Genomic DNA, 72,089 nt, shown 5'->3' with positions numbered 1-72,089 from the left:
AATGGCTGGGGCTAAGGCTATTTGATTTGTATACTCTACAAGAGGATGTTGGAAGTAGACAGAAATGCTATCTGTAAAAAACAATGGGGAACTTCAGTGACAATACTGATAGATGTTACCTAAAGATGATCACTATAAGAGCAAAAGTTATAAATTAATCATATGCCTAAGATGGAAACTAAAATATTTTTTCTAAAAATCAGAGAATCTGTCTTCTGACCCTAACCCAGAATGTGAAATAACTAACTGCAATATGCACTTAGCGACTCTGAAAGCCCTTTCTAGTCCAGTACTCCTGTATTTCCTAACAAACTGGCATTTTGATTTCATATGCACTGAGAAAACGATAACTAAGCTCTGCGTGTTATAAAGCCATGTTATAAAGCTGGCAGTTTAGATCAAGTAAGCTGCCAAACTGAGGCCTACCTCAGGCCAAATTAATATGTGCAGTATGTATAAGTGATACTTGTAATTCATAAAGCTGTTTTTCTGCATTTCATGCCAAGAATTTTTCTTTACTTATATTTGCAGACTCAGTTACATAATTGCTAATCTTTCAAAGTTACTAACTTCAATCAGAAATGCAAGCATCCCTCAGTCAACTGAATTCATTTTAGAAAATCCACAGTGCATTGATCCAACATGATCAAGACTCTATCTGTGAAGTTATAGTGCTAGGAGGAATTTTCCACTTTTCGATTTCAGTTTGAATAAGTACGTTTTAAATTTCTATAGTGTCCACAAAGTAATAAATAACAATTTTCAAAAAGAAAAAGCATGAAGAAATTGAATTCCACAGCACTTTAGATGAAACCACATGAGTTCTTGCTGTATTCTGAACTATAACTTGTGTTAAAGGACAATTGTATCCAGAAGTTAAAATGTGGAAAAAGTTAAGTGTTTTGTAATAAGGGATTATTCCCGGAAACCATTATGTTACTTTGGTGTCCTACTCATTTAAACAGCTTCGCTCCTTTTTCAGCAGTCTCCATTTGTTTATTTATAGCTCATTCATTTATTAATATTCCTTTCCAGCAACCCAAAAGACGACTTTCCTACAAAGGGATGAGGGTGTACAATGCAAAAACAGGACAGACTGAAGATGGCATGGTATATGTTTTTCAAGAATAAACATTCCTATTTGAAAATGTTTTCCTATTCAACAGAGGCCAAAAGGAATTGCTCAGGAGCTCCTCAGAACTCCTCACTCCTGCGCAGAAATACATGAACTGAAAATGGACCCCTGTACAACATTCATTCAAGAGCCTGGAAAGGGCTGTCATGTGGGCATCCAGCAAAAGATGACAAGTATTGGAAGGCACTGTACCTTATTGCATTTGTAGTGTTTATAGAGCACACAGCACAATACCTCACTGCTTATACAGCATTTGCAACAGCAAAGTCTAAAGCAAGGAGAACAGCTGCTTCCACATAGACTATGGACACCTCTGGAAATTCAGACAGAGACAGCAAATGAAATATTCAGGTTCCAAAATAAAGGAGTGGCATCAGCTTCAATGGACTGTAGAAGAAAAAGCAAAGGATATTAAATGACTGTAAAACTTAAGAGGATTAATCCTGAAAATGAATCTTACTGGAAGCTGATTCTGTGTCTTATTTGCTTTTTTCTGTTACTGAGGGTATTTACTTATTATTTTAATAAGTTCAAATGGAGGGGAAAAAAAATCATTTGAATTCTGCTATAACTGCTGTTTAGTTTAGCAAATGCAGAGTTCTTGTACTCTCCACAGAGGGTTAATACAACCTATTAAATCTGTAAATTAGGGAGGCAGGTAGGAACAATCCTCTAGAACGAATTGCCTTCTAAGGTGTCTGCCAAGATGCCCCAAGAAAAGACAAGCTGAAGTTTACATCTACTTCTCTTTTTTTTTTTTCCCTATGGGTATTTTGGGTGCAAAGAATAATCTAGCGCCTGTAGAAGTGGCTTGTTTGAACTGGATATGGATAAGTCACCTCCATTCAGAGGAGGAAGTGGGGTCTACTGGATCAGAGGCTGTCACAGAGATCTAATCAAAGCTGCTCAGACCTCTGCTCAAATCTGTGTTTTGAATTGCCCTCAGTTTGAAGGAGGCTTAAACAAAGGCCTCTCAAGTCAAAATGCTCACAGCTTTAATCCTCTTTGAGCCTACAACCCATTGCATGATTTTGGGCCCAACTTTTAGCTTTCTTACACCTTGCTCAGCTCAGCTGGACAACTGGGTAAGAAGCACCACTGCACTAAAAACCGGATGCTTCATCTAAGCCACATTCAGCTGCAAAATAAGGGAACATACACCTTCTTTGAAGCCATCAATAAAATGTGCAGTGGGGGAATGCAAATGTAATCACTCACAGAATACAAATCATCAATTATGATTTGCTGTTAAAATAGGGAAGAAACAAGGCAAACAAGTCAGAACAGAAATATTATGGCATGTAGAACAAAGTCTGTCTGGATTCTGCAAATGTGCACACGTGTATAAAGCTTTACTCACATAAGGTATTTTGAATTCAGGGAGACAAGTTGTATGCTTGAATAAAAATGGTTATATATATATATATACACACTCCATAAAGTGTGAAAACAAGGTGTTTTCCATGGTAGTTTTAGTGCATTGTGAATTCAGTATCAGATATATTCTCCTTCCCAGCTGACAGATTCACCAAGCAGCAAAGGATCAATGGCATGAGGGTAAATTGTATTGCATTTCTCTGTAATGTTCAAGGCACAAGCTGACACATCTAATACACGGGTAATGTTCCTTCTCACATCACTTTTTCTCACTAGTTTAAATCACTCAGCTTATGCTTGGGCATCCTTGGCACAGAGACCATTTTCACACACATCAAGGGAGTCTCTAAGGCATCAGATAAACAGACTCTTCACAGTTTAGTCTATGTTTTACACAGGTACATAGAAAAATGCAAAGCCAAATGCTATGTTTTAAGGGAGTTTGTAAATTCAGGGAAACTTTATTTGCTTTGGTTAAACTTTTTTTCCAAAAAGATGGGAAATTAAAGCAAAATGCTACTTTTTAACCATCACCATCTTGAAAAAAGAAATGGTAACAGGGCTTTTTGTTATCTTTTTTTTTTTTTTAACAGGAAATCTCTGCAGGAAACGTGTGAGCAAACAATAAAAACTGCAAGTTAGTTCTGCAAGAGTTAAATTTCTCCTCAAGTCTTACATTTCTTAGCTAATATTTCAGTGCTGGCCCCATTATCATTCTTTTATTCCATTAAAGCCTAAAGATTACTTACACGTTTCACACGTGCACACACACAGAAATAAATAAAAATAAAAATAAAAATAAAGATAAAAATAAAAATAAAAATAAAAATAAAAATAAAAATAAAAATAAAAATAAAAATAAAAATAAAGATAAAAATAAAAATAAAAATAAATTTAAAAAAAAGAAAAAGAGAAAGAGAAAGAGAAAAGAAAAAGAAAAAAAGAAAAAAGAGAAAGGAAAAGAAAGAAAGAAAGAAATACTCCATGGGATATATTCACAAATTACACCAGATTCCAGTCTTCAGTGCTTTGAATTTTAACTCCAGCAAGGCTGCTGAAGAGCCAATACAACAAAATCAATACATAATATTGTCCCCTCATGGCTTGCCTAAGTGAATCAAGAATGAAAAATGGGAAAGCATGATTTGCTTTTTGCTTTACGTTCATAGAAACTCACTGGCTTGCTTTGCGTACTAACATGATTTCCCCTATGTCATCTATAGAGCTTTCCTGTTACCAGTGCTCAAAAGGAAAGTAACATGGTAGGGCTTCCTGTGAGCAGATACACATGCAAATTGGTAAAAAAATTCTTCTAAAGAAATAAGGAGCCCACACAGCCTTTCTAAAGAGAAATCACACTGCTATCCTGTTGTATCACCTGGAAGGACTCAACAAGTTTGTGGACCAGGAGAAATCTGGTCAGTTTGGATTTGCTAAATGTCTCACTGAGTATCTGAGTTGGACAAGCATCTAGGAAATGGCATAGTCCCATGGAGAAGTAACTGATTCAGAGATAGGGAGCACAAGGTAGGAACAAACCAAGAGGCTCTGTCCATGCTGTTCAGCACAACACCCATCACATTCATACTCTGTGAAATGGGTTAAGTCCATTTCAGTTCTGAAGACAATCAAAGCAAAGATGAGGCTGACAGTGAGTGGCTGCACAAGGGTTTCATAAAACCAGCCAAGTAACGGTGAAGGAAATCCCATGTAAACAAATGCACATGGGAAAAACAAATCCTAACTTAACCTGGACTGTTTCCACTTAGGGACAAGATTTTAGGATTATAACAGAAAATTCCATTCACTTGGCTGCCCCATAGCCATCAGAAACAAGCAAATCAAATGGCAGAAATTATTAGATGAGGGCAAAACATCAGTACAAAACATACTATATACATATTGCTACCATAAAAATCTGCAGATTGTATGAGTCTTTGTGCATCTACATTTTGAGTTTTCATCCCAGCATCACAAAATGGGCACAACAAAACACCAAGGATGACAAGGAGCACAAAGCAAGTTCTGTACAAAAGGTGATTTAAAACTATAGGGCAGTTAATCTCAGAACAGAGATAAGTGATAAAACCACAAGTGGCAAGGAGGATATGACCAAATACTGATTTCCAATATTATTGGAAATAAAGGCACCAAAAGTGTTTCTTGGGTGGTAGTATCACAGTAGTTCTGTATGTTTCCTAAGCAGCAGTCCTTCCACCACTGAGCACAGCTTGCTGGAGCTGCATGCTCAACTCCAAGGGCTGCTCTCATTCCACCCACAAGATGCTGGGAAGTTGTTCAGACTCAGCCTGTTGTTCCCAGGGAAGCCACTGATCTCAGATTTCAAACACTGCCAGAGCTATATCTCCCTTGCTGTTCTCTCCTCCCTTTGAAAAAAGACCTCTGCTTGATCTGCACACACTCCATTCTGCACACACCAGTCGTGCTTAACAAGCCCATTTCCTCCTGCCCAGGAGTTTCTCTTCGTCTCATATCACTTACAATGCGCCTGCATCGTGGAGCTATAAAACACCACCAGTCCAAAGCAACACGATGTAATCGAGCTCTCAGTTTATGATTTCTTCTTGTCCTCACAAAGCCTTGTAAGTAAGAGATCAGGTGTCACTCAGGGTGTCTAGGTTTTATGGGGAGAATCTTTGCAATATAAGGAGATGTGTACCATTATTCAACCCTTTTCTGCTGCTTCCCACAGTGCTACTGTTTTGGAATGTTGAAGGGACTGAGAAGTACAGCCTGGATAGGAAAGCTGAAATCTACTACACATGCATTTGAAAGACAAAAGATGAGGACCCAGCACTGTTCCCATGTGCTTCAGAGGAGAGAAGAAAATGCAAGCAGGACAAACCACCCACAGTGTCACCATGTACAGAGGAGTCTGCCTGCCCAGAATGGGAGCCTACGGGGAGCATCACACTCAACCTCCAGCTAGGCATCCCAGAGGCTGTGCAGCCTCCAGTTCCTGCTCCCCAAAGAGGATGGGGCAGGATCAGCCCAGCAAGCAATTTACGCTCCTAAAAAGGAGCCCCCAGACAAGGTTCTTTCACGAGGTCAGAACACGTGAACCCCCGCAATGCTCCTCTAGTCTTAAAAGTCAGAGTCCTAAAAACATCCACTTCAGCCCCATAGCTAAGGGCACAAACTCAAGAAGTCTTGCTAATGCAAAATATCTTTTTGAATCCCATCCCAAACACTCTGGAGAGAACAGACAAAACCCAGCCTTCTTTCTGATTCTCTTTTGAACTAGGTACATTATTTCTGGGTTGTACGTTACAACAAATGTCTCATTGATTTCCCAGTCACAAAGAAATCATTCTTTTCATGTCTTGTGACAGATGTTTCTTTGGATGAACAGCATTGACTTCAAACAGGATTTTTTACCTCGCAGAATAACTTTTCCAAAACTGATTTTAAAGTATCTATTAGCAAACCAAAAGCAGACGCATTGTATTTCTGAAGCGAAGGGTGAGCAGGAAGAGTCTCTTTTCCAAACTGAAAAATGTCTCAGTCATTTGGCATTGTTTTGTCCTGTACAGAACTCATCACGGTACAGCATAACAGGTGCCTAATTAAGGAGCAGTTGCCTGTCATTTTTTTTTCTCATCTTTTTCATCTCATTATCAGCCTTGAAAGAGTAAACCCCAGACACATCTATGTTTCATTTCAATCACCTCTCCTTCATTAATGGGGACCAGCTCAGGGCACTTACAACATTCTCAAACTATTTTTATCAGATTTGCTCATTTGGCAACCCTTGAAAAAACATGAAAGAAGGAGGGGGGCGAAATTACAGAAGTATATAAATAATATTTTCTACTTTGATAGTAAAGTGCCTTGAGATGGAATAAATAAAAACCGAGAAAATAAATGTGTGATTTACAGAGGTATGAAAAGGGAAATATTTGATGCGCCATTTTGTTCTTTGGTTTAGAAACGGACAATGGCAGAAAGACAGTCTTGATCTTTTCCTCTTAATCCTTCTCCATACAAATCCATTGTTGCACTTAAGCTCACTACAAATGTGGAATAAACCTCCCCCGTGAGCTACTTAGTTAAGCATTTTGACAGGGGGAAAACGTGATTACAACTTTAACAGGGTTCTTGATTTCGCCTGGAGAATTTGTAGTGCTGTTCCCACAAGAGACTGCATCAAAAGGTAGAGAAAAGAGCAGTTAATACATCTTACAATAACGTGTCATGAACAGCTTTGCACAGCAGCTACCTCAGAGGGTTCTTTGGTTCAACCAGAGCACAGCTGAGCACCAGTTTCTGAAGAAGATGGTCATATTACCTGCTTTTGGTAGGCAAGTATCTCAAGAAGTCTCATACAGTGGATGAAAAATAAACTCGCAAATTCACTTTGTTACATCTTCGCTGAGCTTGTAAACATCTGTCTCATTAGAAATTTAATCTGGGAGAACACCCAGGTTTATGATTTAAGACTGAGGTCAAAAACGTGAATATGAAAGATGTGTACGAGGTTATCTGGCACGGATTGCTCATGTCCACCACAGATATATCAAATGACATACTTGCTTCAGTTTCTCAGATAACATTATATACAATGGGATCAGTTTTCACAGCTGGAATTTCGTATTCTGAACTCTGCTCATATGTGCTGCTCTGCAATCATACAGGTAACCACTGCATTTACCTAACTGTGCACACAAAGCTGCACACAAGGATGTTGCCAAACAGAACAACAGCATAATGGAAAAGTCAGAACCACAAACACTCCCACTCAAGAAATCTAAAATGGCACCACAGCTCCTCTAAGAACATTTCTAGTGGGGAAAAAAAGCAAAAACAAGTAATCATCTCAAGCGTTTAAGCATTTTTAAAATTAATGCTAGTTTGCAAAAGTTCTGTTGGATAGGAAAGATTTTTTAAGAGAAAACATTAGTCACAGGAAACAAAGAGATGTTTTATTCCATGACTGAGATTATAGAAACAAAGGGCAGCACATACCTCCTTCGGCTTTGCTCTATCAAATCAAAAGTCCTCATGGCTTCTAGTGGATAATATAGCTCCATGCTTGCTTTTTATACATGCAAGTATGGCGCTCCTGTTCACATGTGGATATTGCTATGGAATACTTGCAGCCATACATCACAACAACAGGGCCTGTTCTTCTGCATGTACATATGGCATTTAACATGCACATATGTCTCTGACTGCTTATATGCAAATGCACGCATGCAAATACCAGCAGACTTGGAACTCCATCAACACAGGCTATGTTATCCCCCAGCCAACCCAAGCCAAGCGGCTATTTCAGTCACTGCGGGAGCATGGGTTACACACACATACAAAAACAAACACGTGGGGTGACATCCTCTCCACATGAAAAGAAGAGTCTGTCATCTCCGTGGGTGTCAATTTAGCATAATCCCCACAGAAAGATACTGCTTGTTTTAAAATACACAGATGTCTTATTTAAGAAGGGCCCATTCATTTCAGGCCCAGAATACATAAACATGCCTTGAGTAATACAGCAAAAAAAGGGTACTTTTTGCTGATGTGTTGTGGTTTAGGATTTCTGAGGAGGTGAAGTATGGAGCTCAGTTGTTGTTTTCATTTTCTGAGGGGGTTTTTATTATTATTAAGTTTTAATTCAGTTTGGCTTGAACTTTATTTTGTAGGTATGTAAATATAGGCAACCCAGTGCCAATAGCTAGAGAAACAATTCTGGTCAAAATGAAACACAGAGCTCTAGGCTATAAACCTAAGACAAAAATCAAAGGATTTAAATGAAATTTGGCATGGTGACTCATTACATTCAAAGCTATCCATGATATTCTATTTAACATCAGTTAACTGCATTGTTAAAACAGATAAATGCAAGTTCAGGGAATGAAACTGTCACTGCCTAAACCTTTAACATGCTAGAGACACACCAGTGCTGAATCAGCTCAGAGGAGTAGCCCCAGCTCATCCAAGGAGTTATCTTCAAGAGCAGTCCTTATTGATGTCTCTAGAGGAAGTCATCATCTTTCTAGAATAAACTCTAAAATGAGTCTCTAAAATGAGGGTGACTGAACTGAGCAATGTTTCCAAGGAAGTGCATCACTGTGAAGGCATCAGAGCACAGAACTGTTTGACACACCACATCTTAGCTGTTTGACCTATAGGTTTGATTTTATATGCATATAAAACCGAATACTAGATAGAAAAAATTGCTCTTCAGGGTGAGAATCAAAGTCTCAGTCCACAAGTTCTGTTTCACAATGTCCAGGTGTCTCAGTGGGAGACCTAAGAGTCATAAAACAAATACCTGAGACGACCTTCCCTCCTCTCATTTCAGAGATCATCCTTATTGCCACTGGTTAGCTTCAGTTTAAGGTGCTTCTTGGGGGTGACAGAGCTAATTAGTGCTCAAAAAGTTTCATCCAAAGGTACACTACTTTGTATCTTCCCCTGAATTTTATCTGTTATTCAGTCAAGTCAATTAAATTCATCTGGTGTTCTTCCTGATCACTGAAATAATTTTATGCTACTACATGGATTTATTCATCTCTATTTGAAAATCCTTAGCAAATATAGGAAATTAGCTATATAACACAGCTTCCATCACTGGATATGAATTCATCGCTAATCTTGTAAAGACCATGCTATAGTACCGTAGGGGTTTGTTGGGGGTCGGAGTTAACATTCAAAACACATCATTTCTCAAACCATGGCTATTCAAACCTTTTGTGGAGATTTTTTACTAAGATAACAATTTTAAAGTATCGACTAAGTTTCCTTTATCTGTTATTTTATTATGACCTGATCTAAGTTTACTAACAGATGGCAAAAGCTGTGCCAGTTATATTTGAGTGCATCATTATATTTCTAATCTTTTATTTCACTTTCACATTATTTTTTAAAGCAAGAAGAATCACTGAGTGCAGGTGTTGTTGCTCTGTAACTACCTACATCTCCTCCTTTCACCTTTTTGAACGATACAGTATCAACACAAAGAAATAAATTAAAGCAATAAGAATTTTTAAGTAATGAGATCTTTAGATACCTAACTACTGCCTTAAGCACATGGCCTTTAGAAAATGCTCTATTCCTGTATATGTGTAAATAAGTAGGTTTTAGATGAGGGCATAGTAAAGCTTGCTCGAAAATAAGTACCCCCACTCCTGGTATTTTGAGGACTAATATAATATATGCTGATCTGCACTACAAACAGCCCCACCATTCATCTCACTGTTTAGACATAAATACATTGTGCAACAATTCAAAACATATTTTCTGAGTCCACCAAATCAAGTCCTCATTTCCCACAGGCTTAAAGTGGCTGAAAGAATGGGGGAACTTAAGTGGCTGCCAAAATATATCTGAATGTGGCCATTTTTCTCAATCTGTCTTGCTTTAAGAAGCTACAAGGAACATGGCTTATTTTACCACATATCTCAGGCCATGGACACACTTTCTCACTGCTAGAAACTCTGCAGACTGCAATGGGGGGTATTATCTGCTTCTCAGGGAATTCAAGACTGCTACAGAGAATATTAGCAATGGTATCACACAGTATACTACAATCAAAACATTCTCTCAGAAATGAATAAGAAAAAAATATAAAGATTCAAGAATTTAAGAATCCTTACCAGCTGAGAGAGGAGGAACAAATCACAAAATGCCTGTGAATGGAACACAGATGTTTTGATGTCCCAAATTTAAAGTGTTGGTTTACTGAAAGTACTTACTGGGAGCAGTACAAGAGACACTGCATGTGGTTCCTATATAGTTTAGGCAACATTCCTCATTACCCAAGTAAAATCAAAAGTCATCTTTTAAATAAAAGGAGAAAACTGATTTTGAATGGGTCCTTTGCTGTGAACCACATGTACTACATCTCTGTAGAGCAATAGAAATGCTCCCATGCTTTCCTTGGACCACCTGAGCTGAGGCACTCACATGTCCCTCTCTGCAGCTTTTTTTTCTGTATCTCTCCAGCTTAAATCACTCAACACATGACCCAACATCACACATAACTCCATACTCTCCAGCCAGCAAGAGGTAGAATTGTCCCAGGTGTGATAACAACAGACCATCTCACCTAATCCACTACAGCAGCTTGGGGCATGGCATGGTCTGAAGAGAAAACCCAACCCCTTCTTGCTTTATCCAGGAGTATGTATGGCACTGGCATTTTCAGAAACCCTCCCAGTACACCCAACGCAGAGTTACTGGCAAGCAGTCTCAGCAGCGTTATGCACAGATCAGCAGCCAGTTCTAGAAAAATAAAAGCAAGAAACAGATCCCCACCCTCGGGTGAAAAATTCCTTCTTCAAGTCTGAGATGGTTCTGACCTAACATGTAGTTCAACACAACATGAGATCCAAGATGATTTTTAAAAGCCTATGTTCTAGAGAGGATGCCCCTCAGGGGGCAGGGGTGGAAAATAGAGCAAGGAGAACTTTTGAGCCTGAGGACTTTTCAAAGGGCAGTAGCATAACAATCACATCACTCTGTGAGCTTCTCACAAAGGATACACCTCCTGTTCAACAAATACCTCCATTGCTCAAAGTCCCCACAGCCCCAGTAGGATTGTCGCAACAGCAAGATGACCCCACAAGCAGCAGCCTAACAGCCCTACATCTCAGCATCCATGCCACAGCATTAGACCACCAGCAGTCACTGAAGGTATACTGTCACCACGGTAATAGCTAGGACTAGTGGGCTTGGAAGAAGATCATCACCCAGCTGTGTGTATGATCCTCCAGCTGAGTTGCACTCACCTATCCCCTAAGGAAGGTGAACATAAACTCGCAGAGACCTGCAATACGCCACTTTTTTTCCCTTGTCTTCTTCATTCAATCATAGAATCATATCATAGAATCATAGAATGGCTTGGATTGGAAGGGTCCTCAAAGATCATCAAGCTCCAACCCCTCTGTCATATGCAGGGCTGCCAACCCCCATATATAATACTAAACCAGGCTACCCGGGGACCCACCCACTCTAGCTTTGAACACCTCCAGAGACGGGGCATCCACAGCCTCTCTGGGCAGCCTGTTCCAGAACCTCACCACTCTCATAGTAAAGAACTTAAGAAGAAGACAGTGAGAATGCCTAAGAATAATTTACTTCAGTGATTCTCGTAATGCCAAAATTCAAATCACACATTTGCACTAGAAGCATGCAGAATAAAAATAGCATCATTAGCATCATAGCAAAAGACACAATGACATCTTCATGCCCAAGTATATAGTATGGAACTCACACTTAACTGGAAACACTGAAACGGGTATTTTAGCTGAATCAAAATAAATTCAAATTTAAAGACGTCAAAATTTCCTGAGAAATAATAATACTGAAGCTTAGCCAGATCTAGTCCATGTGAATGTTCCATCTCCAGACATACCAATGCTATCTCTTTTTTCTCTTGAGAAAAAAAAAAAAAAAGTATATAGTTATGAAAACAGATTGTGTCTGATATCCACAAGCTCTTTGATCTGAACTGTGAAAATAAATTTATTTACTGGATTAGATGATGCCTTTGGGAGTTCTCGTAGTATTGTCTGATTGTCTGTAAATTTCCTTTAGCTGTGCATAACAGATGGTCAGCATGTTAGTTTTATTTACAGACCATCAGCATTCACAGAAAAGCAGAGGTGGAAGGGGAACAGCCTGTTTGTTTCAACATGAAGGACCTCTCTTGGAAGAGGTTGCTGATAGGCTTAGGGGAACCTGAGGGAGACTTTTTGCTTAAATGGTTATGCAGTATCAGTTTAGTATTAAGCATCCATCCCACAGCTCTATTGTTCTCCCCTGGAAAGTCTTCATCAAGGTTTAATCATTAATCAAAAAGGAAATAAAACTAAACCCACCTCTAAACTATAGTGAATTATGTCTTGGCAACTCTATCCTTTTGACCTTGTTATCACTTTGATGAATCCATCCCATTGTATTGTGTTGTATAGTACAGTGCTGGTTTGCATGAGCTGTAACACAGGCTGCCAAGTAGTATACTGACTGATTAGTTTGTAAATGCCTATGTTAACAAAACCTCCAAGTGTGTATAGGCAATGTCATAGATTGGCTTAGGCCAAACTACTGAATAAAATCAACATCCAGGCAGCGATCCTCATTCATCAGGGAGAAATCTGGGAGTGGCTCAAGCCCTTCACATTGTAAAGATCAGATTTTCCTAAGTTAACAGGGAAGAAAACATTGCATAGAGAGTAGTTTTCTGTAAGAATGACTGTTTGGGATTTATTAGTAGTAGATCATAAAATCATAAAATGGCCTGGGTTGAATTGGACCACAAAGATAAGATCATCTACTTTCAACAGCCCTGCTATGTGCAGGGTCACCAACCACCAGACCAGGCTGCCCAGAGCCACATCCAGCCTGGCTTTGAATGCCTCCAGGGATGGGGCATCCATAACATCTTCCAGTGCGTCACCACCTTCTGTGCGAAAAACTTCCTCCTAATCTCTAACCTAAGCCTCTCCTTCTTAGTTTAAAACCATTCCCCCTTGTTCTATCACTATGCACCTTTGTAAGCAGTCGTACTCCCTCCTGTTTATATGCTCCCTTCAAGTACTGGAAGGCCACAATGAGGTCTCCCCAGACCCTTCTCTTCTCCAAGCTAAACAAGCCCAGTTCTCTCACTCTCAACCTATGGAGAATCACAGGAGAGGTGCTCCAGCCTTCTGATCATCTTAGTGGTCCTCCTCTGGACCCATAAGATATATACTATCAGATGTTCATAATCAATTAATAATTCACTACTAATGTAAATATATTAACAATCCACTTATCTCCCTTTTCTTAGGAAGACAAGAAGCAATTAAAATGGTCTTCCTCCAGCCTCCTCTGCTGTGGGACCTTACCCATACCATGCCAATGCACTGCCATTCTCATCACCTCTGCTGTAGCTTGATGTTTTGCCTTACGCCCACACAGGGTCACGTAGTCAGGAAGACTAATAAAATGTCACGATCTAGATCTAGCAATAAGCTATAATTATCATTGGAAAAGATGCTTTTCTACTGATATCACTTCAGTGTCATCAGAGCTGCTGAAACAAATACTTCATTGTTTTACTGCATAAACATCCTTCTAGGTCATGTCTGCCTTGTTGAACTCTTTCTGTGCCATCAAAGGATGGCAGATGTAGCCAAACTGCGTCAGCTCTGCAAACCCACTGTTTCCCAGTTCAGCAGCTAACCAAACTGTGTCCACACATCATTGCCAGGGAGCCGACTCCTTCCCAGAAGGGAAATAGAAAATGGACTGTATCATTGTGAGGCAGCTCCAGCATGCTAAATAGAGTCCTATACTATCACTGCATGAGCAAAAGCTGCTGCTGAGGGGAAATAAAGGTTATGTTTGGTTTTGAGGTTTCAAAAGCATTTTCTTCCCCCCCTTTTTTTTTTTTTTTTTCCTTCCTCTTAAACCAAAGGGATCCAAACCAGAAGTTCCTTCCTGTCTGAAAGAGTTAGGCCTGAGACTTTCATGGCCTGATTCTCCTCTTGGCTATGCTGAGCTCAGTCAAATGTGCATCCAGTGAGCCAACAGAGCCACTTCAATGTAAAACCAAGGCAAGGGAGGCAAAGAAATCCTCTGCGCTAATGAAGTCATAACAGCAGCAGCCATCCAGAGCAGTGTCAGCATTTTCAAACTAAAATCATGTTGATGTTTTAACTGGAAAACGCAAGAGTTTGAAGCTTATTCAAGTACTCTGCACCAAATATTCAATTCCTTTCCAGCATCATTTTATTGAGGTTGACAATATGCGTCTGTAGCCTGCTGAGACCAAGAAAAATGGCAATGACTTTGCCCTCTTTTCCCTGCTTGCCAGTTTTTAACGCAGATGAAAGAAAATAAACAATTTTGAGTAAGGAGCTCTTGCAGATGCCTTAAGGTGTAACATCCTAATAGTAGTACATACTGATACTTGGTGACAGAGGACTGTTGTGATCACTGCATGCAGACCACAGAAGATGTTTGGTAATTCCTGCTGTGAGATCAAAACCTCTGAGTGACCGAGAAGGCCTAGATTATAAGGTTTTGATCACTAGAAACCATATATTTGCCTCAAGCAAGAAAGAACTACTACCATCTGTCCTGGGTTTATGTGGCAAGGTTTTGGTAGTGGGGGCTGCAAGTATCGCCTCTGTGAGCAGAGCCCAGCAGCTGCCCCATGTCAGATCAGAGCCAGTTCCAACTGCTCTAAAAGCAACCCACCTCTGCCAGAGCTGAGCCTTGGGTGACTCTGTTCATCTGGGAGAGAAGATCTAAGGAAGAGAAAAACTGCTGAGCAGCAGCAGCTGGGAAGGAGGAGTGAGAAATATGAGAGCACAGCCCTGCAGGCACCAAGATCGGTGTAGAAGGAGTGCATGGGGTACTCCAGGCACAGAGCCTCTATCACAAATAAATAAGTCTACCTTTGAAGAAAAGCAAGTGCATCCTTCAAGTTTTGTCCCTGTAAAATTTCTTCCCTGGTGTAAACTCTTTTTTTTTTTTGTCCTAGTTAATACTGTACAGCTAGGCTCTGCCATGGGGAATATGGTAACTTTCAGCATATCATGATTTTCTTTCACCATTGAACCTCACTAATTTAGCTCCTGAACCTTCTGCACAGGCTTCTGAATTAACTTTTTCTGGGTTTTCTTCCTCCTAATCCTGACCTGTCTGCATTACCTTGCCTGAACTTTATCTCTACTGCTATCCCAGAATCTGCTCTGCATTCAATAGTCCCTGATCTTGCAATTAAACCTCCAAAGACTCTCTAGCCCAAACTGTCTGGCTAAGTGCTTCCTGTTTCCTAAACTGTACTTGACTGCAGTAGCTACATCCCATCTCCAACCGTGATGCTAGTGTGATTCTTGTCAGGAGAACTGAAAACATCTATCCCATTGCATACCTTTTACCTCTGAGGGATGAGGAACGTTGTAGAATAGCCTAAGTCATCTTTGAAGTCTACCAGTACTCAGCCTACATTCATTGCTATTCTACCTCATCCCTTCCACATCAAACATTCTCCCCTTTGAGGCATATGCTTCAGGCTGAAATTGTTTGCATTCCTTCTTACATTTCTATACTTAAGCATCTGAATCCAGTAGAAGTCCCAGACTAACAGCATATCTCCAGGATCCACCTCACGCATTCCAAGTAAAATATGGCTTTTTCTATGTTTTGTTACAAAGAACATTTTCTGCTCTGGCAGTGGGCAATAACCATCCAAGACAGAGCTAGACATTCACATCTCCAACTCTCATGTTACTATTCCAGTCTCATCCTAATTTTGTGATAACTCTGTGTTCTCTTTGTGCTTTACCTTCTCCTTCCCATTTTTCATCATCCTGATCTTCATAGTTCAAAGTGTGTTGACCAAGAAAGAATTTTTAAGGGATTATTATGGGTTCTCATCCTGCATAGCACATGGTCCCTGTCTCACTGCTAAGTATTTGGGAACATCAGAGTGCAGACAGACATCAAGCAGACCGACATAAGGGCAATGACCTTCCTTTCATTTGATTCTCCTGAAACAAATGTGCCCATTCTCTATCCAAACTACTCCTCCATTTAAACTAGTCCAGCCCCATTGATAGATGTTACTCCCCTGTCCACACTCTGCCTGGATCTGATGGCTCTTTCCTGTAACATCAGGTAAAGAACAAGGAATGCTCCCTCAGGCCATCTGTATGACCAAGCTCCTTCCAAATCTGGATGCTACGACATCTCCTAATAGCTTAAATTAGACAGGACTGTAAACTGGGGTTTGGACAGCAAGAAAGTTTTTGTCCTCTTACACACCATCAAACTCAGAACCAACTCCAATCCTGATGAACAAAATTAGTTTGAGCTGCTGTTGGTAAAGTCTTGACTATTCACAATAGGTTTTCCATACACTGACTACTCATAAACAGTCCTAAATTGATTCTGACTGACATTAGGAACCCAGTAAAAATAAGATGGATGTCATGCACAGAATCTTCACCAGGTTGTGCATAGATACACCTTCTCAACGTCTTAGGCAACTCTGACTCTTTGCTAGGTTCTTCCCTTAATCATCTCCCAAACCACGTGAACCAGTGTGATACAGAAAGTTGTTGACCTCTCTAGTAAAGAAAGTAGGGCTGAGTAGATGTTGGGGAATCTAACAGCAATAAGTTACATGTTTTTCCTCTTTACCCATAAAAGATATTCACAGACTTTTTTTCTACTTGATTTCTGTATGCACTGGTACATTGATGATTCTTTGACATTCTCCTTCACTTCTCTCCTGTCAGACTGCCCAAAAAACTAAATAGGTGGATTTTTAGTATTTTATTACTTCTATAGCCTTACTCTAAGATGTTTATAAAGAAGGAAATCGACCTCTTCCTGGATACCAATGAACTGTCAACTTCCTCTGGCCAGCTTCTTTGTAACACATGAAAAACCATTCTCAGAGACAGAGTTATTAACTTTGCTCCAGCTACAAAAGGGGAGTGAAAAAGAAAGCAGAGTGGATGAGGAGAGTGCCTCAAAACACTTCCCTTGAACTCCTCTTCATTTCACCACAAAGAGGTAGAAGCTCAGTCCATGGGATCTGGCTGTACTTACATTTCTTGTATTTGGGAAGGATTTAAGCAAAGAGAAGGCAGGCAACATGTCAGAGCACCCTCCAAAGCAAGGGGGCAGAGACAGGACCAGTCCTGCAGATCAAAGTACCCAGAATAATCTGTGCATTGTTCCCAAATATATAAACACAAGACTTCTTAACTTTCACACAAGTCTTTGCAATTCCCTTCATAAGCGTATCTGGAAATGCTCTTTGCTAAAATACAAATGCCCCTTTTCTCGGTGGCCCAGCAGGAAACCTGGGACATCCATTACCAACTTCAGAGCTTGCCAATACCCTGAAACCCATAGCACTGGGTAAAGCACCTGGTCTGATGGTTCCTAGGTTAATTTTTATGGTTTTATTTTTCCCCCAATAAACTTGCCGGCAACTACATCCTTTTCTCAACAAGTCTCTGGAGGAGAGTTCTGCCCTCTCTACCTTAAAGAGAGGATTTGAGTTCAATGGTTTTCCAAGCTGGGCTGAGATCACAGATCAGGCTTGAACTATTGACCCACCCCTCAAATTCTGGGAGGTAAATCAGAGAAAATCATACCCCATATCATATGTCTGAGCCAAAAAGCATTTCTTAATGGCTGGGCCAGTTCACATAACACCCTTAACAGGCTTGGGATACTGAGCCACCCACAGCTGGGACAAGGGAGTAGGTGCTGACCAGGAACATTAAATACATATCTCCCGTGATGTGTCTATAAGAAAAGGACTGGGTAGAGCCTTTCAGACAATTGGCTCAGTGTCCAAAATAATAGTGCATAACTGGAGGTAGACTGGAGCAGAAGGTAGCCTGTTAAAACAGGCAACTTCCCCAGGAGGCAGAGTGATACCCGAGCTCATTCAAGACAAAGGAACCTGAAGATTTGGAAGAAAGAATAGACAAATATCTGGAGAGGCAAAATGGGGCAGAGCGCTGCATGTTTTCTAGGACCCAGGGAAGGAGTCCTTCATGTTATTTGTCCTCATCGGGGGCAATTTTTTTGTTTTCATACCTGGGAAAACAGAAGAGACCACTGCTGCAGGAAGGAACTGGGCCTTCCTACACTACAAGGAAGACAGGGCATACAGAGCAGCTGAGATGTGTTAGTAGTTAAGACTGCCATCACCAACAGATCAAGAAAGCTGCAGAATTGCAAGGATAGAGGTGCCCAAGGACTGAGCCAGACCAGGCAATTGTGTGCAGAGCAAAGGGCCGGTGGGGAGTCCTTTGCCTGAGATTTGTTGTTGAGAAGCAGAACTTCATAGATGCTTAATTCTGAGAGAAAGGAAGATAAAAATACCAAGCACAGGTGTCAGAAACGGCCTCACCATAGTCAGCAGGAGACAACAATCACTGAGAGGCACTTTGCCTCAGCACTTCTAGAAACAGAGCACATTGAAAAAGAGTAGAAAGAGACTGAAAGAGAGGTACAAGGGTTTTATGCTGGGAATGGATGATGACAGAAAGGCTGAAGGAAGCTAAGAGCAGTACTCAGATTTTAGGGAAGCTCCATGTGTTCCCAGCGCCAGTTTCCAGACCTAGAACAGTAAGCACAGAACAAGGCAGAGGAGCCTGCTCACACTGCCGTACCCTCCCTGGTACATCAGCGCAGCCCAAAATTCTTGCAGACACAGCTGGATCCTATCATGGGATATACCATGTGGTAAAAAAAAAAAACAAAAAAAAAAACAACCACCTTTTCAGACCCAGTACTTGCCTTGTCTTCTTCAACTACTGAGTAAGAAATTAGGCCTGGAGTCTTTCCTCTTTTCTTCTCATTTCACAATTTCTCCACTTGTTTTGCCTACATTATCCTGCTCTTAGGTCTACCAAGCTGTTTGGTTTCAAGTTCTCAGTCGTTACCACTTGCATTCTTTAGTTCCAGGCTGTTTATACATATAAAGTAAGATCAATAAAGAAGGTAGAATAAATCACCTTGGGCTTTATTTCTTCCACATCTCTGGCATTCTGAAGCACTTCTGTGGTTTTCCTTTGAACCATGCCATCCAGAAAGACTTCAGAATACTTCCTTCCCAAGCCTCTTAAGTTCCAATTAAACACAAAGTAAAACCTACTGATCACTGAGGAACATGGTTAGTGAGCATGGTGGTGATAGGCTAGTGGCTGGACAAGATGATCATAGCAGTTTTTTCCAACATAATGATTCTGTGATTCTATGATCTCAACATGGCTCATTGAATTAGAGTTAAAAGCTGCCCTGCCAATCCACCAGTAATCATACAGAATCCTGCTACAAATAATAGAAAATAATATGATAATAAAATAAAATAATGGTGCCTCTGCACCAGTCTTTCACTTGAAAAAAAAGCTGCTCCTCCAAAAACATCAACTGAGAAACCACAAGTCAGTCCAACTCCAGTCTCCAGTCAGTAGCTGGAGAGCTGCTGAGTTGCCACCACCAGCCTTGGTGCAGCTCCTTCCACAGCCTGCCCTGCACCTTGGGCCTTCTTTGGTCTTGCACCAATCTCATAATGATCTTGGACAGGCTCAGCACCATTAGTTAAGTTTGGCTGTGATCTGCCTCACCTCTAGCAGGGTGTTCATTATGCCTCTTCCCTTTCCCCCTCCAATGCAGGATGCGGTTCTTCAGGTCCACAGGTTTTTTTCATCGACCTGAATTAAACCCCATATTCACATCTATATAAACTACACCAGAAGTTAGGCCCAGGACTTTCAAGTCCTGCCAAATTCATAGGAAAGGATAACAGCACACTTCAAAATCTACCTCTGTTTATTGAAGTGCTTTTAATTAGTATATATATTACTTAGATGTATTTTGAGTGAATATTAACATTCTAAGTTATGCAATTAATTTAATCATGGTAATAAATAATTACATGCCTGTACTCAAGGAGAAAGCATTGGAAGCAAAGAAAGGAGTTCTCCTGTTTACCTGCCTAGGAAAAAGGGCTGAAATTTTGTATGTTAATGCTAGAAGAAAGTTCTTGAATTAAATTATTAGAGGGCCCTCAAAGGAGAGTAAAGGGGCTAGGTAAGAATGATTAACGTGCTTTTACACAAAGAATGATACTTTTTATATATCTTTGACCTTCTGAGGTCAAAGGGATTATAGGACTGTTTGAAGTTCAGGAGGAGCCCAGCAAGGAAACAAGAGGGCTTTTCATGGAGTGATGAGAAGCTGAGGCTGACATTTCAAGAGCAGAAAGCCTATTTTTATTAACTCCTTCTTTCTCAGGTAAAATGTTTTGGACAGAAGAAAACAAAACAAACAGACGGATGTGCAGAAAGTAATCCAATTTCCTCTGCTAACTCACGGAACTGAACTTGAAGTTCCGCAGAACCAGCATGGTATCCCATGGGGAAGCAGAAAAGAAAGACCCATCGGAGGCAGGTCACCAAAAGCAGGATAGCATGGCCTTATCATTCACTGTGCTTTTGGAAATGTATTAGGACAGCTGCTCGGGTCCTGCAGCAATTATGGCATATTTCTATCTTTTATTTTTCTGTTTAAACTACTGAAGAGTACTTGCACATTTCAGAGCACAACTCTGAGGGGAAGCAAATATCAAAGAGGTTATTTGAGCGTGCAAATAATAGCAAGCACAACAACATGCATGACCTAGAGAAAGAAGTACAGCATAAAGACTCTAGAATACATTAGGTTATTTATTCTCTTTGAGCATTTTACTCACTGAAAAACCCTTTTTTACAAGGCGCAGAGATAGGTTAAATTTAATTAATAGTTTTGGCAGTGAGACCTTAGAATGGTGAAGGACCAGACAGAGTGTTTCATTTCATATTTTTAGTATTCTTTTCATTTTTTGTCTCAAAATGGAGTTTTTTTACTTTAAAATTGACCAATTACTGTAAAGAGATTCTAGAAAGAATTAAAAATGCCACAAACAAAACTAAATATTTGACTTTGAGTCAAACAAAAGGTTCTGATCAATCTGAAATTATTTCTGTTTTTATAGTATAATTACAGTCGAGTTTGTAGCCTTTAGCTTGAGTATTAATACTTCATAAGCACGTGCAGTAATACCAATCACAAATGAAGTGTTTCTACTTACTCAGACATTCAGTGGTAAAGTGTGGAGAGCATAATTTTCTTCTCTAGTCATTCTGAAATATACTGAAATATTATGTTAATGACACAAGAAATCTTGATACTAAAGTCTTACAAAAAGGGGGGAAAATCACTTGAGATTAATGCTATCACAGTAGACTATGCCAGTGTCCCCAGTTCAAAGACCAAACTGAACACTCAGTGGAGATCTTGTGTAGAACTTGGGGGACAAAGCTTTATTTTCTCTAAATTTTCTGAGCTGTTATGCACAAAATGAAACATCTCCATCTTTCAAAAATTGCTTTTATCTATTCTAGATCTGACCAAAAATTGGAATAAAAAATCTTATTTCTCTCTCCCCCTCTTTGTTTACCCTCAAGGTATAAATGTTAATACCCGACTCTTATTAATGCATTTTGCTCAACTTACATTAGACTTACTGAATGGCTGAGGCTGCCAATAAAAGTACTCCATTTGCATATTCAAAAACATGTGGGTATAATTCTCTACAAAAATGCACTACAAGTACTTTCCAAGAATGAACTCTAAAACTGAACTGAAAATAGCCAGCAAGTCTCCACATTTCACAGTATAAGTAACTAACTTCTATGCAGAGTCAGAGTAATCAACTTAACCTCAGCCTTATTCCTCATTTCTACCATACTATTCCTCATTCAAACCATGGGAAATTTTGATGAAGATGCCAACACAGAGAGGTACAATTTGGGTAAGTCTGCAGTCCTACGCTAGGCCTCTCTCAGCAAGTATTCATTGGTAAAGTAGTTTGAAGTGGCTCTTTCCTCTTAATCTTGTCTCTGTAGACACCCAAATGCTGAAAGCAACTTCAACATAGCTTATTCAGTAAAGGCTTAGACAGAGTACAGAAGTGTATCCACAGGATATGATATCTACCCTATAAAATCTGCAATTCAAAGTCCTTCACTGCCCATAGAGAGCACTACGCTATAGCTCTACCTATTTTGAGAGAAATGCCATGCGTGGCCTTGATTTCCAGAACTTTGTTAAAGAAAAAGTGAATTTTGCCTCAAAGGCTTCATTCACCCACTGTTTACTCTGGACTCACACAGTAAATTCACACATGTTCAAGAACATTTATTTTTCATTTGGTGGAATATCTGCCGTGTAATACATGGAGCAAAGGGCAGACTGGTCAAACTCACCAAATCATTTTGGACTGAGGAAAAGTTTAAAAAGCCAGACACAGGAACACATTAGTTGTGCTGTTCTTTTAACTAGTATTACAGCAGTCAAAGATCTTAGGTGGATGTGAGAAAACACCGGTTTCCTTCCTCTGCCAGAGGATATGTAACCAACAGCCCTCACCTCCCAGAAGTTCACCCATAATATCAATCTTTTTTTGTATTCAGAACAGGGAAACCTTTCAGTCTGCCCTGTTAACTGTTTTAGTTTCATCGGTAATTAAAGAACTTACTTAAAATTTACTAAATTGCCAGTTTCGGCTCAGCATCCTACTCATCAGAGTGGGAAGTCACATTCATTTACCAAAGCTGTGTTAGAGGCAAAAAATCCTGCAAAAGGGGGAAGAGCTTCAACAACATTAGTGGGAGTGAAGTTCCACTAATACCTGCTGCTTTAGATGTTTTCTACAGAGATGGGTCTTAAATTCACTGTTTGACTTGGCAGCTTGTAGCACATAGGATACGAACCATACAGGTCAGAAGTAGATAAAGGGTGCGCTCTGCGAATGAGAAGTATATAAACCCTTTCTTCATTTTTACCACTGTTATGCTTCAGAACGGTGATGTGAGTGAAGATGGTGCCCTTGGTGTTTTTTGGTCTAGTTTTTTAATGTTGTTTTTTAATCTTCAAGGGAAACGGATATGGGAGAAGGCACAAATAGCCTGCATATTGGAATACTCCTCTGAGCTCATTTCTCTGTTCCAATAAATGTTTTAACAAGGTTGAAAAGTGATGAAACACAAGAGTTCTCTGGCAACGGTATAAAAGTGTCCTTCTCCTTCTATTCATTTTCCACTTTCTTGAATCTATTCGTTCATTTCCTTTGCTTTTCTTCAAAATGCTTGGAAAACTAAATGCTGCATTTTGCATTGGACAGAATGTTTCATTCAACTTATCGTTCTTCTTTGTGGAGAAAAAATAATGAGGGGGAAAAAAAAAAGTCTAAATCCATTTTAATCCAAAACAAAATTTCAATTTTCTTAACTCATAAATAAATAAATAAATGTAAAGGAAAATAAAAACAATTCTTCATATAGCCTTAATGATACATTCAGTCAATTACAGCAGGTAGATCTTACTTGCTGACATGCTATAAGAACTCCCAGGCTGCAAAAACAAATTGAGGCAACAGGAAAAGCTGTGCAAAGCAAGCTGAAGTCAAAAATGGCATCACTACTGTAACAGGTGGAATAAAGAAAAGCAGAAATGAGGGAGGAGAGAGGAGAGAGGAGAAGAGGAGACTGTCTGATGCTGTCTTCAAGAAGAAAAGTCCAATCGACAACCACTCTGACTTAGAGAAATGTGAAAAACAAGCAGGCAACTCACAGTTTGGATCTGCTATTCTTTAATATTAATGAAAAAAGGGAAGGGAGGGGAAGGAAGGGAAAGGAAGGGAAGGGAAGGGAAGGGAAGGGAAGGGAAGGGAAGGGAAGGGAAGGGAAGGGAAGGGAAGGGAAGGGAAGGGAAGGGAAGGGAAGGGAAGGGAAGGGAAGGGAAGGGAAGGGAAGGGAAGGGAAGGGAAGGGAAGGGAAGGGAAGGGAAGGGAAGGGAAGGGAGCCCAAACTCCTATACTTCAACACCATACTGCACACAAAACCAGGTAAACCTATGCCAATTCCTCCCAGAGTTTGTGTTGAGACTTGGCTGATGCATCATTCCACAAATTATTCCTCTTCTTTGTGCCTGCAAGACATTTCAGTGTAGGAATAGGAACATAACCCAATGCTCTCAATTAAAATAATTATTCAAAACTGGCAAGCTCTTGAGATACTCATATTGTTTCTTGATTAAAAGGTGGCACTTCAGCTTCCAGGGATATGGAGAGAAACTTTGTTTATAGATGAAATGCAGTTCTAAGGAAATTCTGAATCTCACTTGCTTCTCCTACAGACCAAAAAGCCCTCTCTAAAACCTCCTGATAAGGGGACATAGCTGATATACACAGATAAGGATCTTACGGTACATTGAAGAAAGCATTCCTAATCAAATAGAAACTACAAGGTAATAAATCCTGTGCATTAACAGGACTAACCATCACACAAAATGATTATGTTGTTTGCATAGAACAAAGTGTCTTTCTAACACTTTAATATTTTCACATCTTTTTCACATGCTCTGTTTCTCTACTGACACAGTTCCAAAGAAAAATGAGAGAGATCATTTGACTTTCTCTTTACTTAAACTGAGAAAAACTAGCCTTCTATATTCATGAGAAGGGCACACATAAACAAATAGCCCCTCTTAGTTGCAAATAGCTATTGAGTCTCATTTCTCATGCATTACAGCCAGCATTAATCATATTCTCACAGTGAAGCTGGTCTGGTGATACAAGACTTCACGGTTCCTAAGCTATACTGTTTTGTGTGTGTGTATATGCATTATAGCTTTGCCGAGGCAAGTTCTATTCTTTGACTCCAAGTACATCCCCTGTGGCTCAGCCATTTCCTGCCGCTTTCATGAAAATGAGAAATAGTCCTTGATCACAAAGTTCCCAGGTTTTTCCTCATATTCACAAAGGAAATTGTTGTTAGCCTACTGGCAAGTGTTTTGAACTGTGCCAAAGAAATAGGATTCAAGTGAATACTCACATGGATCAGGAAGGAGTTTTTTAATCTCTTAGAGCAATTCTCCTTTTCTCTTTTTTCCACTCATGAACTCACTTCCCATTGCACTTCCAGACTCGTGACCCCACTTCTGATTGCAAGTGTGATCAAGTTCCCATCAGGCCATCTCTCAAGTACCCTGACCTCTTGTTTGTACACCAGTGCCCTAAGGGTCTGGTAAAGAGGTAACCCTCTTGTGAGTCCTTTAGCACAGGTGCAACCACCAAACCACAGCCATCTCAGGCTGCTTGTTCAGATACTGCACGTGCTCCTATCAAAGACAGAGATATTTCCTCTACAGATTTTGTCCTGAAAAATAGTGGTCTTGACACATGATTTCCACAGGTCCCTTCCAACCTAAACCATTCTGTGATTCTGTAACCAAACCACTGTCCTAAAACCATGTAAATATTTAAACCCTACAAATGCACATAGATCAAGATGCCTACAGAGTCTCTCACTGTCCAGCCCATACTCCTGGCCCACAGTTCCTGAGAATCAAAGGGACATCTCCACTGACTTCTCAGACCTCCACGTGGGATGCTGTGGAGCTGAGTGTGGCCATAAGAAATATATGAAACCACATCTTGTAAACCTCCTTCGCCAACCTCTCAACCATAGTTCACAACATTCCTTGCATCACTAATTGTGGATAAGGGAAACTAAGCCACCTTGGTAAACCTCTCTTCATTTCTAATCCGTTCTTATAAATCACTTCCTCCTGACTTTGTGGCTGTTCATCTCTGGCTTCTCTTCATTTCACCACTGAAGCTGGAGAGTTTTCAATAGTGTGATCTCTTCCAGAAGAGTTTGAAGGAGAATATACAACTAATCACAGAAGAACAAAAGATTTTGGTCATGATTTAGTATTGAAGCCAACAACTAACCAGTCTCATGCGTGCAACCCTCTCTATGGTACCTTATCTTTAAAACTGCCCAAAATTCCACTGCATTCCATTTATCAAACAGCATGTTCCACTGTGGGCTGACGGAAGCCCAGAAGCATCCACTTTCAGAGTTGTGTGGAATATTCTTACAGGTACATGCACGAGTGTCTACTAGACCAAGAGAGGGAAAAATGCATCCTGCAAAGTTGTTTTTACTTTAATAAAAAGTAACTCTTTTGCAGGATGCTGGAACACCTGCCCCACATGCAAAATGACACCTCTAGCTGCAATAACCACACAGGGAACCTTGGACTAAACTGGAACTTTCAGGTGCATGTTGTTGGTAATGCCACATAACTCTCTCTGCGTCTGTCTTTCTGAGTACAGGGGAGAGCTTCACACCTATGCACAAAAGCACAGGAGCATGGATTGATTTTTTTTCCCTCTTAAACACACTTGCAGGATCGCAAGCCAGGAAATACCAGCTTCCATAGGCACTGACGCTGTGGGTGGTTTGAGGCTGGTGCACCCATGCCTCTGGGGGAACAGATGTTGCCACTGATTCACTTTGCAAGCATGTGAGTCAAAGTCTACATCTGTGACAACTTACAGTAAAGAATTGTGAGCAGCTGCAGAGCAAAAAGCACAGTGAAAAGTCAATCAAGATGTAAGGCAAGATACCACATAAACCCTGAAAACTGGCAAATGGAATCCATTTGACTCAAACTGTGACAAATCTACCTGAATAGGATAAAAAAGGAAAAGAAAGAAAACAAGGGCAGATAGCAGAACACTGACTGCCCTATGCGTGCTGCACACTGGCTGCTCCCTGATGCCTTCTATGCTTCCTCCTGCACTAAAAACAGCTGGTGGGGTCTGCATGTTACTGCAGGACTTGTGACAGACACCTCAGTGCTATCGCACACTGAACCTTCTCCTCATCCCCAGTGAGCTGCCCAGAGTTTTGGCTGGAGTGCCACTTCATTTGCAGTAACAAAAAGCCCCAGTGTGTGCTCTTCATTACAATGAGTTCTACCACTTATTGTGCTTCTTTGATACAATGCTTGCACACTCACAAAACCAAGAAAGGTTGCTCTGGATTGATGCACACTACCCTCTACACATGACAGGCAAGCACAGTTTAGGTAACAGCAATATCACACGGAATTGAAGTGAATGTATCAGCTCTTTGTTTTGAAAAGGGGTTGGAAGTCTGCAGGTGAAAAGTATTGTCTACATAAAGAAGTAAAGCTACCTCTGTGCCTACACAGCAGGGAGAGGAGAGAAGAGGAGAAGAGAGGAGAGGAGAGGAGAGGAGAGGAGAGGAGAGGAGAGGAGAGGAGAGGAGAGGAGAGGAGAGGAGAGGAGAGGAGAGGAGAGGAGAGGAGAGGAGAGGAGAGGAGAGGAGAGGAGAGGAGAGGAGAGGAGAGGAGAGGAGAGGAGAGGAGAGGAGAGGAGAGGAGAGGAGAGGAGAGGAGAGGAGAGGAGAGGAGAGGAGAGGAGAGGAGAGGAGAGGAGGAAAGGGAAAGGAAAAAGTCTACAAACATTTGATTGACTTCCTATATAGCATTTCTATACAAATGCTCCCTAAGTTGCTCTTTTATGTTTGCCTTTTCTGGATATCTATGATACTAGGTTTTAGTACCTTTAGCGTTTGTAGAAGGCAGAAATACACGAAGTTGCATACTGAGGAAAAAAAAAAAAAAAACAATTTAAAGTGTGATTTCTACCCTAATTTTACAAGAAGCATGATTTTATGACCACACTGGTCAATCACAAAATTGAGGCAGTTTCATGAGTCTTAAGTAAACTCATCTGGTGATGTGAGAACTTTCTCAAACTTACTGGAAATATTGGTACACCATAAGATAGTTATCTTTATAATCTTCAAACACCTTAGAATGATAATTAACCTAATTTAGTCAAAGTGGGGGTTTTGGCCAGTCAAGACAGTCTTCTGGCTGTTACTAAGACTACAGTTTTGCTGAGGAAAGCAGTATCTTCAAAATTATGCTCTTTATGAATGTTTTGTGTTTCAAATCTGTGTGGTTCTGGGACTTCTTAAAAAGCAGTGATTTGACTGCCTAATAGTTTCTGTTTCTTGTGTGGGTAGCACTTTGCCTAGTGAATATGAATATATGCTACTTTCAGCATTCCAGTAGCTACACGCTTGGTAGGGGCTTTACCATTCTTTTCTTGAATTCCCGCAGCATTAAATTTCCGACAGTGCATAGAGCACTTCTATACATTTGCATTGCATTTATCAATTGTTTGATAACTACCACTTATAAGCTGCATTTAGCAATTCCAAACTCCATCTGCTATGAGCAGTTCATTTATCTCACTTGTTAATGTTGAGCAAATTTCTTACCATTGTGTATTCCTACCTACTTCTTAACCTTGACTAATCTAAATTATCTGAGGGGCACCCACTGACTTACTGCCTCTGGGCTCCGCATCATTTCCAAGTTATTACTCTACACACTAAACATTATCCCCAGTATGGAAACTTGTCAGACCATGCTCTTACAATTTGGCAATAATGAAAACTGAACACTGATGGAAATTGATCCTTTCCTGGTTTTTCTGTAATGACAGCTCTTTGGTTTTTCACCAGTGACTACTTAATTTCTTAACAGTTGCAGTCAAAGGTCTTTCAGAGTGTAACTAAATGTTAATAACACGTTTTTCTTCATCCTCTGACCTCTTTGTTGACATACTCAAAGAATACCAAAATGTTTTCCCAGCACAAACTTCCATTGTGAAGATCCTTTATGATCTTCCACATTCATTTCACTTTACCACTTCAGTAAGGAAAATTGAACAGTGGGGATTTTTAAGAAAAGGCAAAAATTAGCTATATTGTGCCACTGCATATGCTTTTCGTGTGCCTGCACCCTGAATAATGTGTAGAATTCTGTTTCCCTGACCTCAGAAAGGATATATTTGAACTGGGAAAGGTTCAGGGAAAGGTCACAAGGATGATCAAAGGTGTGGAACAGCTTCCCAACTAGGAATCACTAAACAGAATAGGCTGGAAATGAAATGACTGAGTGGGGATACGACAGAGGTCTATAAATCACAGGTGTGACAGAGAGACCAAGTTGGGGACAATGAAAACACTGTCCTTTCCCAAGAAGGGACCAGGGGCATAATGAGAGATGAGCAGGTGACTGGTTCCAGACAAGGAAAGGCAATGGTTCTGCATGCAGTATGTTATTAAGCTCTGGAGTACTTTGCCTCAGGATGTTGTGGATAAGCAAACAGACAAATACAAATGCTCACCAGGCACTCAGTGCTGCAGCACAAGGACCAAAAGATTGGTTGGGTTGAACCAGACCTGTAGGTTTAAAGCTAAAGAGAAATGCATAAATCAGAAATAATAATGATCCTATTTTACTGATGTCATGTATAAATACCTGTTTGCTATTCCAAGAGCTATATCAAATTACCTTGTCTTCCAGGGTAGAGAAAAGTTATGAGGAAAAGAAAATAAAAATAAAGAAAACTTTGTGGAAGCAGAATTTCAGAAGTTATAGAGGAAATGGGTAAATATTTTTGATTACTAATAGGAACTAAAGTATTTTCATGCTATAATTATAAGTTCAAAGCCTGTGACCTGAACATTTTTGTCTTGTTTACTGATACGTAAACATTCCCCTATTTATAGCCATTTATTTATGTACACCGACAGCATAAACACTAAGGCAGCGATATCTGAACATCCAACAGCAATCCCAGTTGCTAGATTTGTCAGGGTCAAGCTAAAAATCCTCTGCATTTGTTTATTAATATTCAAGCTAAAGAGTAATATTTATCTTGGATTCATCTCAAATTTCAAATTCTCAGTTTCAAAATACTCTCAGAAAAGGCCTTTCATGCTAGTGAGACATCCTTCACTAAGAGCCGGCTCTACTTGGAAATGAATGGGGCAATGTGGCCTATTTGACATGAAGAACTAAATTTTCAGGGTTTCATTCCTGGAACCGTCATCAAACTATTGTATAATTCTGTCAGTGGGTTTATAGGCATTGTTTCAATTAAAGAGGATTTTCTTCTATCGAAAAATGTGAACTTTGTAAACATGGATTTTTGATGTTTGTGGGTTTTGAACAACCCCAACTGAGTATTATTTTTATGTGCTTATTAAAAGCTCTGACATTTGATATTTCAAAAACAGGAGAAAATTCACAACTCTCTCTCTGTTATCCTCAGATTTTATTTTGAGCTCAAAAGAAAATGGTCATAAAAAGGGAGAAAAAACACGATCAATGGTTTTTTACTCCTATAAACTCAACTTGAAAAACTGATGAGAGAACAAAGTTGTTAAACAAAAACAACAAAAAATGCTTCAAATGCATCTTAAATGATAAGGGATTTTTTCCATTTAAACAGGCAAAGGGCTGAATGTAAATCCATCTCACTTCACCTATCACACAATATCCTACAGCAGTAACAGACAGAAAACAGCCTTTCTTTGGTTGAACAGCAGTTGTCTTTCAGGCAGATGAGCTCTCTGCTCAGTGACCCCAGCAGAAAGCCAAGCCCAGTTCTTCCAGTGACTGTTAAGTCCCAGACCAAGCTTCTGGGAAGGATGAGCTGGACATACTGGCTCCTGCTGGCATATCCCAGGAGTGCCAGTGGCCATATGCAGAGGACCAGCATCCCATGCAAGTGCCCAGTTTTTTGGTTTGCACATTGTGGGGGCTTCCCACCTTTGCCTGCCCACACACCAAAAAGACAGCAAGAAAGGCAAATAGTGTATATTACACTATTTTAATCCCATATACTTCACAGAGACTTGAAATAGACTTCAGCCAAAGCTGAATTTAGTAGCCTGGCATGCAGAGTGTATGCATGAAAACACATAGCATGCCTCACCTTTGCCTGTGTGTACATGGTAATGCTTACCTGTGCCATAAAGTTGTTACAAGGATGTTTCAATCAAATTTAATTTAACACAATGCATTAGTGACCTTCACCTCGAGCTGTAAGAATGAAATGGGTACTTCCATTCCACATATTAGTGCTGTTTGCATAGAGCCATGTTATCCAAGCATAAATATAGATGGCTCCTGGTACACAGGAGATTGTTCAAGATAACAAGCCAATGGAAGACCGATGCCCCAGCTTTATAGATGGTATATAACCAATGCATTAGCGCTGCTGGACATTGATACTTGCTGTTACTCACTGGTTCTCCTTTCTCATTCTTACTCTTCACTAGCCTTACTTATTTCTCAGTGTTCTACAATTTAACAGAATTGTACGTCTTTCCCTAAAGAAATCAGTCAATACATTACAATCACATAATTTTTTTTAATTTGTTTCTTTTTACTATTGCACCCATATTTCCAACATTTTCAAATAAAACTATGACTGAAAAAAACATAAATAAATAAATATACTGTTAAATTTACATCCATGTGAATGCTAATAAGTTATCTCCAAGGTCTTAGCCACTTGCCTAATCAAAACACAAAGCATATGGGGTAAAAAAAGGGAGGGGGGGAGGGCTGAAATAAAAAAACAGCAATTCTGTACTTTGATTGTTTAGTCTGTTGTGGCTGAAAGAACATGAGTGTATGGAGAAGAGAGCAGGAGTCGGAAGTCTGGCGCTATTACTTGGACTTTTAACATTGTTAAAGGGCCCCCATCTGCCTTTGTAGAGAATATTCTTCAGTCTAGACACATTTATGTCTCTACTCTTTAAAATCATAGAATCATAAAATCATTGAATGGCTTGCGTTGGAAAGGATCTCAGAGATCACAGAATCACACAGAATCACAGAATGACCCGGGTTGGAAGGGACCTCAAGGATCATGTAGTTCCAACCCCCCTGCCTGGCAGGGCCACCAAACATACGCCTTTACTAGATCAGGTTGCCCAGGGCCCCGTCCAACCTGGTCTTGAACACCTCCAAGGACGGGGCATCCACAACCTCCCTGGGCAGCCTGTTCCAGGACCTAACCACCCTTCTAGTAAAGAACTTTCCCCTAACATCCAACCTAAATCTTCCCTCCTTCAACTTAAAACCATTTCCCCTAGTCCTGCTATTATCAGCCCTTTCGAAGAGTTTACTCCCCTCCTGGGAGTAAGTTCCCTTCAGGTACTGAAAGGCTGCAATGAGGTCACCCCGCAACCTTCTCTTCTCCAGGCTGAACAAACCCAACTCCCTCAGCCTGTCCTCATAGGGGAGGTGCTCCAGCCCCCTGATCATCTTCATGGCCCTCCTCTGGACCCTTTCCAAAATCTCCGTGTCTTTTTTGTACTGAGGGCTCCACACCTGGACACAGTACTCCAGATGGGGCCTCACAAGAGCAGAGTAGAGAGGGACGATCACCTCCCTATCCCTGGTGACCACCCCTCTCCTGATGGAGCCCAGGATCCCATCAGATCATTCGGTTCCAGCCTCCTGTCTCAGGCAGGTTTGCCAACCACTAAATCAGGTACTAAATCAAGTTGCCCAAGGTTCCATCCAAGCTGCCCTTGAACATCTTCAGGGATGGGGCATCCACAGCTTCTCTGGGAAAAATTTTCTATTCATTTTTGTTTTCTTTATATCTGTACACGCAGAAGGTTCAGGACCTGGTTCATGGGCATTGCACCCAGTGCTGTGTGTACCAGGCTGAACAGCCTCATTCCCAAAAGCTTCTCCAAAAACTTGGAGCTGCTCAGAGCTTGCCACCTCCCCAAGGCCTGAGATCAGGCTACAGCACATGGTGCGCAAAATGACCTGGATGGAGCTAGATTCGTTAAACCTTTCACAACTGCAACTTGGTGTTATCCTGCTTTTGGTACATCAGTGAAAAGACATCGGATTTCTCCGTCCTCTCCCCACTCACAGAACAAGCTTTCACATCCATGGTACTTTACCTAAGGGAAATCCAAGAAGCATTGGCATACAAAGGAAGGATCTGATACCCAGAGAAGAGATAGACCTCTAGTTCATGCCAACAGCACTAAAAGCATGACAGTGGCAAAGTGCTTTCTCTTGGCCAATCATTAAATGATTGCTACAGATGGGTAAAGATAACCTCTACTCAACCAAAAACTCAACAACTCAACTGAGTCTGGAATCACTCCTGTCCAAGAAGCCATGATGTCTTGTAGACCAAACAGAGCAGTACATCCCAAAGATCTGGGTACCAAAGCTAAGACTTGACTCTGAGACCCATGGTAAGTGGTTCTGATTACTTTTTAAAAGTCCACTTATTTTGTATACCCCAGATGGATTTATTCATATTTTTCAAAGCTGCATAGCTGCCTTGTTAAAAAAAGACAGATCTATTGTTCTGCTTTAGCCCCAGGACTCTTCACTAAGCACACAAAGTTTTCTGGTAAGTAAGGTGAAACTTTTCTCTTGCCTTTCACAGAAATGGTGAAGAACAAAGCACTTCTTGCTGGAGTCTTCAAAAAACAAATTTCACTCTAAAGTAGAGACCCAACTAAGACAGCTCAGAAAATAACAAACTAGTGGGGGAAAAAAAAGTTTCCCACAGAGAACATCATGCAAGCTCAACAACTGCAGTTCAGGAGAAGCATCTGCTCAAGTTCTGCACATCTTTTAGCTTCAGTTCCTAAATGTATATGATGAGATCACTTGAGATGAAATTATTATAAGAACTTCTGTGGGCCAACGTTCCCTGAATGCAGACACAGGCAGCAAAAATTTCTTACAATGCCAGGGTCTTTCCAAACAGATGTTTTATTTTAGTTTTACAAAACCAAGCTGTTTAATCTTGTGACACAATCTACAGTTTATACTTTAAAGGATTTGGCATAGATATATATATGTGTATGTATATTATATATACAAACACGTATATGAACAGACACATAGTTAAAACAGTTAAAGAATTTTAACACTAGCATTCATATACAGGAGAGAAATGCTAGCAGGAGAATATCATATAGTTGTTATGATAAACTGTACCCCACACTATTTAGTGTTTCTTCATCTGTAACTGTTTACCAAGTGCCCCTTATCAGCAGATAAATATTTCTTCATAAAAAAGCTTATAAAACTTCTCTTGTTAGCGCATCTCTCTAAGTGTTAACTGTCACCATATCTCTGAGGGTGTTACTTCCCTATATCATCAGAATAAAATGTTTTTTGCCTATGAGTGTTTTGAATTGTCTGAGTGTCTGAGACTGTTTAGCTAAATTGTGGTTTCTTCGATTTCAGCAGCGAGTGTCAGTCTGTTAATCAAAAGCTTCTGTCATGCAAGAGGTCAGGCCAGACCAAGGGCTCCCCTGTGTCGTGGTCACAAACCCCTCTTCATCAGAGAAAGAAGGACCCCCAGCTCCTAAAACATAACAGCAAGGCATGACAAGAGATTGGAGGTATGAAAGCAAAGGACCAGTGAGGGCTCCATCCACTCCTAAAGTTGACGTGTTTACAATTGTAGTCTTTGTCCTTTCAGTATGAAATTTAAAAAAGTTTTCTGTATCGTTTTAACAGGGGAAAACTGCCCTCAAATCTTCCATCTCCACTATTATTATTCATACCTTATGGAGGTAAGACACAAAGCATGCATTAAATCATAGGCCTTTGAAAATGAATACTTACTTAAAACCAGTTCATGCCCAAAACAGCTCCTTCTCAACATCAAGATAGCATAAAAGTGGATTAGAAAATCCTGACTGTTAACATAAAGGATCAAAATGTTCATATTTTTTTCTAAAATTATGATTTTTTTATACAATTTTTCATTCTGTGTCAAATGCAACACATTTTGAATGTAGCCCATCAGATCCCATGCTCAAGCCTGAACCCTTTGGCACTTCACCCATAGTTGAAGTGACCTCTCTGAAACACGCAAACACCAATGCAGCAACAGTGTAAGCTGAGGAGAGGGCTTCTTTTCTATTCCAAACAAAATCCCCAAGAATATTTCTCTGCTGTTCCATCAAACTAGGCACAATAAAAAAATTCTACAACAGCCTCAGGGAACGTCTCCTCCTTTACTTTCCTTTTAGTAGGAATAAATGTCCTGCTTAACTTGCAAATTATTTTAGAAGCATTGAATTTGTGGTAGTTTAAATTTTTCATGAGCACACCTTTCAAAGTCAGATTCTGAAAAGTTTTGTAAGGAATGTAAGTATGTCTGTGAGATTTACGATTAAATAAGGCCTACAGAAATTAAATTAGATAACTAGCATAACGCTAGTTCATGGCTGAGCTAGTACTGGAACTTGAGAGTCCTGCTTCTGAGTTCTCTGAAGTTAGATTGCAATGATTTGGAAAGATAGACATCTTGGACTCCCAGAGGAAAGTGCTCCAGACAAAATAAATCACTGTCAGAAGTGGGTGAGATTCCACTGAAGTCATGCCAGGGATGAGTTGAGCAATTCATCTTCAAAGAAGTTTGTTGCATCTTATCTCCAGGAAGATATTAATGATATTAATGGCACATTTACGCAATGTAAGTTTCAACATGTAAATTACCTTTATTAAGACATTTCTTTCAGTTGTTTGCACTTGCTTTCAAACCAAACTATAAAGGACTTGTTACTAGCCCTACAACCCATCCCACTTCTGTTGAAACCAAAGGTGAAACTCCCACCAGCTGCAATAGGAAGCTACTGAGCCATAAGGCTGGACAAGACCTATGTATGTATGTAGACTATGTATGTAGCTGCAGTGGTGTGCTTGGAAATCAAAAGAGCAGATAAAGGGACAATATTTTCATCGTCACCATTAGGGCTGGTAAAAAGCAGGCTAATTGCCACATTTAATTTAAGATCTGCTGTGCATCTCTGGTTCCAGGGATACACATTATCTGGCCTGTCATACCATAAAGCATTCCCAGTGCATGTACCTAGGAAGTTTCACCTGCAAATAAAAAATATACAGTCCCTCAGAGCAAACTTTTGTGCCATCAAGGTGCCAAAACCAAGGATAAGCAAGCAGAATATCTGGGGAGCTCAAAAGTGGATATAGACTCATGTCAGACAGGAATGAGATGAGTAATTACAGTTTGGTAACGGCTGACCAAGAAAGCATGTAAGCAATCAAATTGCAGTTCTCTGGAGTTCTTGATTTCCCAATCTTGATGTTCAAGGGAGGTGAGCCTGTGAACCGTGCCACATATTGCAGAGTGCCCTTCACAATCAGCTGTGGCAACATCAGAAGTCTTCTTAGCTGCACCACTATGGTCAAAAGATACAGGAATAAAAATAGACAGTAGCTCAAAAAAAATCACTCTGTTTTGCACTCCGGGAGTGAAAAGTTAATGAGTATCCACTTCTTGGATCTCTCTTTAACCCACATCTAAGAAGATGAAAATTCATAGGGCATACCTGGCACATAGACCTCAGTTTGACCCAAGGGATCTGTATGAATTTCACCCATTCCTCTTCCTTCCAAACAGCTCCATTCACTTCAGCCACTTTACTCCAAAGTGAGGCTCAGAGAAAGAAAATTCTTCTCCCTTTACATGTCAATACAGAGCCACTGATACTGCCGATGCTCTCACTGTATCAGCTTCCTCAAGTTCTGGAAGAGTAAATGTGAAAGTGAAAAGTCGTCTGCCTCTTGATTCACAACAGAGGAAATCTACACAAAACATTCCCTCAGAAGAATCTCACAGTTTATCACACTTGCATGAGGAGCAGAGAGCTTTGTGCGTAGCCTTCCTCATTCAAGAAAATTACTATCAAGTGTACTTTTTCTGTCTCGAACAGCTCAGTAATTAAACAGCAACTGAAGGGGATATTTTTAGTAGCTTGATAGCTTTAAGATCGCTGGATTATCTGTCAGAAGTGAGCTGCACACAAGTGTGGTTATAATTGAAGGAGCTATGATTATTCGAATGGGAAAAACAGCACCCCAGGTCACTCATGAATGAGTGTTTATTCATGTGCATGTGTGTTGTGACAGAGGAAGCACAGTGTGAGGGTCAGCATTCCTCACCTTGTTTTCAGGCCACATCTTTGCTCTATTTTCCTCCTCAAGCAACACACACGCACACAGCCCCTCACAGCACAAGGCAAGAGAGGTGTGAATATGTCTGTTTTGCCAGGCTTTTTCCATAATCCTCCACAGCTGCCTGCTCCTTGCTGCTCAGAGGCTGCCAGGGGGCTGCAAAGAGGCTGAAGAAGAAAATACCATATTCAGGTGCTGTAGCATCCATGTGCCAGACTGCAGGTGGCACAAGTTGGAGGGGGTAGCTCACATTAAGCAAGTATCTACATGACTGGATTTGCTGCACTGCTGAGAAAAGTTGGCCCAAGCAATGTTGCCTAGACTGAAAAAAAATGGTAGGAGCAGATGTAGAAGTTGTCTGTTGCAGTTTTCTACAATAGGTAGACATAAAAGTTGACAGAATATCTCTGTTACTCTGGAGGGTTGCTCACTAGCTATTTTCTGGAGCCTGAAAAGCGTTGAAAATAGAGAGACATCTTATGACACCTTGGTTTTGTCATCAGCTCTTATACTCTCTATCCTTGTACCAGGTACAGAAATGGAAGACCATAGAAACCAGACAGAATTCAGCCAGCTGGTGCCTCCTCTCCTCTCCTCTCCTCTCCTCTCCTCTCCTCTCCTCTCCTCTCCTCTCCTCTCCTCTCCTCTCCTCTCCTCTCCTCTCCTCTCCTCTCCTCTCCTCTCCTCTCCTCTCCTCTCCTCTCCTCTCCTCTCCTCTCCTCTCCTCTCTTCTCTTTTTTATTATCCATAACTGTAATTTAGCCCACTGCTCTCCAAGATGCTGCTGGTAGTATTTTCTCAGCAGATAAGCAGTTTTCCTACAGAACCTGGCATGTCTTAAGTAGCCTTGAGAACACCTTGAAGCTGCAGACCAGCTTGTTGGAGAAGATTGCTGTTTAATTCAGGCAGTCAGCAATCTGGCTGGCTGCTCACAGGCTTGAAGAGTGTGCACTTGGATAATGCACTATCCAGATGTTTCAAAGATTTTATATGTATATAAAATAGACATTTTACTCATATAAGTACTATATATGTTCATATGCTGCTCATATAAATATGTATATAACACACATTTTACATTGATAAGTAGATGGAAATGACGGAAGGAATTCAAGACTTACTGCAGTTGATGGGGAATATCCTGAGAAAATGTATATACCTTACTTATTAAACCATATTAATGCCTTTCTCCCTGTAGGTGAACTCCCACTCAGTTATACTTCATGCTGTATATGCATTACTTTTAGTCTATGCGCCTATCCACAGACTCATACATGTCTTCCACAGATGGGGAAACTGAGGCCCTGGGAAAGCAAACAGCTCACACAAGTGTTGCACAACCAGCCAGGCACACCAGCTACAAATGGTAACTCTACAACACTTCCAGTCACTTCACTCTTTTCCTTCTCCTTATTTTCAAATGGCTTGGGAAAACATGCTTCTATGTTTTTCTTGAAGCCAGTGCCCTCAGTGGCTATGACAAACCTTGGTGAGGTCATGATTTGAAAGTGCATGGAAGTGGTATTCTTTTACCAAAAGACACTCCTTTGCCCCACACTGGGGGGAGCTTTGGAAAAAAATACACTTGTGCTTGAATATATGTGAGCCAGGATCTCAAATATAAAATTGAGTTTGAAATCTGAATGAAAATCAACTTTATAATAAGCAAATGAGTATCTCTGTGATAGCTGTTAAACCATGGCTGTGATAACCATGATTCAAGATGAAGACTGAAAGTGGCTGTGGTAATATAACACTGAGAAATAAACAGCCCAAGTAGGATAATGAGACTAGATGCCAGCCAGCCAAAGGGCCACTAGGACAACCCAGGGGAATTATGAGACAAGGTTGTACTTCAAACCTGAGTTTGTCCATTTGCGCATCGAAGACATGTTGCAAGAGACCCATCACTAAATGCAAGCCCTGAACTAAACCATGGAAGAAAACCTGCCACCTGGTCCCCCCATGCAATGTTCAGGACCACAAGGCTGCCTGGAGCTGGTTTGAGCTCCCATTCCTCTCTGCATGTGTGTTTTCTCTGCCAAGTGGAAAGGAAGACTGTGGGCAGTGCTCTACAAGGAATGGAAATCTCATTTCCCAAGTGGCTTTTTATTAACCCAAAGAAGCCTTGGCCACAAAGGGACTATAGCGAGAATATAAACTGTCTAAACAGGAGCTATACAGGAGCTAGATGTTGCATGAAAGTGTCGCGTAAGCCTGGCGAGTCACATTCATCCACTTTTCAATTTGGAAATTAAATCTGTTTCTTTGGATAGTTTAATAAAGAGGAAAAAAAAGCCATAACGTCCATTTTGTCTGAGCAATTAATCCAAATAAAAGTTTAATTTTATTCTGAGAAAATATAAGCAGTAACGAACAACGCTCTACTTGTGCTTCAATGTCTTCCAGAAGTGTTCTTTTGTCTTCAGAAATGGAAACAGCCGCTGCTCCAATCAGTTGCACAACTCTGCAGAGCGAGAAGATATGTGGAAAGCGTTTCTCTCCAGACTGTAACAGATTCTCAATTGGTTGGTTTGGCCGTTGCTTTTTATTTATTTATTCACTTATTTATTTATTTATTTTCAAGGCACAGCATCAGAAAGCCGCTGTGAGAACAATAGAATATATAATGTGTACAAAGGCGTTTTTACCACACTGATTTTTATGACATTTGTGTGCCGCGAATGAATGAAATCAGCAGTGCTGGGGAGAGTGAGGATGGCTTCTAGAGCACACGTGCAATTAAGAAATACCTTCAGCCCCTCATTTTCCTTGCTTGCAGATGAATAATGCCCGCATGCAAGCATTAGTTGTTCCAGCTGGCATTGCCAGCAGCCTCCTCTAGGGCAGGATCCAGCTCTCAGCACAGGCAGTGGAAAGACCCCCACTGGGTTCACTGGAGCTGCATCAAGCCCCAAGGCTCTGGCTGCAGGAAGAGTCCCACAAAACTGTCTGTGCTCTGAGCAACCCAATCACAATCACATTTCAAGTGCCAAGAACAAGTGAAGATATGAAGAAGGGAGCATGTTTGAGTCCTTCACTTCTTTCTATCATTTCCATCTCTCATATTGCCTGAGCTCTGCAGGGTCTGCTCTTCATGTTGTAGGGTTCTTTTTTCTACATTTTTGTTGCCATCTACTTTTCAAACTGCTCTAGGAAAACTGCTTCAGAGAGCCACATTTTTGTGATTTTTGAGAAAGCGGTGCTCTTTCAAATAAGCCTCTTCTAGCAGACGTGTTTCGTGTGGTGTGCATGTGCATATGTGCATGTCTCCGCATGTATCTAAGAAATTAAAAATATATGTTTAAAAAGGAGGAAAAAAGTCTATGAAGGCCACAAGACCTTCATTTTCACTGTCTGGACTATATTTGCTGTGCCTATTTCTAACTAACAGACCTTCAGTGTGCCTTATAAGACTAAAACACAATCATTCCCAAAGTGTACCTCTCAGGCACTGTGCCTACCTAAACAAGGAGGAGCAACAGAGCACAGACCTCTGAGGCAACCTGCACCACCTCACAGACGAGTCTCACCCTCAGAGCCACAGTTTGCAGGTGACCATCACCACAGGCACAGCCCTGCAATTTAGCCATCAGCTAATCACCGCTGCGGCACTGCCAAAGCAATACAGAGCAAAAGGGTGATACCCCATTCCATTTTTCTTCATAGCATAAAGTATCCCATATGCTTGTGGCCCCCACTCTTTCCCATCATGTCCCTCCTTTAAATGTCTTTCACCACAAGACTGGCATTGGCGGCCAGCTAATCAGCCTGCACTTTAGCTAGACAAGCACCATGCTGATATGCCTAGGTCTTTTAAGTGTCATGCAACAAGCCCAACAAATTACTTTTCTTTCTATTTTAATACTTTTGCAGAGAGCCTCAGCCCCAAAGTACATTTTCCATCGTGTTAGTTTCCTAAATGACTACTTCCTGTGCGTTTTCTGCTGACTTCCTTTTACAAATGCTTTTGCCCCCTATGTTATTTTTGAGAACACAGAATCACTAAGACTTTTAAGATCATTTAGTCCAACTGTCAGTATGGCTGAGATGTCTTTGTAAATGATATTACTTTCTACCCACGTTAAGCACATACCCTGCCCCAGGAGCTCCCAGGAGTTCACAATGTCACGGTTGGATGGGTTAATATAATTTTTAATGGGCATGGATGTGACGTGCTGCTTAGATCAAAGTGCAAGGAGCTGTTATTTGTCACCGCTTCCTGTTGCAGCAACAGTAAACGCAGAACAGGGACACAGTAATGAAACAAGTAGGAGTAAGCTGGGCACACTTTCAACGAAATACTGTGCATCAGTTTGAAAAATCCCATGCACTTAAAATATCACAAAATCAAAAAGGCAAGGAAAAGACAAAGTATGGACTGTGTTGTTTTTGGAAAGCTCTGCTGTGCCTGGGTCCACTGGGTATTGATTTCATTTCATTTCATTACCACATCTGAAGCCGTGCTGATAGTAAATCACAAGCAAGGCCTAATTTACAAAGTTGGCTGGTGGAGCAGTAAAGTTATTCCCCTTTCTGCTTATGAGAAGCTGTTAGTGATGCTGCTGGGGGGGGATGTCCCTTCCCAGGGGACAAATCTCACGCTTGGACAGATGATTTTTCACAGGCTCATCTTGCAGACCATACTTTTTGCTTGATTCAAAGTTGGCAGAATAGGTTATGTTCACAGGAAAAAAAGCCTCCCCTTCAGAATGTTGCTACTTTGATGTCGTTACAGTTCAAATACTGCTTACTCTTCATTACTGTTCACGGTAGCATTGGCTACCTCTTACATCCTGGGTGCACATTTATGTTATCTCCTTCTGACTTGTTGCTTCCTCAGGTGAGGAGTTAGGCTGGATACATTGAGGGACGCTACAGGAACATATACGAGACTTTGAAGGGACATACACCTAACAATTAGCATTAGCAGAGGGACTACATTAAGAGAGCCTTCCTACATAACTGCCAAACAAGCAAGACTGAGAGCTGGCTGCTTCTCAGTACTCCCTAAAGTTATCCACTGCTCACTTTCCCGTGTGTACTACCTTCCACATGTCAAAGGATCATAGAATGGTTTGAGTTGGAAGGGACCTCAATGCTTCAAGAGTACCCAAGACTCATAAATGCATATGTTTGTACTGCATGCAAGTGAACATCACCGTATTCCTTGGCCATTGGATCTGTTTCCCTTTTCAGAACCTGCGGGTAAAGAAAATCTACTTTGATGTCACTATCAGATTATAACAGGCAGCAAAATTAATTGTCCAGGGTTAATCTTGATCCTCTCTTAAAAAACATCCAAGTACACAAACAATTTTTCCCACTGCATGAGGTCTACAGCATGAATTGTTCCTTCATACACACAGCTGACAAACACTTCCGTGGCAACTACAGGAATGGGTTGAAGATGAGCAAGAAGCATTGGGGAAGGCTATTTTCACAGCCATACCCAGCTTTACTTGCATTCCAAGGCACCTGTTTCATGAAGGAGGTTTTTCTCCTTTGTGCATCTCTCACCAGGTGATCGACCAGATATCAACCTCCTACAGCCTTGAAGAAACCGCCACCAAGTGCTCTGGAAACTGCTCCTTCTGACCCAAAAAACATTTGTTTGAAAGAGCAAGTGCAACTCTGAGAATCCAAAGCATCAGAGCTCGCATTCTGACTCACCACTACTTGTTTCTGTCTCTGCTTCCTCTCTGTATAAGCGAGGAAGATTAAATTTATTCTTCCTTCTCAAGGGAGCTGGAAAGAGTCATTGTTGTTTGTGTTTCTTTTTAATCACTCAGCGTGTAAACACTTTAGCTTAAACCATTCAAAACTCAGTTACGTTCATTTTCTCAAATTTTTCCAATTTGTTACACATTCTTTGTCATGGGACACTACAGCTGAGCCCACAGACACAAACAAAAATTACAACACATGATGTTTGTGAGCAGCGGGCAGTATACAATAAAGCCCTGCACCCAAACTCAGGCACAAGTTGTTAACATGTACAACGTGTGTTTGCATGACCAGGACGTAAGACTCGGGGTGACTGAGGTCCCTGGGTGAGCTCAGCACAGAGCAGAGGAGCTGATGGAGGCCTGATGGCGGCTGCAGCTCCTCACAGGGAGCGGAGGGCAGCGCTGAGCTCTGCTCTGTGTGACAGCGACAGGGCCCGAGGGAACAGCATGGAGCTGTGCCAGGGGAGGGGCGGCTGGGAGTCGGGGAGAGGGGCTGCACCACAGGGCGGTGGGCATGGAACAGGATGCACAGCGGTGATGGCCCCAAGTGCCAAGGAGCGTTTGGACACCGCTCTCAGGCACAGTGTTAGGATTTTGGGTGGTCTGCGTGGAGCGGGGAGTTGGACTCGATGGTCCTTGTGGACCCCTTCCAACTCACGACGTGCTGTGATTCTGCGGCCATGGGAAAACGTGCGGAACGCAAAAAATCAAAGGCAGCAACTCAGACGCCTGTTCTTTAAAACATCTAATTGATGTGGAGAACCGCAGCCAAAACGCTTCCTCTCCTCGACTTCTGTCCCCCTGCCCACAGCGTCACACAACAACACCGTACCTGCCGAGGACCACACGGCAGCACTCGGACCGCCCCAACACCATCGGCGACCACCCCCCTTCCCACCCCCCCGACCCGCCCCCGCCCGGCGGCGTACACCCCACGGGCCGCCCCTCCAGCCCGCCCTCCACCCCTCCCGGCGGCGGCAGAGCGGGAGTCCCCACCTCCCGACCCCTCCTCCTCCCTCTGGAAGGGGAAATATGAAGCGGAGCCGCCGCCGCGCTTCGTGGATACGGGTGACGACGCAGCGACCGGAGCCCGAGCTCACGAGCGAGGAACGTGTTTCCAAAGGAGAGGCGGTGTGTCCCGGCCGCGCTGCCGCCCCTCCAGCCTCCCGCCCCCTAGTGCCGGCCATGGGCTGCCCGGCACGGCGCTGAGCGCGGCACGGCCCCGGCACGGAGCGCGGAGATGTCCGTCCCGTACGGCAGCCTGATGCGGTACCTGTTCCCGGCCCTGCTGCTGCACGGTGAGTGCGGGGAACCCGGCGGCTCCGCGGGTGGGGACGGGGCGCGGGTGGTGCTCTCGTCCTGCGGAGTGGGTCCGGATGAGGGGTAGGAGCGCAGCCACGCGGACCTTCTGCTCGTTGGTGAATAAAACTTGGGAGCAGCGAGGTGCCGTGCCTCTGTCCTGCTCGGCTGGGCACCTTGCGTGCCCGTGGATTTGGGACGGAGCGGCTGGACGGGCAGCTGGCTCAGCGACGCGTCGGGCGTTGCCAGGAGATGGTCCGACCCTGGCGGACCCTGCCTCACCTGCGGCCGAGGAGGAAGTTTGCGGCCGGGAAGTGCTTGCTGCGGCATTTGCCGGCATAGGGCAGCGGGGGCTCGGGATGACACCGCCCGCTGGTGTGCTAAGCCTCAGCCTGACGTGTCTCCGAAACCCCAGGCAGGCAGAAGTTTGGTGCCTTATGTATTTAAACTCGTGTGTGCTGCGTGCATCCAGCTCGTTTGTCTAGAATCCCGGTGTTCTTCAAGAGCGACTTCTGAAAGGGAGGTTATTTAATTAGCTGCTTCGGTATGTCTAACATTTGGCAGCCAGATTTGAGAAATCCAGGCGAGGTGTCGTTCTCCAAGAGTGACTCAAACTCCTCAAGTCGCAGCATCGTTCTGAAGCACATTCTTAACTCGAGAGTACTTTGTAGCATCCAGACTTCTTCAGTTACATTTCGTAGGACCCTGAGCTGGCTTGTAAAAAGAGGGATTTGCTTTAGCTGTTAGAATGCGAGTAACCTACGTGGATTCAGGGTGAGATCTGTGAGCGGGGGATAAGGGTTTCAGAGCTATTCCTGGGATTGATTTTGTGAAGCGGGGATTGCCTCTCTGTGTTTGTACAAGTGCTAAGCACACAGATGGTATTCAATAAATAATAAAGAGCATGGACTTCTGATTGTGTATTTTGTTTCGAGAGACAAAGAGCAAAAGACCTTGTTCCCCAGGAGGGGGCTTATACCCTTCTCACAGCTCAGCAATGAAATCTAGAGAGAGCATAAATGTGTTTAGTTAAGCCAGACCCGCTGGGACGCTGAAGGTGTTTCTTAAAACTCTTGTGATCCGAGATGTAAGAGTGAAAATGGGAGGCTTGGAGTTAGAGGGTAAGGAGAGGAGGTGTAATTACAGGGTTGGACTCCCCGGCTCATCTGCTTGGAATTACAGAGCAGTGCTGAACCCTGGCTGGAGCGGGAAACAAATCAAGGCTGATGATCAGATCAAAAAAGCAGCTGCCAAAAGAGCATGAAGTAGGAAAATAGTCTATTTTTTCCATCTGTGGTTATGTTTCACCAAATAAAGTATACCTGTATTCTTGCAGAACGATGCAGCTCAGTGGCTTGTGTGTAAACATCCACACCTCAGCAAAGTATCAGTGCGCAGTTTGGATCTCAGCTTTGAGCGTGGGGAAGTTGCCACCCTTAAAAGCTTGAAAATGCCATTGGTGTCATGCAGTGGACTGAAGTTCAGCCAGTCTATATACGCCTGTTAGCTTTAACTTGGCCTGGAGTTTTCTCTGTGTGCCATGGAGTCAGTAGGAGCATCCTTCAGCCAGTGGCCAGCCTGAGCTAGTGATGTGTAAGAACAACCAGCAGTCCCAGGGGACTGCAGTGCTAAGCCTCTTTACACCATGTCATGTTGTCCACAACGTTTCTATTGCACCTGGCAAATTAAGGGTTAAAAGTGAGCAAGAGGGTGTGTGTGTGTGTATTTAGGGTTTAAAGCTTTATAAAGCAAGTTAGAATGTCCTATAAGACTAAAGCATTATGTTAAGAAATGCCTACTTTAACGTTGCTGAATTACTATTTGGAAAAACTTGTGTTCCTTAGTCAAAATAAAACCTGTGCAATATCATAAGAGGTTTGCAGCTGGAAGTTGTCCATTATCGCTGTTTTCTTTGCTTAGAGAGAAAGCCACAGAAGTTTCAGATGTCAAAAGTTAAGATCGTTCTGCTCCAGAAAACCTGATTAATAAGAGTCACCTCCAAGAGGGTTCAAAACAAATTTGGCTAATTTCTTTTGGAAACGTAAACTTTTTTTTAACAAGTACAGATGCTAAGAAGAAACTTTAGCTTATTTCTGAATATGTTAGTGCTGGAATGGTGAATTAGAAACCCTAACTAAAACAATTTGTTGATAACATCATGGAAATAGCCCTAATAAAGATGAAGACAAGACTGCTGGGCTTTTCAGGGTAAAACTGTTTATGCTTTTAAAAGTTCACAGGCAATTTTGTTTAAATTAGTGTTTAAATTCAAAACCTGTTTATGGAAAATAAGAAAGTATATACGATGTAAATACCCACGTCTGTAAAATGGGCCAAAATTGCACTCTGTGCTGGAGGCACATGAGATCTGTTCCCTCTGTAACATGCTTCATTTGGCAATCTGGAAGACAATGAATAAAAGAGTAAAAGGGGGGTTTGGCAGGGAGAGATAGACTCGGTTTTATTCACAATTTCATCAGCGTAAATTCAGTTTCACCCATCCTCTGTAGCTTGGCTGTGGGCTTGCCAAGGAGGAGATGGTGGTGGTGTGTGTAGGAGACAGGCTGGTGAGCGATGGAGCCCAAAACTGGCACACAGCATGCTGATGGCAAGTACACCCAGCGTTTTAGAACAGTAATGTTTTAATTATGGACGCAGTGCTCTAAGTAGGGCTGCTGGGGGTGCGATGGCCCATGGCAAGCTGGCTAGCGCTGTCTTTGCGTGGACTCAAGGCCCACCTGAACAAACAGCCGCGCCGTGTGTGGAGGACGGGCCGTGGCCTGCAGGCCGTGCAGCAGTGTGCAGATGTCCATGATGGAGACCAGATGTCGGCTTCAAAGGGGGTGAGACCCAACTACTGTCGAGATTGGATTGCACTTTGGTATAGGGCTGCCCCGCGTGGAGGTGGGCTTTAATTAACCCCTTGTGTCTCTGGAGGAAAGCATTCCCACTGGGCAGAGGTGGCTTTACTCTTGGCATCCAGAGCTGCAGCGATCTAAATTAGCAGCCAGGCTCACACTTAGTAGAGCATCATATAGCTGCTCAGTGCTGGGTTCTCTGGTCTCCTCCAAGCGAGGACAGAGCTGTAAGATAGCAAAGAGACTAAGCCTGAGGCACATAGCCTTGAGGAGCTTCTTTCTAGCTCTGCCATCAAAGGACACCTTATCTCCCTTCAGGCTCTTTCACACTCTGCAGTGCTTCTTTCTGGTCCGTGAGGGCGTGAGGTTCTTTGGCAGCTGTGCCTGCAAGCCCTGCGTGCACAGGAACATCAGCGGATACCTGTTAAGGGAAATCATTGTCCTGCCTGCTTTTATGACCAGGAAATTCAGCTTTCCTTTCCCGGCCCCTTTGTTCACAGCAGCTAATTTAGGTCCTGATCCTGTGAGAGGACTGTTTGAAGTTCTGAGTATAGGGAAAACACTGATAAACACAGACAGCGGCTTGGTAACAGGACATTATATTCCCCACTGTAATTACACAAGTTTGCACTGCAGCCGAAGGCCTGTCACGGGCATTATCTAGCACTCTCCCACATCAAGAAAGAGAGTAATCCAAATGTGTATTTATTTAATTGTGCAGGGCGACTGCCCAGATAAGGAGAGCTATAAACTTAATCCTGCCAATTATCCTTTATCTGTGGTAAGGTTTTTAATGTTTCAAACAAGTTTGAACTTGAAAAGGGCTCGAAGCAGAGCTGCAGCCTGCATGTTCAAATGTCATTATGTGTTTTGCACTTGGACTACCACCTGAGATTGTTTTAATTTGTAGCAGAATGGTGCTCCTCTGGACTTTGCAGGGCTGCAAATGAAAGACCAAGCAGTTCCTCCTGAGCAATCCCAACCTAAACCCAGTTTTTAGCCATACTTTTCATTAACATTTATCCTCCCATTGGGCCAAAGGTGAGTTTGCTGAAGGTGTAGTAGCTAGAAGCCCATGTTTTGAAGTGCTTCACTTGGCCATATTTGAAGCTGTGATTTCCATTCTGGTAGAGGTGTTTGTTAATTAAACTGATTTAAATCTAAAGTTTAACCTTTAAGATTATTCGAGCTATACTTTTGCAATCTTGCAAAGCTGAGAACAGAATTTGCCCGTGGTGTCTAGATATGAATTAAAAGATTAGAATTTGTGCTCAAGCACAACATTACTTATCATTATTGATGGCGCAATTCTACATTATTTGCATACTATTTTTCCAAAAACTGAGCCATTGAGTAGAGCAGCTCACAGTTTTTCATAGAAAAGTTTGTGAAAATCTTTTTGCAAGCAACTTCTGAAACACGTTTGGGTAACCAGCTGCCAGCACATCACCCTTTTGAGATTGGTATTTCACTCGCAGCTACGTGCAGAAATCTTTGAAGAACTTGAAAGTAACCCATCTTACCTTCCAATTATTTTTATCTGCAGTGGTTGTTCCCACATCAGATAGAGGTTTATGGGTGAACCCCAGAGCTTGAAGCCCCCGCCTTATCAACACCTGGTGCAGTGGGTGCTGCCAGCTATGCATTCTCACCTGGCAGCTGCCCACACCTTGCTTCCCCACTCTGATGGTTGTTGGCTCTACCTCTGTAATGCTTGATCTATGAGGCACTGAAGGGGATTCCCAGCTGGGAGATGGAGCTGTAGCACCTTGTGTACTGTCTTCTATTAAAACCTTGGTGCTAAAGCTGTACTGTGATCTGTGCTGCTAGGTCTTGATTATGAAAGTGAAGCTGGTTATCAATGCATCAAAAATGCATTTGTTCTTTGTTTTGCTTTTCTAGGAGGCATTTTTAATGGGCTCTGGAATTTTCTTACTTCTTTTGGACTTGCTGCTGTGAATAGGCAGCCACCACCAGGAGAGTGATACAATCTTATGGTCTGTGGTCATCATGTAGCTACAGGAAGTGTTAACCAGAGGCTTCACAAAAATGCTGCCATTAGCACCATGCAAAGAATGGGTTTTTAAGTCTGTCACACTTTTGAATAATTGGATGGTGGACTGTCTTTTATGAATGTGTGAGATCCCTTCATTTCACATTAAAAAAAATAAATTAAAAGTGTCAGACCTTGAGTCTGAAATATGTGGCTTATCATGGAGGTTCTGAACCCTATCATCTGTCTGTGCTATAGGGAATAGCAGAGCTGGATCCTTCTGAATGAAAGTAGTGGCTCCAAGTATGTTGCAACCATGCTTGGGCTCCAAAGTGGGCTTTTAAGAGCCGTGAAATTCTTTTCCCAGTTTTGTGAAAGCACGTTTTAATCTTAAGCCTTCCAGCAGAGTCCAACTTCGAACATCGCCAAGTAGATCTTTTACAGTGAATGCCATTATCCCCAGGAGGCCTCAGTTTTGCAGAACACTTCACTGTGCACTGCCAAAGGGGAGCAAGGGATTCTGTGCTGCTTTGAATTACCCAGTGTGGAAATGCAAAGGAGACAGTGTTCAGCTTCATGTCTTGCACAGAAAGTACATCACCAGTCTTTGTGAGGGGTTTTTAGGTAACATGAGAGAAGTTAGGGCACCTTTGACTGGAAGTCACACAAGCATATGTAGTTATAAACAAAAGTGTTGAAATTATGACTCAGTGAGAAAGAAGGTTCTGCTAAATTAAGTATTTCCTTACCTCAGCAACATAAACATTGAAAAATGTAGCGAGCAAGGTAAAGGGTCCCATCATTGCCTTTTAATCTTACAGCATAATCTGTATTCTGATAGTCATGTCCAACGTATGGGATGTTGCCTGGCTTGTGTGTGTCTTCTACATCTCTTCCCCAATCTCTACAGTCCTTATGTTCTCGTGCCTGTCTTGACTTAAACTTCTTCCCATCATCATTTGTCACAGTTTGATGGATGAATCCTGAGCACATGCTCACTTCTCAGATACAGATCTCTGTGGCTGACAATGCAAATCTCCCATCCACTGGATGCAGTTTGTTGTTTGCAAGATAGAACTACACCCAGCTGTACTTCCAGGGAGAGCTAGAGGCCAGCTTACTTCTAAGCAATATCAAAAAGGCACTGCATGATGTCACAGAACGTTTGACTCCTTTTCAAAAACCCCTCTTCTCATTATTTCCTCCAGGGAATAATTGGCAGCATATAACACATCTTCTCTTTTGCTATGTACACATACAAGATGGTATCCTTCTGCAGGAGGATTTTTGCTTGAAGAAATTAAACACCCAAATATGTTTAAATGAATAAATCATTCATTTTCAAGTGCATCTGTATTTATGAATCATATAACATGTGTTATGAAAAGCACAACAGCCTAAAAGCAACGTGCGTGATACATCTGCCTTGGAAAAAGTCACTCAAACCATTTCAAAACCTCCTCTTAATGGCAGACTTCAAATGCTTAACAGCTCCAGGCAAAAATGGAAATTTTCAAAGGCTTTTTCAATGTGAGATAATTTCTCTGCAGAAGGCATCCTGATAGCTGTGTTTCTGTTGGAAGGGTTAGTAGTGATAGCTCCAACATCCAGCATGTACCTTGCAGGCACTGTCCTTTCTGACACAAAAGAGCCATGGACAGAAGCGCTCCGTTAAAGAGAACGTGCTGAATTTTTTGAGTGTGTATAGATGTAGGGATGGGAAAACTTGTTGAAGGAGAAGGTCTCAAACATTAGCTGTGGTTCATAACAACAGGAATAAGTGTATGGTAAATTTCACCGGACCTGGCTGAACTTGTTCTTCTGGCAGCATAAGGGCCTGTGACATCAGTCCCATGCCCACAGGGTTTCAGATAGACCCGATAAGCTCAAGTTTTTGAGAGCTGAGTTCTTTTCCAGGTGAGCTAGGCTGCCAAGAGATGCTGGCTTAGGGCCAGGAGGCTGCATCCATGAAAGACTGATGAAAGTCCTATCTATTAAATCCTGCCTCTCAAAAGATTGTCAGCTTCAGGAGAGCATCGTTCTGGTGTGGTCATACTGCTTTGGAAGTGGTCCTGCCATTTCTTGCTTCAGAACAACTGTTGTTTGATGCACAAGAGAGACTGCTCAGCATTGCAAAAAGGCCTGAGAAGACTGGCTTTCAGAAAGAAAAAAGTACTGACCCTCTGAAAGTCCTTTAAGTGCATCTCAGATGGCATGCTCAGATATCAAAGCATCTCATATTTATTACCCTGTAGAAAGGAAGGCCATAAATTCTCATTCAGAAGGAAGAATTAGTGGTAAACTGCAACAAAGCTGCTAAATCTCCTAATAAAGACTGTGAAATTGTATCAGTTAATCTCATTAAATCACAAGATCATTCAGTGATAAGTGCTGTTTACATTCAAGTATTTATAGTTACGTTTCTGATCACACTTTACTCTGCCTACTGGAAAACTCTTCGCCTTTGTTCACAGTAGAAACTGCTCTTTTCAAATAGGTGGCATGTATTTGTATTTCTGGCAATGCCATTTTCCCAGGTGTTAACCTAAGTTTATTCCAGAAGACATAAGGCCTAGACAACATCATGAGTCACCGACACAGTTTTCTGTTTGCATTAGGAAATGGCAAAGCTTGGAAATGGCATCTAGCTAAAAATGAATAATGCCAATTTTCTTGTAAGTTCTGCAGCAATACTGTGCATGGTGGGACTGAGCACAGCCTTAACATCAGCCTGAATGTCAGACCTTACATTTAGAGGTTGCTCTTCATGACTCATATTTTGATGTCTGACCGGGGGAATACAGAGCAGGGTCTAGTTTGGTGGCTTGGACTGCATAGAAAAGAGCCTGGTTCCAGAGCCAAGTTGGGCAGGAAAGTCATGAGAAAAGACAGGGCAAACCCTAACTCTGACCCCTGGGAGCGCATGTCATTGAGCCTTCCCTCTCCCCAGACAGCCAGACTGGCTTCCAGGGCACACCCCATATTCTTTTCCTAGCCCGGAGGTTCTTAAATTCCTTTTGGTAAAGTATTAACAGTTTCCCACCCACTATCCATGATCCATGTTTCCAATGTATCTAAGAGCACTTGGTGCCTAAAAGAATAAAGACGCATTCCTCCTGAAGCTCCGTATTCATTTTGTCCAATTAATACTGTGTAAAAAGATCACTGGTGGGTTTTGTATGTATACATTACAAGAAACCAAAATTGCTGTGTGATGGAGACAAAATTAGCTTTTCAAATTCCTCTTCTCCTTTAAAATAAAAATAGCAGAATCGGCCTCTAATTGACCACCTCAGTCATCACAGAGGCTTCCTGTGTGCAGAGGCTTTGCTTTTAAGATCTGTTTTTCCCTTGGCTTTCAAGAGCAGCCTTTGTTTGCAAGTTTAGTATAGAAGTGTTCAAATTAGAGGGGGGCTGAAACCACAAAGTTTATCTCCAGATCTGGATGCAACTTTCTGGGAGTTCCAAGACCCAGATTTCTGACTGTCCTGACCAGAGATTAAAGAGGTGTCTGTAAAATTTAGCTCTAGAGCCACATCACTGGGTATAGAAATGGAGCACTTCAGTTCAAGCCCTTGCGGAGCTACAGAGAAGAAGAGCATTGCATATTTTTTTTATTTTTCAAATGAGACAAGAAATGCAGCCTCTTCTTTCCCAGACACATAACATTGTGAGCAAGTGTTATTCAACCTCAAGATGTTCTCAACCGCCTTTATCATGTTGAAGGCTCTCTTACTGGGATCTCTGGTTAATTTCTGCTTTTCTATTGCAGGGCTGGGAGAAGGTTCTGCTCTTCTTCATCCAGACAGCAGGTCCCACCCCCGCTCCTTAGAGAAGAGTGCATGGAGGGCTTTCAAGGAGTCACAGTGTCATCACATGCTGAAACACCTCCACAATGGGGCCCGCATCACTGTGCAAATGCCTCCCAATATAGAAGGACACTGGGTCTCTACTGGGTAAGGAATGATCAAACATGATCAAACATGCTTGAGTGGTGTATGTGGAAGAGAAAAGGGGAAGGAAACAAAGAAGGAAGGATGAAAATTCCCACTTTAACAAGCAGGGGAACTAATTTATTTAATATGGTGATAGTATGGTGATACTTTACATTCCAAATGCTTTATAATAAGCTTATGTATAAAAGAAAAGGAGCTGTGTTATGTACATAGGAATAGCATACTATGAAACTGTCTTGATGAATCAATTTGTAGTCTGGATTTAAAACAGCACACTGTGAAATATCTTTAAATCTCTTTCTGAATAGAAAAAGGACCATCAAGTTGCCAAAATGCTTATTCAAATGTAACATTATATTATCTTGGACTGCATGCATTAGATCCTTTGAATGGATCCTTATTTTCAGAGCGTTTGTCTAGCACAAGTTAGTTGTTTTAGCAGAAGAAATTAAGAAGCTGTACTTCACCAGTTCTTTTCCAACCCATACATGATAATTTTTAATTCAGAGAGCTATTTTGCTTGCGTGTCTCAGCAGGCAATAGTTGCCCATTCATTTCAAGTGAGTTGTAGTAGGGGAATCGTGGGCTTTTTATTAGAATGTATTTACATTAAGCATTGCAGATGACAAAAAAAGGGGAACAAGTTTGAAGGTACAAAAGGACTTTCTAGAGAAACTGGTATTTAACTGCTATTCACATCTTCAGTAAAAGAGAAAAAAAATACTTCTTTGTTAACAAACCTCAATACTGCATGGTCTAACTTCTGTCCAAACAGGAGATTTGCATTAAATGGCAGAAGTGCCACCCCTCTTGAAACGTTGAGTGGAAAAGCTGAGGACGAGATTCTACAGGTCTCTGCAGACCAGACCAGGCAGTACACTACAGTGGAGCCTTTGCAGCAGCTGCAGAAGCCAGTTCCTTGTCCTGTTCTGTGGATATTTGGCATTTCGCTTTCTGATGTTATCAGTGCTTTTGCTAAATCTACCATGCAAAGAGAAGAATAGATGTTTAATAAGCTGTGACTTTTTTCATAAAATTAGTCACATGGTAGTCCTTAGACAAAAAGGAAAAGTGAAATATGACTCAAAGTATTTAAATCTACAGAGAGTAAACCCTTAGGTAGATACAATCACCGTGAAACTGTATGTTTCTATAATAGCAGAGGAAATTCTTGGTGAATTGGCAGATCATGGTTACCTAGTCCCTATTTACTTCATTTCAGAGGGACGTGAGTACCCAGATATCTGTGGACTCCTGCTCATTCTTGTCACCTGTAGTGTACATGACGTGCCACCTTGCTAAAATTTCCTTTCTGTCTTCCCACAGCTGTGAAGTCAGAGCAGGCCCAGAGTTCATCACAAGATCTTACAGATTCTATCACAATAATACATTCAAAGCATATCAGTTTTACTATGGTGGCAATCGCTGCACTAACCCTATCTACACATTAGTTATACGTGGCAAAATTCGCCTTCGCCAAGCATCCTGGATCATCCGAGGGGGTACTGAAGCAGATTATCAGCTGCGCAACATACAGATCATAAGCCACAACGAAGCAGTAGCCAAAAAATTAAGTGAGTTGGTCAACAATACATGTCCTGGATTTATACCAGAAGATAGTCCCTGGGAGCAGGATGTGAGCTATGATTTGCTCAGAGAAGAGAATGGATGTGAATGCACCAAGGCTCTGAATTTTGCCATGCATGAACTCCAGCTGATCCGCGTGGAGAAGCAGTATCTGCATCACAATTTAGATCACCTCGTGGAGGAGCTATTTCTTGGAGACATTCATACTGATGCTACCCAGAGGAGGTACTACCGACCCTCCAGTTACCAACCTCCTCTTCAAAATGCCAAGGTATGTATGTGCATATGCCATCCTGTTAAGTTACTACTGACAAAGCTCACATTATTCAGCTCCTCTGAGTCAGTGCGCTAGTGTAATCTAAAATGCAGATGTGGTTCTAAAATAAGAAATGGATGGTGGCTTTACAGATGATGCAGTCAATTACAATAAGATCACAGAGCATATTATTTCAGAAAAGTAGTGCCTATTTTGTGGTTTATGAGACTGCATCAAATGCATGAAAAGTAGTCTGATGAGCTAAGGTCAGTAAAGGCTGCTGTGAGTCTGAAGATGTTATCGAAGACCTCTTGCAGAGGTGACAGTTGCTGGCTGGGACTGTGGTTGAAGGCTAGGAGAAGAGAAGAAAGAAAGCTTGATGCAGGACTGAGAAACAGCTAGAGAAACAGGCATCAGTGGATGCTTGTATAGCTGCAGGAGCATCAGGAAGAGAGGAAGTCAGATTGTATCAACATATGGAATTTGAGTGATCCATAATCTGAAGAGAAAAAAGGGAAATTGGAAGGCAGAGACATGAAAGGGACAGCATGAAGGGGGAAAAACGGATGGACTGTTCGGGTCGTGGATCCAGAAGCAGGCATACACGTTAATGAAATGAAAAACAGGTGAATATAGAATGGGTCTCTAATTCCATTTGATAATTCAGTTTTCAAAGGAGCTTCAAAGTGCCTTCAGCTTCATTGGGAACTGATCAACTCATGGTAAGTTAAATAAAAATCAAACAGGAAGAGTAGGCATTGATGGCCTGTAGCAGGAGGTCTGTCTGTACATCTTTCCCGGTGACATTTCAAAGGAACGCAACAATTGGAACCACATTGCAGGCTGCAGTTGCTATCAGTATGTTCCAGCCAGACACTGCTGCAGGATCACTTCCAGCTAATGAGTTATCACCATTTTTAATCCTTTCACTGTGTGACTGGTTCAAACAGCAACTAAGCTTATCAGCAATAGCAGGAAACACAACAAGGGAAAGGAGAGTTTTGATGGGAAAGCCATGGTTTTCCCTTCCATTCAAAACCACTCCGTCTACCCTGTGTTGTGTCTACCTTGTCTGTATATCAAATTTCAGTAGCTCATGACTTTACGTGACCTGTCTTTAATTATTTTAAAAGCGTGTCCTGGTGATAATTTTAATCCACAACCAGCCATGTCTCCATACAAACACCGCTGTCACTTCTTTCATTAAGTTTTCTTCAAGTGGCATGGCACAAATTTGCTTCTTCTTTATAAAAATACATCTTCTCAAAATGGAGGGTTTTAGCAGCAGTAGATGAACCACAGAACTTGTACTTTTGTACTATCATAGAGTCACTTCTTGCTTTTAAAATAATATTGCCTCTAAAATGTAATGCTCAAATTAAAAAAAATCTAATCTTTCATAAGGAAGTCTGTTTCTCAAGCCACACTGACTATATAAACCAAAAAACTTTACAGATATCTGAGAGCACTTGAAACTCTCATTTACATTCACAAAGCCCATTATCTCAAGCATGATATGATCCATTCTGACTTTAGTAGGTGACATTATGTGGACAGCAAAAGCAGTCTCAATCAATGAGCTGTGGCAGCATGAAGGGGGCCCTGTGCATGCATTTAGCTCACAGCCTTACATGTCATGGTGGGTAGATCTTGTCCTGAGGTACATGTGCACTGAAACCAGTGAAAACCTGTGATGTGGATCGCAGAGGTGGCTCCCATATTGTATGCATACAAGAACTGAGGGAGTAGAAAGGCATACAAGCCAAGTTAACCATCGATAGTCATGAAGTGCAGTTCTTCCTAATAAGACTTTTGGTAGCCAGTTTTTGGCAGGGGCTGAATCTTGAGGCTGAATTTATGACACCAGAATGCCATTCATAAGAGTACTATTCATTGGCTATGGGAAGTGCTGTTACTATAGAATGCAAAATTTAACTCATGAGTTCATCAAAATACACAAAAATTCCAGCTCTCCATGACATAAATTCCATACAGTTTCATAAACGGAGGCCCCAGGTCCTGACTTTCAGACCTCTTTGTTCAGTTCTAAGTTCTGACAAGTTACTTTACCTCTGTTCCTCTTAAGCCTTTGTTTGCACAGCTTGGTAGACTCCTGCAATATACGGTGCTATATGTTCAGGGTCTGAATTGCTGAGACAACAGTCTCAGCTGGAGCCTTCAGCTTCAAAGCACATGGTTGAACACAGACTGAGTGTCCCACGGCGTAGGTTCTCTTCATAATTTTCTTGGGATCATCTTGTTCTGATTTGGTGTGAAATGTGTTGTATGTAGAGAGAAGTTGGACTGGCTGGTAGTAGACGTTCAGCATGGCACAAATAACAAATATCCTTAAAAAGGAGCCTTCATAATTAGCTGCTTTGTAGGACTTCTGGGTTTTGGCCTGTACCTTACCAATGAATCTCCCAATGCCAGCAGGTCCTCAGCCTGGCTGTGGGACTTAGTGTTTGCTGGATGGAGAAAGAATAGTAATAGAGATGATTTTTTTATTTTTTTTTTTAAGCACAGGCAAACATACTGCTGGAAGGTTATAACCCTTCTTCTTTGAACTCCTTTCCTTTTCTAATTGTTGCTCCACTGGGACCCAGCTGAAAATGAGTTTAAATGCTAAATTGAGTTTAAAACTACAAGTCACAGACTCCTCTGGAAACTGGACACCATGAATAAATAGAAACGTTAAATCAACTTGTTTTTCTTTAAGGTTTTTGCAGTCATACCAAGAGGTTGGGGAGGCCAGGAAATTACTTCTGAAGTGAATCAGGTGTATTGTGTGGAATCTTTCATTTAAGGCTTTTTTCATTTCCTTTTTATTTATTTTTATTTTATACTTATAATAAATACCTGCCTAAAATAAATTGAGAGGATTCACATTTTGAGTTAAATTTATAGTTAAGCCTCTATATAGAAGAAAGTTCCACCCCACTCAAGAGTTTACGCAGCCTTTAAGTTGGATGTGGTAGCCACATTCATTACTTATGCGGTTGAAATGAATGGTAATTAAAAGCAAATGATTGCTGGATATGCTAGGAATGCCAAAGCCACATGATCGGGACTTTAAACAAATAGAATTGGACCTTCTCCAAACTCCTGCAGAGATTTCACCACAGGGTGGTAAATCAAAAGGGCTGTCCAAAAACCAGACAGCTTTATGCTCGGTGCTACAAATCTGAATAATTTCACAGATTACCGTATCTCAAGTGTTCATATAAAATCAGGGAGCTTTTAAAAATATCTAATATGTCATCTCCTAAAGCTTTACAAATGCTCTTAGATAAGAGCATACCTTAAACAAATTCCTCTTGTAAAATACATGGAAGTTCCTAAGAACAGCTGGTTAATAGATCGCTATATAGATTTATCTTAGCAGTCCTCCAGCCTCGCTCAGGGTATGAATTAGAACTTGCTGAAGAAGGGGGCTGAAAGCCTTTGATGTGCCTTGATGTAGGGAGTTTAGAAAGGGATTCATGCTAGTGCACGCTCAGGCTCTTTAGCCAGCAGGAGAGATCATGCTGGTGGAAAGGGCAGGGTGGTGGAACTGTTTGGCAGTCATCGCCTGTGTTGTACAAAAAAAAAACATGGATGAGGGCAACACCAAGCCTTGCTGACTGGTCATAAATTCATGCCTTATTTGCAAATTCATACAAGTACTTGTAGGGAAGGAAGTCTTCAGTGCATTATTCGTTCAAAGCGTGTGCTTAAAATGCCAGGAATGTTTACAACAGCAGTACTGGGGTGCTGATTTCATATTTAATTGCCTCAGAAATGCAGTTTTGTAAACAAAGAACTCCTTGTGCTGTTTTATCATCTGACTGAGTAACAGGAAAGATCAGACCATGGCTGTGATGCCAGTACGTTCTGGTTAGATCGTTATTTAGGAGTTAGGCTGGAGCGGTCTGGAACATCAAAAGAGTCTTAAAACATGCTAGATTAACCTTCCTTCTGCCTTTGCCATGCTCAAACATTTTCTGGCCCCACGCTTTCAGCAAGATTTTCCCATGGAAAAGATTCCCAAGTTGTCAGTTCTCTCTGACAAGTTTATTCACCTTTGGAAGATGCCTTTGCAGGTAATGCAGATTCTACATCTGGAGGCTGGTGCTTGGGTTCTGCCTCAGCCAGGGGATGAAAGAACAAAGTGCTCAAGGTTTTTAGAGCTTTTGACAAACTGGGTGTTCATCTCTTTGAAACTCAGTTAACTTCAGCTGTAGGGGAATGTGATGTACTGGAGGAGCTCCCAAGCGAATCCAAGCGTGAGTGAATAGATGTTAAACATGCAAAGAGCCTCCGAGAAATAAGCAGAAGACTATCTCAACCAAAAAGTGTAATCTTGGAGGACAAAACCACTTTGTTTGCCAGAGAATTCTAGATTAAGAGACTTCTAGACTTCTGGATTAAGCCAGCACTTGAACGGCTTCTTTTGTTAATTATTACTGGTGAAAGACTCTTAGGGAAATTATGAGGGGAGCAAAGAAAGAATATCAGAAGAATGTTCAAATAGGTTAATTCCAGGTTTATGAACAGCAACAGTGTGTATGATGCACTTCAGAGATAAGAGAATCAAAGAGCTTCTAACTGAACCTTCCAGAGCTGTGCTGCTTATAAAACCACATTTCTCTTTGTGGATCACTGTCCGTTCTTCAACTGCAGTTAAAGTCTGCTCCAACACAAATACAGCACCACAGATAAAAATTAACTGTTTAAGCTTGTGAAATAAAAGAAGGCCCTTCAGCAAATATATCTAGCCTACTGACACCATGCTTCTGTTAGCACCTAGTTGCAATTTCTTCATCTTTTGTAAGCAGCAATGAAGGACTTGCTGGTGATACTGCTATGCAGTTCAGAAGCTTATGTAAGTTGCTTTCTAAAGGCATAACACAGCTTAACTTGGAAATATCTGTTCCTGAAGATGGACATTCAAAATGTTGCTTCATGTTTTCCAGGAATGTTTTTTTTATACTTCCCCAAATATTCATGTCACTCTAAATCAGTATCATCTTAGTGGGATAGAAAGCATGCAAGTAAATTCATCTGAGAGAAGGCCATTTTTAATCTTTGTTCCCATCTTTTGCATTGACTAAAGACTTTATCCCAGAAAGGAACAAGCAGAGGACTCTTGTTTTTCATTTTGGTTGTATTTCAGTTTTATGCAGGGTTGTGCAATGGAATCAATGTGATAGATCAGACAGCTGCATAATGATAGTGCCTTCAGATTCCTTCACTATCTTTCTCTTCACGGGAGTAGTTAATAAAAGCTGTTCCTCAATATCTGAAAATATACGGCACACATTTGTAGATAAGTCCCAATGTATCTCCACCCTCCTTCCGGCACGCAGCTCTTCTGTTCCGCACCAAAAGAAATCCCAAATTGACAGCCCTGCAAAGGAGTTACTGCTTTCCCCAGCATTTCATTTGCTTCAAGATTTTTTAATTAAAGTTTTAAATCTTTGTTATTCTTCATTCCCTTTGGCAGGCTGAATTATAACTGTGTCAACTGTGCTTTTCAACTCCCCAGAGCCAGCCTAATGCACGTTCGCCAACTTCGCTTCATATGAGGTCATGGAAAGCCTGCAAATTATCACTTTTGTGGTGGAGGGAGATTGCAGCCATTTGTTAAAGCACTGTCCTGGTCCGCAGTTATCTCGAGCAGTGGAGGAGTGGAGCTTGATACTACACTGAGCAATTTGTAGAAGTGTCCTTTGGGTGGACTCAGCTCCTTGGCAGTGTCTTTTCTGAATTTTTACTTGAATTGACACCTTCTCCTAACATCCTAGCCAGGCATGGCCTTGTTCCAGTCCTATATGCCCTGCCCATGACACGCAGCATTCATGTGGGTGTGAATGATAAGAGCTAAAGCATTTTCTTTCCTTTCTGCTTAAATACTTTTCCTCGTGGTAAGAATCAGCCCTGACAGGGAATCACTCAACAGAAGAGAACTATGAACTTTTGGATAGGTGGAGCCCGGGCTGCCCCATATGCTGGTTAAGAGCATCTCCACCTTGCTGTGGGGCTTGTGCTAGGCCTTGCCACCCTCAATACAATGTAGATGCAACCCATCCTTTTCCAACCACAAACAAGACCATGCATCAGTAACCAGTGCAAATCAGTGCTGGCTAAAGGTGGCTTTGTGCCAGCTGGGAACCTTGGTCTTCCAAAGAACCTTTTCCATACTGCACCTGCACAGATGTGGGTAATAAAACAGCAGCAGCAAAGTGTTCTGGAAATACTTCTAATGTCAGTACGTGGCTGCTAGGGCAGGATATTGCTGGAAAAATATGAAATACATGACTTCACAGGGTATTGGTACTGAGCAGGACAGATGACAGAAGCCCAGCAGAGGAAACAGACCCAGCTGGCAATAGCATGGGATAAGGGAGGGATGAGTGCTTTTAGAGTAGCCACATTGAATATCTATTTAAGTTTGAATAAGAAACGAAAGTTGCAAAGTCCCTAGAGAGACTCTACAGAAAGAAGCTATAGCTCTGCCAAAGTTTTCAGGGTTGGGCTTCAATTCGACACTGGCATTACTGGGAGGGAAGGAGGGTGAGGAGGAGTCCAAAGATGGCAGAGCCAACCACAAAGAATACATACTCTGGCAAAACTGATGCTGGAATCTCCTAAGCAAGTTATGGGTTAGGAAGGATGTGTCCATTATGCAGGGGCTTCAGCTAAAGAGAAAAGGTGAGATGATTTTACAAATTCCTTTAGGAAACTGATGTGTGATTTCTTGTAAGTTTAAAGGTCTTACAGATGCAAAACTGCTACTGAGAAAACCACTTTGGTTTACCACTTCTCTGTCAGCTGCTTTTCCTCAGCTTGAGTGAGCTCCAAATAACACCGGTCCCTTGTCTCACATAGTACCAGGCCTATTGAAAAAGTTGCTCTACTTTTTGATGGTTTCAGAGCTTACTGTAACACATCACTGCCTGCTAGCCCTTTGTCTTACTGTATCTGGTGTGGTTAGAATGGCAAACAGTTGATATTTAAGTGATGACAGAGAGAACTTGTCAGAAAATGGTTGCAATTGTTCATTAAAAATACCCAGAAAGCCCCTAAAAATGTTTCTCTCTCTCTTTTTTTTTTTTTTTTTTAAATAGACACTCAGTTATCACTGAAAGGGGGGGGAAAAAGAAAAAAAAAGAAAAAGAATACCAGAAAAAGCATTTTGCTCTGTTTCACTCTTCCTCCAGACTGTGTATATTCATTATTTTCACATCATTTTAATAAGAATCTGATGAGAAATTGTCAGATCTTTTTTTTTCCCCTCCCAATCTTTTCTGCTAGGAACGCACTGCATTCTACAGGGAAAACGTTGAGTTATGTTGGAGCTGTTACAGACAAATAGTGCTTTCAGGTTTTTTTGATTGAGATACAGACACGTTTTCAGCATTAAAAAAAAAAGTACAAATGGGTAGAGGAGAGAGAAAATGCATTTGAACAGGGCGTTCAGTTGAAAATAACTATGTTTTCAACCTCCTCTTTCCTTTTAGTGCTTGTTGGTTTGGTCCCTAAATACAATTTGAAGTACCTCCTGCAGGTCCTCTCCTTGATATTAAGCACTGAGCTCAGCTTCTGCTTTAATTATAAGGGAAAGGTAGATTGTCTGTACATTTGGTCTGCAGATATCTTGGACAACAACAGGGTCAGAACACAAAGGTACTCAAACAAAACTAGAATACCTTCTGGAAGGACCTTTTACATGCTATCCAAATTCCATTTTACCACTGCAAGGAGGGCATCCTGGTTTTATGATGGATTTTTTATTATTATTTTATTTTATCCTGGACTGCAACAAATACTACGAATTAATGAGAGGAGAGTTAGCCCTAGGCAGTCATAGAATCGCATGGAATTTAAAGAGAAAAAGTAGGATATGCTGAGAAGGTTTGTGTTTCCGACTATCCACAGCAATTGGGAAAAAGATCAAGTAACCTCATCCTTGTTTGCTTTTATTTTTTTTATTAGAAACCTCTCTCCTTGGCTTCCAGAGCAGCCTGGCCCTGTTACTACTTCAGTTGAGGCAGCAGGAGAGAGGGATAAGGGAAAACGTTGCTGGAAATTTTCAGGTCATAAACTATTTTCTCCCCAAGTACAAGAACTGAGTTTCCAGCCAGAGATTTGGGCTCATTTCAACCCACGTGCCTCACGGATTAATTCAGAAGTTGGCTTCAGAGAAGCACCCAGGAGAACAAGGCATTGGGCCTGCATGGATCAGCTCTGGGAGCTGCTTGGAGGCACCTTCCCTCTGCCCGTCATCGGGCAGGAGCCATTTCATGGGCTGTTCCTTTTAGCAAGAACTTGGTGATAAAATACTGCACTGTACACCTAGGATATCCCAAACATAAAACAGATGTTCATCTTGTCCACTGATCACTTTATTGTTTTCTAGTTTATGTCATGCCCAAATGAGCTTTTTATTGAGTGTACTTAATCGTGTTTGGACTCAAAAGTTCTCTGCCTCTGTTCCATATTTTCTTTGAACGTCTGTTTTTAGAGATTAATCTTTCCTGAGACAAATGGAAAGGGAGTGATTTGTAAGGCCTTAGCCAGTGTAATTAAGAGCCAAGAGCAGCTGACCTGAAAAAAGCAACACTGAAAACAATTGATAAGCATAAATTACACATAATTAAGTCCAATTGACTCTTAAGAAAACCAGATCTTTTCTCATGTCTTGGACTGAAATTGTACTGAGGAATTTTACATGTGGCATATTCTTCCACTGAGAAGTTTGCAACTCTGTGGAAGATGGAGTCAGAATGAAATAAGCTTTACATAAGCTTCGGTTCAAGCACTAATCTCAGAGAAGTGGTACTGCCTGATGAGATACCTGAATCAAATCAGCTAGGCACCAGAGTGGAAGGGATAGTGCTGCTTCCCCTTCTCACCTCCCCAGCCTCTCCCTGCCCCTGCCCTTCTTCTTGCAGCCTCAGCCACATCATCCTTGTGCATTTCCAGTAACTAAAAGGTAAGCAGGATGAACCTTTATTAATAGTGCAACCAGAAAGGCTGTCACAGCTGGTGCAGTCCTTGGAAATCAGAATTTTGCATCCACTGAAGGAAGGCAGAGTTCAACAAACCAGTCTGATAAGTCCCAAACAAGACGGCAGACGAGTCTATTGTAGACAAAGAGGAAGAAGGACACTGGACTCCTGTCATATTACGTTTGAAAGCCTGTTACATTAAGCTACGTTTGATTTACATTTGATTTATTTAATTTATTCACATACTTACGGCACCTAAAATTTCTGCCTACTTCCTGACAGCTCACAGTCTTTAACTTCCTACCAGTCACACATCAAACAAAAAAGCTCTAATTGTCTGCTTGTATGAACTCAGATCAAGTCACATAGGAAAGCCATGCAAGAAACAGAGCAAAATAGGAAGCCATACTGACTCTTGATTCCTTTCTTGACCATCAGTAAACCCAAATTGAAACTTGCAGTCTCATATTCTAACACCCCAGTTTCACAGTCCTTGTGTGATACCTGTGTCTTCGGTGCCCAAGATAACTAAATATTTTGTACCAGCCTCTGATTATAGTTACAACACCAAAGAAAACATGCTAACTTTGCCAGTTCCAGTTCACTTCCTGTAACACTATAACATGATGGAAAGTACAGCAGTAGTAGTAGCGGGGTGGCAAAGTCTTTGGCCACAACAAAAGAGAACAAGCCCAAATGCAGCAGCCATGGATGCAGAAGCAAAGAAAAAAAGCTGCTTACCTTTGGAAGACCGCAGGTAGGCAGGGATCTCCAGCAAGATGCCCTTTCCTCCACTGCCAACAATGAGATCTGAGAAGGAGTGGATCCTGACTCCATCCCTTCCAGTCACTCAGGAGCATTGCATGCAGCTGAGCTCTCCTGCATTGGCCAGGTGCATTCCCACCAGGTGCTTGATCACTGGTTCTAGCCATGACTTAGCATTTCCGATGCATTTACTCAGTTTGATATTCTTTGTACTTATGGTCCTTCTATCCATTTGCAGATGCTGGAACATGAATTTTAAAATTATTTAACAGGCTACACAATGGAAAAGAATGGTCCATTTCAGTAACACAGTGACCATGCAGTTTTAGGTGGAAAGACCCTCTGGCCAGCAAGTCCAGCCTCCTCTTCAGAGATGGCCAACACTGGTTCTGATGAATCTGGGCTACACCATTTAGCAGGCATGGGCTGCCCATAGAAGCTGTGGTGCCCCATCCCTGGAGGTGCTCAAGGCCAGGTTGGATGGGGCCTGGGCAGCTGAGCTGCTGGGGGGCAGCCCTGCCCATGGCACGAGGTGGGACTGGGTGGGCTTTGAGATCCTTTCCAACCCAAGCTATTCTATGGTTTCTTATCATTTTGTACACAGACCGTTAGTCTACATCCCAGTGAAGCTAGCAGCAGACCTTCATTGATTTTTATAGACTTTCTGAGACTACATAATCTGGAGGGGAGGCAAACATACACACTACTTAATATGTGCAAGAGAGATGTATTGCCCGAGTTCTGTGTTGATTCTCTTAAGCTACCTCATATTATTGTGTTATGTATAACTGTGCATCCTAAGGTGTGCTGCAAGCTGAAGATAGCAAATGGAGAAATGCTGACTCCATAGTGGCTTACATGGATCTTAAAGTATTAGTGATGAATTTGAGCATCTATATAATGAAATGAGCTCAGAGAGATGGCAGAGAAGTGCGCTGGACAGGGAAGTGAAGTAAAAGTATTTGTTCTGTACACATCTCATTCTCCAGTGGCAGCTCAAACTGACAAGGTGATGTGAGGAAACCCACCAGGTCATGCTCCCGTGCCAGGGCACAGTGGGCAGCACTTCTGAGAGGCCCTGTCTGCAGATAGTGAAACACTCTCAGCTCTCATGGACATGGCTGGAAACTGGGACACTTGGCTCCCAGAGGCTTATGCTCAACAGAACAGTTCAACAGCAAGCCTTCATCGAGCCTGACAGGCACTGCAGACCCTACTCTTGCTGGAAGGAGCCATAAAGCTTTCACCATATTCAGCAACACTAGGCTGTATCTGCTTCCTGGGGCACCGTGGGCTCTGTACAGGCTCACTCACATCTCCCTATCCTTGCTGCTGTCAGCAGGGTCATGTGCCTGACACAGAGAGGAAAGTCTGCAAAGGCTGCAGTTGGGACTTTGCAAGATAGGGAAAGGGAACACCTCACAAGGTGGTGCTTAAGCTCAGGAAAGCTGACAAGGCCTAAAATAGCAGGTGGCTCTTCTCCCAGGCTGCTGCCCACGTGAAAACATACTAAGGACACCTGTATCCATCTGTGGTACCAAAGCTAACAACTGATGTAAAGAGCTGAACAAAGGTAATAATTTCTAACATGAGACTCATCGAGTCTCTACCATAGTAAGTTGCAGACTGGCCACATCTTGCCTGACTGAAGGATACAGTCAGCCTTTTCTAGATTCAATCAAAAGCTGTTCACTTTAGATGTGGGAATTAATCTCCTAATTCCGCTCCTGCTTGAAACATCTCAGCTTGCAACAAATGCCCTGTTTATCTGCCCTCATGTGAGTTCCTCTGCTTTCTTTCAGAACCATGACCGCACGTGCATTGCGTGCAGAATCATCTACCGCTCAGATGAGCACCACCCACCCATCCTGCCCCCCAAGGCAGACCTGACCATCGGGCTGCATGGCGAGTGGGTGAGCCAGCGCTGTGAGGTGCGGCCGGAGGTTCTCTTCCTCACGCGGCACTTCATCTTCCATGACAACAACAACACCTGGGAGGGACACTATTACCACTACTCTGACCCCATCTGCAAGCATCCCACCTTCACCATCTATGCCAAGGGCCGTTACAGCCGAGGAGTGCACTCTGCCAAAGTGATGGGCGGAACAGAGTTCGTATTCAAAGGTATTGTGGGGGCAGAGGTGGCCACGTAGCTGGGGACCAGAGCAGAGCTTGCTCACTGCAATTCAATGGATAACAACTTCGTTCTGTTGTTATTCTTGGGACTATTTTATGATTATTCTTGGGAGTTAATGGGAGGCTCTTTTGGAAGGCCTTCTGTGAGCACCCAGCCAAGCTGTGTTGCTGCATGGCATTTTTTGCCACTGAGGCAATGCTGACTTGGTGATCCTTGGGGTCCCTTCCAACCGAAGCCCTTCTATGATTCTGTGATTCATTTGAGGCAAAAGAACAGAAATCTCTAAGTAAGACACAATAAAGTAAGACCTTGCATCACCACCTGTTGGAGTCCAGTGGCCAGACATCAAGCATCTAATCAAAACTCTCAAGATTAGATCCGTGTCCTAGGGATCCTTCAGTGGACAGAAAAGAAAGGGCCTTCTGAAGGCATTTCAGGTCATAAGTGGTATAAATAATTTTCTGGGAAGACAGATACAGCAGTTTGTGTCATTTCATCAACTTCTGAGGGGACCTAGAGCAAGTAGGGACATCTCTAAAGACAGCTTTGAATAATCCTGCCACAGTGCAGACTAGATTTATCTAAGTCAACCCCCTCAAAGCAGTCCAGGAAGCGGCACTCAGTCGTGACACTTTCCAGGTCCCTGTGGCTGAAAAATCATCTCATACGAACAGCCTCATGGCAGCCTGCTTAGAAAGAGTTCAGTGGTTTTAACCACTTACACAAACAAACATCTCCAAAATACAACATCCCTCCATAGCACCAGCTTCAGCAGAGCATGTGAAAACCCCAAGCACTCTGCAGGCTCCTGTCCTCCTTTTAGTTACCATCTGAGAAGCATATAGCTTCTTGCATGTCTCCAATTTAGGAAAGTAGATAGAAGAAAAGATGTACTGATGTTGGAGTTCCACAGGAGGGAGGATATCCTTGCCTGCTAGAGCTTTTGCTCTTCCTAGTTGTATGCAACACATTCCAGCTCAGCTCCTGGGATAAAATCCAGGAGCCCTCCTTCTGGTTTAATAGGGATGTTAGTCAAATACAAGCAGAGTTTTCTCATTTCCTCTTTAATGCATCTCAACTAGGCTTTATCTGGGAAGGATTGCCTGGAATTTATGTAAAGCTCTGCTCAATCTTTTGCTGAGATATGGAGCCATCAGGCTTTTTCCAGATGAATTTTGGGGTGCGTGTGCATTCACTACAAGAAGTAATTACATCAAGATGTAAAACAGTGCATAGATTTGCTGGCCGCACCTGCAACATAAATAATTAAGTAAATACATACATACATACATAAATGAAGATGTAAGGAAAAACAGATTCAGAGCTGCTATAACTCCTGCTGGTTAGATTAAAGGACAGGCCAACATAAATTCAGGAAGCACTAGCAAGTACACAGAGTTGTATTCAAAATAGTCTTATCCCTTGGTTTCTAAACGCATTAAGCAGCACATTTGACTTGAGCCCTCCATGACAACACTAGCATTAGGTATTATGAACAGAGACAAAGGGGTCAGTTTTGGAAGGACTTTGCAGTTTCCTTCCCTCAGTGACTGTAGCATGCATTGATTGAATGCTAAGGTTGTGCCTGCATAGGACATGGAGCGTGCTGCGCAGAGCGGGCAGGCAGAAGGGTCACAAGGCTGATGCCAGTGTGTCACCTTTGCTTTCAACTCTGTCCCTCTGCTAACAGCTCTTCTCTCCCTCACTCACAGTGAACCACATGAAGGTCACACCAATGGACGTGTCCACGGCCTCTCTGCTCAACGTCTTCAATGGGAACGAGTGCGGAGCGCAGGGCTCCTGGCAAGTCGGGGTGCAGCAAGATGTCACCCACACCAATGGCTGCATCGCGCTTGGCATCCGCTTGCCTCACACCGAGTATGAAATCTTCAAGATGGAGCAGGATGCCAGGGGCAGGTACTTGTTGTACAACGGCCAGAGACCCAGTGATGGGTCCAGCCCCGACCGACCGGAAAAGAGAGCTACATCCTACCAGATGCCTTTAATTCAGTGCGCTTCGTCCGTACCCAGATCTGAAGAGTCACCAGAGGAGAATAAAATACGGCTGTATAGCAGCAGGGCTCCAGCAAAACATCCCAGTGCCTCAGCTCTTGCTTTGGTGTTGTTTATTTGTACTGTGTCATATTGGGACATTCTCAGCTAGAAGTGAAAAAACTATTTTTCATGACTACAAAGCCAGGATTCCACAGACTGAGGGTTGTTTTTCTTCAGAAAGAAAGGGACGTTTATTTTCTTGATGCACTTGAATGCCTGAGAACTGTTGTTCTTTTCCTTATTTCCCCCCCTCCTCGAATCACGAACGGCACTCGTTTGATGTTTGTGCTTTGAACTTCATCCAGTCTGATCCCTGGCCTGACATGACTGCACAAAAGTAATTGCACTTTAGGACTGCAGACTTCTGGGGGGCGGGAGGGGGTCTCCTTTTATTTTTTATTGTTTTTTAACTGCTGGGGTGAACGTTGTGATCCTGCTCCGTCATCTCTGCCATTTTACCATTGTGGTACTGCTCTGCCCAACACTCGGTTTCTCATCAGAATTTAACCCCACAGAACAAACAGGTGACAGTGGTTTCCTCTTGGCTTCAGGATTCTGGTAGAGATGTGTGTATATAGGACGGAAACCCACATGGATCTACTTGGTCATGATCTCACCGCTCAACACAGAAAGAAACAGCAAGTCAACAGCACTCCGCTGAGATAGTGCTAAATGGTCGATATCTCCAATTAAAAGATATTCCAAGTAATATAAACGGTTTTACAGTCATCAAATTGTTAAAATAACCAGTGGTTTAATATTTTCTGATTCAATTTTGTTACCTGCGTAATTGCTTCAACACTTTCTTATGCATCTAGCAAGTGATTACAACCAAGTCCCCTTAAAGCAGCATTTTTCTGTCAGATATACACAGCACAGGTAAGTTGCTGATATAAGTCTTCAGTGACATGCCTGCTGCCATATTCATGAGGCCTTATATACCCCATGCGCAGCGTTTGTGCCTTGGGTGCTGTATCAGCCAGGCGAGTGAATGAAAGCAGCAGATCTAAGCCCTACTCAGCCACCTGGTTTCAGTGATGTAAGTGGCCTTTTTAGGAACAAGTGATGGGTCTCAGCAGCAATCCCACCATGGGCCGCAGTACTGCCATTACTTTAAAGAGCAAGAACGCAGCAGGAAGCAGAGCCTCATAGTCTGATGGTTGGAGACCGGCCCTGCTTACCAGAGCCAGGAGCATGAGTTGCATGAATGCTGCTGCCTCCCTGCTTTTCTCCTTGCTAGGCAGTCCCAACATGCACTATGGTTTCACCAAGCTTGATGCCACATCGATTTGGGCAGACACAGCTGGCAGAGTTGGGTAGGCAGAGCCCTCAGATGATGTGTTCCATCAGCAGTGCCCTGCCCTGAAACCCAGATTTCCCCTGTGGTCAATACATCTTCACATACATACTGACAGGAGTGAAAGCAGAGAGTGAGGGAGGTGTTTAGGGCCAGCAAAGAGGTACAGTTCATGGATGAACCATGTTCCCCACGTTAATGGGGAGTAACTGAGGACATGGCTCACCCTTGAGGCCTTTACTGATATGCATGAGTGTGCTGGCTCATAGTAGGAACTGTGAGAGAAGCACAGGGAGTGAGCTCCCAGCTCCCATCTGCCCCAGTCCTGTGCTATAGGAGGAAGAACCCTCTAATAGGTCATTCCCAGAGTTGTAGGAAAAACCCATCCCGAAGAAAGCTTTCAGATTTACGTAAGGGAGTCTCCATACTGTATGCAAGAGCAAAAGCATGCTTTGGAAACAGTGATAACATGGGCCTTCCTGGCCAATCAAGCAGGAAAAAGCCATCCAGGCAGCAGATGGCCATACTCAGGCTTTCTGCCTCCTCACAGTGTGTGCCTTCTGCACAGCTTGTTCCAAGCTGCCATCAGCCTGTGGCAGGGATTTCCGCAGTGGGAACAAAGTCCACTCACCCATTTTTGAGGCAGCATGGGGAGGCACAACCACAGGCTCTTGCTGCCAAATCAGTCACATCTTTCACACTTGTTCTCAGGCATGAAAAACTGCAGAAAGCCCACGAAAGCTCAAGAATGAGAGCCCAGGATGGCTTAGCAGTGCTCATCCACACACCTGATACCAGATTCTTCTTCAGCCTGACAGAGGGAGGAGAAAGGCAAACTCACTATGGCAAGTCAAGCCCTAAGAACCAGAAGGGAGCTTGGTTTTCTCAAGCTAGATTTAGATGTGTGAGCAAGCTCCTGTTAGCTCTTACATGCAAAGATGTGCCTGGTGGGGCGTTCCTTTGACCACATGAGACAAGGTTCTTTCACCACCAACCACTGCCATGTTAGGTAGTCTCATCTCTGGAAAATACAAATATGGCTTGCAAAGATCTAGGTTTGCCGAGACATGGGGCTACACTACACACAAACATGACACAGACTGTGCAAACTGTACAAGAAATGCATTTCTTTTTCCTACCATTTAGAGATGGTTGAAAAGGAAGCACTAGAAAAAGATCTTCATAACGCATTGCAAATAATCCGATTGAGGTTTGTTTGGGCTCTGGCATACAGTGGCTTTTCTGGTTTATTTGTATGACTTGAAAGTCTGTGATTTAGGCTCTTAGCACATGCTGCACCATCTTTCCTCCTTGGGTCTATATTTTCCCTTTATTTTGCTGTTAGCCAACTGAAGCCAAGTTGGACAAAGTTACATCAGCCTTTAGAGCACGCGGTTTGTCAGTCCCTGTGCTCTGCGAGGGTTCTGCTCACTTACAGGCGCAGAACAAGGCGCTGAGCTCCCCTGATCTTCCCATTTCATCAAACACTAAATTAACCACCGCACGGCATAAGCATTTGTGATACAATATATTCCATTCATTTTGTTCCTCCGGCCTGACCTCATGTGCTGGCAGCCCTGACTGCTAAAGGAGTTAAGCAGCAAGTGCCTTAGCAGCAAACTAAGCAACTTGTCCCATCCCAAAGCTCAGCAGCATTAGCATGACATGGTGGAAGGTGCCATGTTCGTTGATCACCAAGAGAGGTGAACACTCTGTTTCCCCTTAGCACCACAGTGATGTCCTACTCAAGGACCAACTGGCAGGACCAATCTGACCAATCTCAGGCGAACTCTTTTAAGACGTTCTGGTTTTAAAAATAGGACAGAAGGGATTGGAACACTGTACCACGTCTTCCTGCTTTGTTTCTGTACCACACTGCACCTGCTGCCCTGGGGTAGAATGCCATTTTGCTGAGCAGAGGAGCACAGTTTAAGACGTAGTGTCTGTTTTGCTGAGTTGGAGTGTGCTTGCTTCATGTGCAGGATTTAAAAGATTTAAAAAAAAAAAATCTTTATATTTTTGTAAAGCTATAGAAGGTATTTTTCTTCTCAACTCTGTGTTCCAGATTAAACTGCCGGGGAAGTTTTAGCACTTGTTGAACTATTGGTTGAAATAATAAAATAAAATAAAGCCTAATTGAGAAATGAAAGATTCCTTTGCATCCTACGCACGTCAGCGCTCTGTTAGTTCTCCACCTCTAATTCTGATACATAGCTCAGGATGCAGCATCCCTCTGCTGAGGGAACTGTGCAGAGTGAAGCTCCTCTCTTACAGCCTTTGGTTGCAAACGTGACAGTGGCAGCAGCCCTGTTGAAGGCAGCTGGGATGCTCCAAGTCTCACAGCTCATCTGATCCAAGAATGGAAAGCGAGGCAAGGAAGAACAACAGCATCTTTCTT

General features: G+C 42.1%; 1 protein-coding gene across 1 annotated transcript; it reads left to right on the top strand.

Annotated features, from left to right (window-relative positions):
- Nucleotides 1–43,553: 43,553 nt before the first annotated feature.
- On the top strand, nt 43,554–71,840 carry APCDD1 (APC down-regulated 1). Its single transcript, XM_015855369.3, has 5 exons — nt 43,554–43,793; nt 52,418–52,601; nt 53,928–54,459; nt 66,005–66,326; nt 68,052–71,840. Exons 1-5 carry the CDS (start codon nt 43,736–43,738, stop codon nt 68,501–68,503), a joined length of 1,548 nt encoding a protein of 515 aa, XP_015710855.2. The 5' UTR covers nt 43,554–43,735; the 3' UTR covers nt 68,504–71,840.
- Nucleotides 71,841–72,089: the final 249 nt, after the last annotated feature.

This window comes from Coturnix japonica, chromosome 2, assembly GCF_054131305.1.
Source record: "Coturnix japonica strain WE chromosome 2, WE-NBRP24, whole genome shotgun sequence".
Lineage (NCBI taxonomy): Eukaryota > Metazoa > Chordata > Aves > Galliformes > Phasianidae > Coturnix > Coturnix japonica.
This window is presented reverse-complemented; position numbering and strand designations above follow the sequence as displayed.

What these genes read in the sequence shown, in the direction of transcription:
- APCDD1 (XM_015855369.3), top strand. Translation starts at nt 43,736, where the DNA reads ATGTCCGTCCCGTACGGCAGCCTGATGCGGTACCTGTTCCCGGCCCTG. An exon ending in CTCCTCTTCAAAATGCCAAG is followed by an intron (nt 54,460 to 66,004) that starts GTATGTATGTGC and finishes GCTTTCTTTCAG; the next exon opens with AACCATGACCGCACGTGCAT. An exon ending in AACAGAGTTCGTATTCAAAG is followed by an intron (nt 66,327 to 68,051) that starts GTATTGTGGGGG and finishes CCTCACTCACAG; the next exon opens with TGAACCACATGAAGGTCACA.